At 37.1% G+C, this 72,089-nt stretch overlaps 2 protein-coding genes and 1 long non-coding RNA gene across 3 annotated transcripts; 2 read left to right on the top strand and 1 right to left on the bottom strand.

Annotated features, from left to right (window-relative positions):
- Nucleotides 1-26,960: 26,960 nt before the first annotated feature.
- Nucleotides 26,961-27,453, bottom strand: LOC148568257 (uncharacterized). The gene is made up of 3 exons (XR_015880796.1): nucleotides 27,327-27,453; nucleotides 27,176-27,228; nucleotides 26,961-27,098 (listed from the first exon to the last, which is right to left on the bottom strand). It is a non-coding gene; the product is annotated as an uncharacterized LOC148568257 (long non-coding RNA).
- Nucleotides 27,454-43,538: 16,085 nt separating this feature from the next.
- Nucleotides 43,539-44,303, top strand: LOC110270700 (uncharacterized). The gene is made up of 2 exons (XM_021120190.2): nucleotides 43,539-43,924; nucleotides 44,159-44,303. The coding sequence occupies exons 1-2, from the start codon at nucleotides 43,539-43,541 to the stop codon at nucleotides 44,301-44,303; spliced, it is 531 nt and encodes a 176-aa protein (XP_020975849.1).
- A 196-nt stretch (nucleotides 44,304-44,499) lies between these two features.
- On the top strand, nucleotides 44,500-46,436 carry LOC148568258 (uncharacterized). Its single transcript, XM_088484667.1, has 3 exons — nucleotides 44,500-44,535; nucleotides 44,759-44,857; nucleotides 45,852-46,436. Exons 1-3 carry the CDS (start codon nucleotides 44,500-44,502, stop codon nucleotides 46,425-46,427), a joined length of 711 nt encoding a protein of 236 aa, XP_088340793.1. The 3' UTR covers nucleotides 46,428-46,436.
- Nucleotides 46,437-72,089: the final 25,653 nt, after the last annotated feature.

Raw genomic sequence — 72,089 nt, forward strand, 5'->3', positions numbered from 1 at the left:
ATTGACATCTCGACGACTTCGCCCGTACTTCTAGGCTCACACCATTAAGGTTCGGACCGACCAGCCCATAAAAGGGATACTGCAGAAAACAGATCTAGCAGGCAGAATTTTACAATGGGCAGTCGAGTTATCCGAGTTTGACCTCCAATATGAAGCTCCGACAGCCATCAAATCACAATACTTGGCCGACTTCATCGCAGAATTCACAGATACCCTGGAAACCCCCACAGAATGGAATCTCTATGTGGACGGGTCTTCAAATAAGACTGGAAGCGGCGCAGGTGTGATAATAGAAAGCAACCAAGGAATCCAAGTTGAACTTTCCCTCAAATTTGGGTTCCCGGCCTCAAACAACCAAGCGGAATATGAAGCGTTACTAGCTGGTTTGAAGCTGGCTAAGGAGGTTGGAGCTCAAAAACTCAACATCTTCAGCGATTTCCAAGTAGTCACCTCACAAATAACAGGGAGCTACCAAGCCAAAGATCCTACCATGAAAAAGTATTTGGATAAAACCAAGGAACAGCTCAGACAACTCGAGGAATATAAGATCTGCCACATACCCCGCGAATAAAATGTCCGAGCTGATGCACTCTCAAAACTAGCCAGCACCAAACCAGGGGGCAACAATAGAAGTCTCATCCAGGAAATGCTGTAGAATCCATCAATCTCGGAAGAGGAAAAAGTCCTAGCCATAACAAGTCAGGATCAAGGATGGATGACCCCCATAATTAATTACCTCAAAACAGAAACACTCCCCACAAATGAGAAGGAGGCAAAGAGGTTAAAATGGGAGGCTCAGTACTACACCATCAAAAACAACACCCTATATAAAAGAGGGATTTCAATACCACTACTAAAATGTGTGCTGACCTCCAACACAAGGGAAGTTTTAGAGGAAGTACACAGTGGCATTTGTGGTAATCATCTCGGAGCACAAGCTCTCACCAAAAAAGTACTCCGGGCAGGATTTTATTGGCCAACTCTACAAAAAGAAGCTATAGAGTTTGTAAGGACATGCCCACCATGCCAGAAACATGCCAACTTTCACATCGCCCCGTCAGAAGAGCTCATCAGCGTAACATCGCCTTGGCCATTTGCAAAATGGGGACTCGATCTTCTCGGACCCTTTCCCCAGGGATCGGGACAAGTTAAATTCCTCATAGTCGAGGTAGACTATTTCACAAAGTGGATCGAGGCAGAGCCCCTAGCCAACGCCACTGCTCAAAGGAGCCGGAAATTCCTATATAGGAATATTGTCACAAGGTTTGGGGTTCCATACTCCATCACTACAGACAATGGCACCCAATTCACAGACGCGAGCTTCAGAAAGTTAGTAGCCGACTTAAACATAAAATACCAGTTCACCTCCGTTGAACATTCCCAAGCCAATGGACAAGCCAAAGCGGCCAACAAAGTCATATTGGCTGGGCTGAAACGGAGACTGCAAGATGCAAAGGGAGCCTGGGCCGAAGAACTTCCACAAGTCCTATGGGCATATCGAACAACGCCACATTCCACCACAAATGAATCACCATTTCGACTAGCATACGAAGTGGAGGCAATGATCCCAGTAGAGGTCGAGGAAAGGTCGCCTAGAGTGGTTCATTACAATGAGGAAGCCAACTCCCAACTTCAAAGGGAAGAGTTCTACCTACTTCCTGAAATCCAAGAAAAAGCTCGGATCAGGGAAGAAGCACTAAAATGTCGAATGGCTTCCAGATATAATCAAAAGGTAGTGCCGAGAGGTTTCTCTGAGAATGATCTCATCCTAATCCAAAATGATATTGGAACAACTCGACCCGAAGAAGGAAAGCTGGCAGCAAACTGGAAAGGACCCTACCGAGTCATAGAAGTACTTGGGAAGGGCTACTACAGACTGTCCAAACTCGAGGGATGAGAGCTTCCCAGATCATGGCACGCCTGCAACCTAAGAAGGTACTACAGCTAGAGAAGGTAAAAGATCTCATCATAGGATGCACCCTTTTTCCGGAAAAGATTTTTTAATGAGGCACCAAGTTGAGATTCAAAAATTATCCAACTTAAAGGGATAAAAAAACTCCCACATGTATATATTTGCACTTTCTTTTAAATAAAACATATTTTAGATATTCTACAAATTTTTAAGACGCATTAATCTGAAGCATTCATCGTCCGATTATAAAGCAACAGATCGGCAGAAAAGTGAAAAACAGATTCACTGCACGATTACGATAAAGACCAATAGAGATGAAAACGCAATTCATCTAAAGGTCAACCAAACAAAGATAGAAACCACCTTCTACAAATCGGCAAGATGAACAGAGAATAATGCAAGAAGTTATCAAAAGTGATCCGTAAAAAGAACCTGACGAGGTCTTATGGATTGCTAAATAATAACTTAAAGACTGGCCGACGTTAAAAAGTCGGACCAAGTCAACCCAAGTTATTAGCAAATCCCTGGAAAGAGGTCTGGCCAACCCTATAAAAGAGAAATTGCTATAACTTAGAAGAGATCGACATGACGAAGTCGGTCTCCTACGAAAAACAAGTTATAAAAGTAATCCTTGAAAGAGACCTGACAAAGGTCCAAGAAAGAGGATTACAAAATAACTTAGAAGAGATCGACATAAAGAAGTCGGTCTTCTACAACGGACAAGTTATAAAAGTAATCCCTGAAAGAGACCTGACAAAGGTCCAAGAAAGAAGATTACAAAATAACTTAGAAGAGATCGACATAAAGAAGTCGGTCTCCTACAACGGACAAGTTATAAAAGTAATCCCTGAAAGAGTCCTGACAAAGATCCAAGAAAGAGGATTACAAAATAACTTAGAAGAGATCGACATAAAGAAGTCGGTCTCCTACAACAAACAAGTTATAAAAGTAATCCCTGAAAGAGACCTGACAAAGGTCCAAAAAAGAGGATTACAAAAATAGCTTAGAAAAGGACGACGTAAAGAAGCCGGTCTCCTACAACAAACAAGTTATAAAAATTAGTCCCTGAAAGAGACCTGACAAAGGTCCAAAAAAGAGGACTACAAAAATAACTGGAAAGAGGACCAACGTAAAGAAATCGGTTATGGATGGCCAGAAATAAATACAAGTAAAAGCCAGAAAACCAAAACACGAGTCGGATCCACACATCCACAAAGGATCCAAGCTACAAGCAATAAGTACAAAGCAATCCAAAGAGGCCGAGCAGCAAGGCTTTAGCATTCTCAAAACCCAGAAAGGTGCCAAGACAAGTGCAAACAAGCATGATATAAAATACAATATTATAAACAAGCTTCAGGATCAGGCCCAAAACTTGAAAGCTACTTGTTGTTTTTTCAAAATAAAAAGTTGCTAAACAAGCAACCAGAAGGAGTATCAACAGTCAGCAAAATATTTAAATTACAGAATAAAGAGTTTAAAAAAGCCCACAAGTCGGGCAATCTACACAAACACCCAAGAAAAATCAATTAAGATCGGGAGCCTTCTCGGTAGCATCAGTCTGGGGTGAAGGAGGGCGAGCTTGGAGAGGCACTGCATCCACCGTACCGTCGTCCCTATTCAGAATTTGACAATCAGAATCTAATTCTGGACGAGAAATCCCAGCTGGAGGAACTATAGAGGTCGACACTTTAGCAGCAAGCGCAGAGGGAGGTTCGACATCATCATCATCTTGGTCGTCGGGGACAATCTTACCATCCCTCACAATGTTGTCCAAGCTAAAAAGAGTAAGATCAACCTCAGGAGCGAGAACTTGAACCTGCTCCTTCAAATTATCATAAGCAGCGTTTACGCTGCCAACAAGGTGACCTTGGAGCTTAGAATAGTCAACTCGGATAGACTCCAACTTCTCCCTCAGACGTATCACCTCCCGATAAGATGTGACATAACTATCTTTATGCCTCAACGCAGTGTCCTCGGCCAATCTCACCGAAGCCGCCAGGGCAAGAGAGCTAGCCTTTTCGTTCTCCAGATCCTTCTCCAGTTTGGCTACTTTCACCTCAAGCTCCTCTTTCAAGCCCTTCATCCAGTCGAATTCCTGTTTTGCCTCCTCCATGAAGGCTTTGGTGGCATGGAGAGGAAGATTTTGAGCAGTTCGGTACAAGGCAGCTCCCATATGTGCCATTTTTACACTACTCCGAGTAATAAAGTCCAAATGACGAAGAAGTGATACATCATCCATAGGGAGGACACCGTATGGACCGATCTGTTGATCTACGAACTCGACCGCGTCAAAATCAAGGGCATCAAGGTTGAAAGGCTCCATTGTTTTTTGTTTCTTGTTGGGAGGGGCACCAGAAGTAGCAGCGGAAGACTGCGGAGGCTCGGCCAGGCGAACCCTAGGAGTAGGAATTACCCTCCTCGGGCCAGGAGAACTCGGCATGGGTGGCTTCACCGGAACTTGGAAAGATCCCTCTTCCGCCACCTTGGCCGAGATATTTTGAGTAGCTGCAGCCTTCTTTGCTTTCTTGTAGGCCTTCATGGAATTGTTGTTTTTCGACATCTCTGAAAATACAGAATCGACCACAGCAATGGGTTACAATCACAAAAAGAAGAAGCAAAACTAAAAAGCAAGTATAGAAATAAGTCAGACAGTACCCAAAGCAGTTCGAATCAAAGATTGATCACTCAAAAATCTTTTCGTATCAAGATGGGGGTGGTTCCCCCATAAATCTTCAAGAACAATTACAAAAGCCCGCTCAACCTCGTCAAGCATCTCCTATGTATAGCGAGACACTCTCACATTCTTTTTCCATTTTAGAGGAAAGGCAGGCTCATCATTTTCATCAAGAAAAAAGGGGCGGGCCCCTCAACAGCACAGACTCGGAAGAAGTAATTCTTAAAATCTTTAAAAGACTCATCGTACATGGCAAAAACTTTATGCCCCTGGGCCGACCTGAAAGAAACCTAGGAAGCTTTCTTTTTGGAAGACCCTCCGGGCTTAGCAGAAACAAAAAGATAGAGGAAAAGAGTCTGAAAAGGTGTTATGCCTAACTCTTGGCAAAGCAGCTGAAAAATCTTGATAAAACCCCAGGAATTCGGATGAAGCTGGGATGGGGCAATATTACACGACCACAACAAGTCGGTCTCGAAAGCAGTAAAAGGAAAGGTAACGTCCAACTGGCTGAAGAAATATTCATAGGCGTAGAAAAAGGGACGCTCCCCTCGACAGAAGTAGGAAAGCAAACCCTCTCGTCAGAGTCGGGCGCCACAAGCTCATAATCTCTCTCTCGGGCACCACCACCACAAACCCTATGACGTTTCCTCAGCTCTACACAAAACTCAGCATCCACAACAGAGACACACATTAAGACAAGGGAGTCCAGCCAATCGGACATCCCCTCGGGAACTTTAGAAGACATCTCTACAATGTTATGATGAGAAGACATGAGGCTAACTAATCCTACAATAAGAAAAGAAGATTGGATTACTAAAAAATATCTCGGACGAGGGGCAAAACAACTCGACTAATATGATACAGAAGAACAAACAGAAAAGGAAAACCCCAAGACTCAAACCAAAGCCCTGGGGCATCCTTTGGAGGCAATAACAAAGCAAGGATTCAGGAAAAATCTACAGTTTACGTCCATCTCTCAAACAAAAATCATCAAAGCCACTATCTTCTTACAGTCTATCAGCAAAAAGCATCGACAACATCAAACACACCAAGCGGAAATCGTCAAAGGCACAACCTTTTTTCAGAATCAAACAAAATCATCATCAAAGGCACAAACAGAAACGGTGATAACATGCAAAAGCCTTAAGAACATCAAGCTACAGGAAAGACAAAAAGGTTCATGCAAAAGGGCAAAGAAACTCCCAGAACACACATTACAACAGCAATCAGGCACAGCAAAAGCAGAAAGATCCAAACTTTCTCCAAACAAAATCAAAACTTTCTCAAAACCAGACAGGAAAATGACGTGAGAAAGGAAGAAACACCAACCTGAACAGAGAAAGAAGCTTCAGAGGAGATTGAAGATGGAAAGATGGAATCACCCAGAGAAATGCCAAAATGATGCTGAGGCAAAATGCAGGCAAAAACAGAAAGTGAGAAAGTGAAGGGAGAAGTTACAAAGAAAGACGAAGAAGAGAAACTGTTTTCTGATCGTGAATTTCGAAAATAAAAGCCAAAGAAATGGGCAATCAAAACCAATTAATAAAGGTATTTAAAGCTTCGCATATTCCCAAAGCCAAAGCGCTGATATAAAAACGCGCGCTCTTAGAGGAAAGCGTTCCACATTCAAAAAGGTTCTACAAAGAAAGGAATCGACAAAATGCTCGAGTTCTGCTTTACTAGAGAAAGATCGAAGTCAAGGACTCGACCTCAAAGCAGAAGACCGAGCTCGAGCAGGGGAACTGTTCACACCCTGGGCCGAGCTATCCGACCCGAGATGTTCAGTGACAAAGCGACCAACCTCTTCAGGTCAGGCTATCCGACCTCTTCTCAAAGAGGTCGGCCAAATCGACAGGAAAGCCCAATAAAGGGCCCAAATAGAGGAACACGACCCAAATCCACAGGCCGTCCAAGCCTATAGAGATAAGGGCGGTTCCCTTGAAGATAAGCTGACCTCAACTCAAAGATAAAGATAAGATAAGATAACTAACTTATCTTATCCAGAAAGGTCACTCTACAACCACTATAAATACACTGGAGCACCCAGGTATAACTCATACTCTGATTCTACTAAAAACCTACTTAATACCCGTGCTAACTTAAAAATCAGAGTCTCTTGCAGGCACCCCTCACCCTCCAGTGACCAAGGATCAGAAGTGCAGTCAGTCCAACAAGTCGGACACAACAGCCCCAGCCGCCACCAGCCAGCCGAACACGTCATCTCCGACCAGTACAGAAGATCTCATCCGAGATCGATCTACAGTTTCAGGTAACCCTCGGAACAGTCGCCGATTCTCCTCCAAAGCTGAACACCAGGGTTAGTGCGCATCCAATCTGATTGAGGGTGAAGCTCCTGCAGTCCATTCCCCTTAGTGATCCTACTCAAAACGCCACAGACAAGGTCGAATCTTCCAGATCAGAGAATGCTGCGCCTTTAGTTCTAGCCTCTACCACAAAGACTCTAATCTCTCCATACCTCGGCTGAACTGGTGTCTCGGGAAGTCCCCAACGAAGTTTTGGATTAGCCATATAAGAGATGTATAATCAAGCTAGTGGTTCATCATTGTCCGATGAAAGACTCACTCTGAACCCATGTAGAATGGGATAACCTTGTGCCGGTTCAACGCATTCATAATGATGAAGAACGAAGATACATCTTAGAATAAAGAATCAAACACGGATTGAAGATAGAACAGTAATACTTTTATTAATTCATAAAACTCAGCCGAGCTCCTCCCCTCAACCTAGGAGGTTTAAAGACTCATACTGATAGAAAATACAATGAAACGTGTAAAGTGTTTAGAAAAGAGATCCGATCCTTGAAAAGTATAAAATTTCTCAAACAAATACTAGACTAATGACTAATGATTACATAAGAAGGGTAAAATAGTCTTTTAGTGTAAAAATTCACTTCCGGAGCCCACTTTGTGAGTGTTTGGGCTGAGAAAAAGAGTAAGCCATGTGCTAGGAGGGCTCTAGGGCGTTGAACGCTGGCTAGGGGCACCTTCTTGGGCATTGGACACTGGTCACTTCTCCCTTGGGCGTTGGACGCCAGAATAGGGTAAATGGCTGGCGTTGAACGCCAGTTTTGTGCCTTCAATTCTAAATCAAAGTATGAACTATTATACATTGGTAGAAAGCCCTGGATGTTAGCTTTCTATAGCCATTGAGAACTCTCTATTTGAATATTTGTAGCTGTGGAAAAGCTATTTCGAATGCAAGGAGGTCAGATCCTGACAGCATCTGCAGTGCTTTCTCTGCCTCTGAATCAAACTTTTGTTCCAACTCCTCAATTTCAGCCAGAAAATACTTGAAACTGCATAAAAACACACAAACTCAAAGTAGAATCCAAAAATGTGAATTTTGCACTAAAACCTATGAAAACTTAATAAAACTTAAATAAAACATACTAAAAACTATATGAAAATGATGCCAAAAAGCGTATAAAATAGCCTCTCATTAGTAATAGTTCCAAATAGAGACTATATAAAGATACATGAACCCACTAGGAAATCCTAGTCTCCAAACTCACAAAATTAAAGCCTAGGGTTCTTTCTAATCCAAACAGGGTTAAGTTACTAAGTCTTAGTTCTATATCTACCTCTAATCTCAATAATTTCCAATATGATCTCAACATTACTCCCAATATCCAATTATTTAGTCTATTATTCAATTCAGTAATTTTAATTGCAAATAATTAATCAATACGGGATTAATTTTACTAAACTAAACATACTCTGAACTATCACTGATCTCATTCATTCCCAAGTCTCAAATCTAAATGGTGAGAATTATATACAAACAATAAGCATTACCAAGCAAACACAATTAGAAAGCAATTATATCAAGTATTATATTTAACAGTTAAACAAAAATATACAGTTAGGCAAACCAAACAAATATGCACACCTAAACAATAGCAAACAAATGCATATGATGCATGCCTATCCTACTGGTCATGAGTTTACGTGTCGGTTAAACTGCCAGACCTGACACATCCGGTAGCTAACCCAGATATAATATCTCTGTCGTGCATCTCCAGGAGGAACAACAAGAAGGGAATCCTCAACCTTCTAGAAGAAAATCCTCAACTTTCCACCATCTCACTAGAGACAGTGCTATCTGGGATGTAGTGTCCGCCACACTCTCGGATTATAGTGCCTGCCACACTTCACAATCAAAGAGAGACTACGATGCAATGATAGGAAATTCTCAACCTAACTTGTTCATACCACAGCCAGAAATTGAATAAAAGAGAATCCTCAACCTTTTATCCAATTCACTGATATAACAAAAGAGGAAATCCTTAACACCGCTTGTCCACCGCAACAAGAGAGAAAATCCTCAACCTTAACTTTTCTATCCGTAAGCGGGATCAAACCACCATGCTCACCGTGGGTGGGATGAACCGCCATCCCCACAACATCAATCATAATCACAATCATATATAATTATTTTTCAATCAAACCTCATTATGTTCATATTTATCACAAGGATAATTATCCTCAAACTGTGAGCGGAATAAAACCACCGTCTTCACCACAATTAAAAATTGAACCGAAGGAAATCCTCAACCTTCTGTCCAATCTTCCGATACAACAAGACAGAGAATCCTCAACCTAACTTGTCCATCGTAACGCAAGAAAGGAAATCCTCAACCTCAACTTGCCTATTGTGAGCAAGACAAAGCCACTGTCCTTATTGTGGGTTAATCATTATTGACCAAATCCGTTATCATCATCAAATCCATCATTAATCATAGTCTTCATCCTCAGCCTGATATGAATGCTCACTTTTGATCTAAGCCTCTAATAAATTCTAATCTTCTAATCAATTTAATTCAATTCTAGTCATAACCTTAACCAGCCTCGTAAAACATAACCTATCATAACCCCATTCACATACAGATATATGTATAACCGGAAAAAATGCTCAACCTCTCCAATTCGTGAGTGAGATTAAATGACCGTCCTCACATCACACCACAACCATATACAAGTGGGACAAAACTACCGACCTTGCTCGGAATAAATATCACATCAATACGCAAGCAGGATGGTACCCACGACCTTGCTATGCAAGCGGGACAAACCTCCAACCTTGTCAAATTGGTTATTCAGACCACAATCAGTCATAATTATTTACTTTAATCAATTTTATAAGTTGTTAGATTCAAAAACTCCAATTCTTTATCGATTTACCAATTCTGTTATTTCGTGAGCGGGACAACGCCACCGTCCTCACCGCGAATGGGACGAACCACCATTGTAACACCGTAATTTTTAGCACCTCATGATCGTACTAAAAATTGATGCACGGAAAACTTGTCTCTCAACAAATCTCCCTTCGGCAAGTGTACCGAATTTGTCGTCAAGTAAAAACTCACAATAGAGTGAGGTCGAATCCCACAGGGATTGATTGATCAAGCAACTTTAATTAGAAGAATGTTCTAGTTGAGCGAATCCAGAATTTGGGTTGAGAGTTGCAGAAAATAAAATGGCGGGAATGTAAATAACAGAAAAGTAAATGCTAGAATTAAAGGACTGGAAGTAAATGACTGAAAATAAATTGCAGAATTGTAAATGGGAATGGGGGTTTTGCTCATAAAAGTAAATGGCAGAATTTAAAGAGAATGGGTAAGATCAGAGATGGGGAGTTCATTGGGCTTAGGAGATGTTGCAATTCTCCGGATCAAGTTCATTTTCATCTCTTCCTCAATCAATGCACTCATTGATCTCCTTGGCAATCTTAAGTGATTGAATTACAATTTCTTGCAATTCAATCTCTCAAATCTTGATCAATAGCCAATTCCTTGGTCAATTACTCATGAGAAGAGATGAAGTATGGTCACTGATTATACCACATGCATTTCCCAAATCAAGTATTGAGAGGGTTATAGTCACATACCCATCCAAACCCAATTTAGTCCAGCATGAGAAAGCATTTCTAGCTTGATCTCTTCATTCCTCTTTCACGGTTCAAAAGAGATCCAAGTTTGAATAGCTTCTCTTCCAAGATAACTACTCAATTGGATGAAGATCGAAAGCTTTCAAGTAAAATCAAGAGAAAAGAAAGAAGAAGAAGAATAAGAACTACACTTAATCCATTGAATCACAATAGAGCTCTCTAACCCAATAAAAGGGGTTTAGTTGTTCATAGCTCTTGAAAATGAAAACAAAGATGGAGAATACATTATAAAACTTAATTGCAAAGAAAGTAAAATACAGAGAGTAGTTCTCTTTTTCCGAGCCTCCAGAACTCCTTCTCAATTCAAAGCTACTCCTATATATACTACTCTTCTCAGCTTCTAGTGTGATTCTTCAAGTCTTGGGCCTTTGGATCTTGAGTTTGAAGCAGTTCCTTTCTTTATTTGGGCTTGGCTTTACTTGCAGAGAGAAAGTGCGAAGTGGGCGGAGACTTTAGTTCAGGACGTTAGGGGTGTTAATATTTAGTGAGAATATAAGTTCGAGAACGTTAGTGACACTTAACATTGTCACTAACGTTCCAATGCACCCCTTTGCCTCACGTTAAAACCCACGTTAACTAGGTTAACGTGGCATTTAACGTTGCCTTGTGAACCTTCGAGAACGTTAGTGACACTCAACATTGTCACTAACGTTCCAGTGTGCCCCTTCTTGCTTCACGTTAAAGCCCACGTTAACTAGGTTAACGTGGCTTCTAACGTGGCCCTTGCCATCCTTCGAGAACGTTAGTGACATTCAACATTGTCACTAACGTTCCAATGTGCCCCTAGGTCTCACGTTAGAGTCCACGTTAACTAGGTTAACGTGGCTTCTAACGTGACCATCCTTAGCCATCCCAACGTTAGTGACAATGTTGAGTGTCACTAATGTTGGCTCATCCTTCATTCCTCATCGTTAGCTTCCACGTTAACTGAGTTAACGTGGAAGTTAACGTGACTCTTGGGGGTTGTGTGGTTGCTTCAACGTTAGTGACAATGTTGAGTGTCACTAACGTTGTCGACAACTCTTCATCCCTTACGTTAGTTCCCACGTTAACCAAGTTAACGTGGGAGTTAACGTGGTACTTTGCATCATAGGCCAACGTTAGTGACAATGTTGAGTGTCACTAACGTTGGCTTCTCTTCCCCCCTTAACGTTAGAGGCCACGTTAACTAGGTTACGTGGCTTCTAACGTGGCCACTTATGAGTAATTGCCAACGTTAGTGACAATGTTAAGTGTCACTAACGTTGGCTCAACTTCTCTTCTCCACGTTAGAGTTCACGTTAACTTAGTTAACATGACTCTCTAACGTGGGCATTGATGGCTTTTTGAGAGTATTATTGGCAATCACTTTTCTCATTAACCTTGCAAGTTACCTCCCCTTTTCTTGCTTCCTTTTGGTCCTGAAATCAAGCAATAAAGTGCATCAAAGCTCTAGTCCAAGTCCTGAGTAATGCAACACAATATTTGTCACTAAACTTATGCAAAATCCTCATGAAATTATGTAAAATGCACAATGTATGCTTGAATCAAGGCATAGGTGAATATCTACCCAAAACTAGCTTATTTCCTACAGAAATGCATGAAACTAACCTAAAAACAGTAAAGAAAAGGTCAGTGAAACTGGCCAAGATGCCCTGGCATCAAAAATTCAAGCATTACTTACCTCTAAACCTTTTTACTTTATACTATCTTTATTTAATATCGAGCATTTGCGAATACGAACTGAAATTTTAATCAAGAAAATGAAAAGGTTTAGAGGTAAGTAACGCCTGAGTTTTTAGTACGATCATGAGGTGCTAAAAGATAGGGTGTTACATTATGGTATCAGAGCAGTTCATTCCTGTTAGAGCCTTGGGAAAGGACTGACTATGCTTCCCTGTGTAAGACCCAGAACTTTTGAAAAGTCCTATTCTGAACTAATCTCAAATCATATATTTATTTATAATTTTTTTATTTCAGAAATTATTTTATTGAAGATAATCAAAGGAAGCTTTAGTTAATTGAATTTGAAATAAATTAAGATTTTTATCTAAACTCTATAATTATAGATTATTTTTCTATTTATAATTTAAAATTTTAGAAATTCAAAAATAACGAGATTTAGCTATTTAAATTAGAATTTTATCTAATTTTACAATTATTAAATTATTTTTTACATTTAAATTGTAAATTTGGTAGTTATGAAATAATAAGAATTTTATATGATTTTGACTAAATAATTAATTTTATTTTTACAATTTAAAACTTATGTCTTGGGAATAAATAAAATTAATTATATTATCTTATATTTTCAAATAGAGTATTTGATTGAGAGTCAAATTAGTATTTTGATATAATAAATTAGTATTTTGAGAGTCAAATAGGGTATTTGATTGGTAGTATTTTTATACACAAACCCTAATTTTCTACCCTAACCCACCCTCAGTCTTCTCTCAGCGCCGCAGCCCCTTCCCCAAACCCTTACACTCATTAGCTTCAGACAAAAGAAAAGAAAGAAAGAAGAAAAGAAAGAAAGAATGAAAGAGGAAATGGGGAGGAAGAGAGGGAGATTTGAGGGTGAGGGAGGGCTGGTGGAGGGGCGTCGGACCTGGTGGGCTGTGCCGTCGCGTTGCCCTGGCCGTCGTCGGGGAGCAGAGATGCATACAGGGGAGGAGAAGCCATCATAGCCGCGTCGTCGTCGTGCACAAGAGGAGGAGAAGGAGAGCGATGGGGAGAAGAGGAAGGCATCGCTGCCGTTCACGCCATCACCTCCAGCCTGCGTCGCCGCCGTTCGCGCAATTACCTCCAACACGCGTCGTCGCCGTTCATGCTTGCTCTGCTGCCGTGGAGTGCATCGCCGTCAAGATCCAGAATGCAAGAGAGAAGAAGAGCTGTCGCATTCTGCCGCCATTAAAGGACCTGTCGCCGCCAGATCCGTCGCTGCTGGAGCCTCTGGCCGTCAGGCATGCCCTTATTACCGGTGAACGAAGCTGTTGTTGCCAATAGCCACTACCGATAAGGTTTTTAAGTTGGTTTTCATTCCTTTTGAATTTCTAGAACCTTTTTCATCGCTGCATGTTTGTTACAGTTGTCGTCGCCGGAGTTCTGGTCACCGCTATCGCTTGGGATGGCTGCGGGGCTATCGCCAAATCGGTTCAATGACCACCGCTGTTTCGTTCTTATTAAAGTAAGTGTTTATGTTTCGAAAACTTCTGCGTTAGTATTCTGTTTTGTTTGGTTGTAAACTCTGAGGTTCTAGTAACGTAGGGTTGTGTTTTGAGCGTTGCATGTCACTTTTAAGTTGCTGCGAAAGTGATCAGGGGCTGAGGTTCGATTGCTGTTGGTTTTGGGTCGAGAGAAAAGAGTTCCGTTGGCGCGTTTAGTTTATGATTTCGATGAGTCGAGGTAGGGGCTTTTTATCAAAAATAAATTATTTAAATTAGAATTGTTATAAATAGATATGATGTGTGATATGTATTTTTGGTGATTATGTAAGTCTTATGAATTGCCTTATTTATCTTGGATGAATATGGTTGTCTGTTTGATTGAAATAATGTCTAATTTTGTTAAAAAGGAGATTTCTGATTCGTTTGATTTGAAATGATTATTATATTTAAAAGTCTAGATTTGGTTTTATTGGAAACTGAATTGATATTGAACCTGTTGAAAAGAGTTGAGGATTGGTTTGGTTAGGACCCGAAAAAGGTGGCAAAGTCCAAATTTTAGGGGAGATGCTACCGAAATTTCTATAAAATTCGAGACTTTGTTTGAAACGTTATTTTAAAAATAATGAATTATGCTTTGAATTGAATTATTGATAAATGATTTATGTTTGAACTTATTTTATTAAGAAAAGTATTATATTTTGAATGTAATTTATTTAAGAAAAGAATTATATTTTAAAGTCGATTTAAAGATGAAAATTCTTATGTTTTGGAATTTGATTTAAGTAAACAGATTTGGAGGAGTTTTAATGAATTAAAAGAAACTTGAAATTCGAGTAACTAATTTCACTTGACGATATTTTAGAAAAAGTTTGAAATATTCTCTAAAACTTTGATTTAGTAAAACTAAAACAATTTTCGAGCCTTTGGAAATAGATTTAAGAATGAAATTAAAAATTGGTTTTCGGTTTAAAAGGATTTGGTTTTGATTTAAGTAAGTTGGTTTTGAAATTGGTTCGGAATGTTTGGATACATGATTTGGTTGTAGTTTAAATTCTATTTTATTTATTCAAATCAAGAAGTTAAGGTTTTAGAGGTTTCTAATGAATTTAAGAAAATGAGTTAGGTTATTTATCCCTAAAGTCTTGAGACTCTGCTGAGAAATTTTATCACCAAATCCTGATTTAGAATGAATGATTTTGATATCTTTTGGAAGAGAATTATATTGATATGATTTTGAAATGTTTTGGAATTATCGGAAAATGTTACCAAAGAATTGGGTTTTGGTTTTAAAGGAAATTGATGATGAGTTTTGGAAATTGGAGATGAATGAGGGACTTGTTGGTTATTGAAAGAGTGTGCCCGGCACTATATTCGTGGGTTAGAATGATTATTTTTGAAATAAGATTTTGAGCCTGATTGATTGTGGACAGTGTGCCCGGCACTATATCCATTGGAAGTATTCCCGGCACTATATCCGTGAGAAGTATGCCCGGCACTATATCCGTGGGTTATGTGAGGATGGAGGCAAATAATCCTGCTCACATCCTTTTGGATCACAAGAGTGTGTCCGACACTATATCCGTGGCCCGGCACTATATCCGTGGGGTTCCCATTTATATATTCGTGACCAAAAGGCGACATTCCTATGGGAATGTGTCGGGTTGGCAATTGAACCGACAATGTGATATTACAGCTAGTAGGATAGACATTCATCATTTGCATCTATGTGATATTGTTTGGGTCTGCAGATTGTAATTGGTTTGCCTATGTGAATACTTATGTTAACTACTAACTATTATACTTGTTGTAATTGCTCTTGATTGTGCTTGAACTACATTAATTGTGTTTGTGTTTGATTGCTTGGTTTGTAATGAATTGGTTGATGTTTGAGTTGTTTGGGCCGGGGGCCGTGTTGGATTGGATGGGCCTGAGGCCGTGGTTGGTATGTTTGAGGTCTAGTTCTATATAAAGTATCTGACTGGTTCAGCATAGACTTAATGAACCTATGCTTGGAATAAGATGATCATTTATACCGCGTAGGTAACTGCTTTCATGTTTGTGATATAGTAAAGTATGAAAAATCAAACTCTTACAGCATAGACTTAATTGAACCTATGCTTGTGACATGTTGGTCATTCATACTATCTAGGAAAACTTTTAAGATTTAACAAGAAAGAAAAAAGGTATTTGATTTTGAGGATTTGACCAAGCTCTCTTTAAAAAAGGATTTCTGAATTTTGAATGTGAACCCATGGTATTTGGAAAGACTCATAAGACGAGTAATGATCACTGTACTTTAAAAATAATTTTATTTACATATCTTATTATAGCAATTCTGTAACCCTATAGTAAGAACCAGCGAGGACAATGTTCTTACTCCCCTATAGTTTTTCCTTTTCAGGACATGGGCGACGAAGCTTCAGAAGAGTTTTATTTCATTTTCTGTTTATTCGATATTTTTGTATTATCTTAGTTATTATTTTTTCCCTCGCCTTTATCTTTATCAATTTTTTAAGAGGGATAGAAATTTGTGATATGTATGTTTTGTAAGTTATTGTTATGTATATATATTTTAAAGTATTGTATCTGTTCCATATGTGTGTGTGTGTGTGTGTGTGTGTTATACACTACATATTCTGAGTGTCTGTCATGCAATAGGATTTGTCTTAATGACAAAAGTTTAGATTATATATGCATGACTGTCTGTTGATTAACGCTGTTAGCTTACTATTATATACCTCATAGTATTAATTCTGGCCAACTTAATACTATAATACTAATGACTTATGTATATGGGAACACTAATGAGTTGTCATGGACGAAATAGGAGTAATAAATAATGCGAATTACGGGATTTGGGACGTTAGAGATTAAGAAGTTAGTTCAGTTTCGGAGTATAATCTTTATTCAAGCTACACGAACTCGTGTCATCTCTTCATTATCTTCATTAGAATTCTCTGCCTTGAATTTTCTTATAATGTCACTTGATTATTTTCCAACCATAACTTATCATTCCTGTGTACCTTTTTTGCCTGTAAAACTAATTGCCTACCTGACTTCTTTCGAACATGATCTTTAACATTGCCTGCACTTCTCTTCTTGGACCCTAGTTTCTTGGATTTGAGTTTGAACCTGTTTTAATATAACAATTTTCGAGGGCAAAAATTTTTATAAGGTGGGTAGAATATAACCACCCGAGTTTTTGAAAAATTAAATAATGAGTTAGTTATAATTTATTATAATTGTTGATAATTTTATTTAAAGAAAATTATTTCCCTAAATGTAATTAGGTTAAATTTTATGATATCTTGAGTTTAAACTCCATTAGGATTTATAAAATTATATAAATAATTGAGTATTTTCATTTAAAGTTTTAGTTATTGAAAATAATGAAAGTTTTATACAATTTAAATTAAATAATTGAAAGTTTTGATTAATATTATAAACTAAAAGAAAATTTATTTATTTATCTCTAATTATAAATTAGAGTATTTAATTAAAAATGATTTGTAATTAGAAAAAAAAAGAAGAATGAGATGATTAATTTTATTATTGTAGTTTTAAATTTAAAATAAATATTTGATTTTATTAGTATGTTGATAGATATATTTTTATATATTCCTAAAATAATATTTGGTATCGTAATTATATTTTTAAATTATTTTAAACCTAAGATTTTGTAAATTCTTATACTACTAGTATGTATTTTCATTACTAAGTTTCTTATTTTGACACATACCCCTATTGTTTAACACGTATAATGTCTCATCCCTCACCTTCACACACATATACAGACACTAATCTCCTTATCAGCTTTACCTTAACCCTGACCTACCCCCTTCCCTTACCCACACACACACCTCAACGAAGAAAGAAATCATGTAAAGAAACAAGAGATGGAGATCGAGAGAGCTGAGAGGAGAAATCAGACGTGAGAGAAAGAGCGAGAGCGACGCGAGGGAAAGGACCGAGGGACCACGATGGAGCTGCCTTGCCGCCAACGCCGCGCTCCACCATCGTCCATGGAGCCGAAGGGGTCATCGCCATCACAGAGAAGAGGAGGATAGAAAGAGTAGCACACGAGAGAGCTAAGACGCAAGAAAGAAGGAGAATGCGGCGGCCAAAGAGAGAGACAGCGCCACGGTCGCGCACCACCATCACCGTCACTGGGGTTATCATCACTGGCACTGTTGAAGATGAACCAAGACATGCCCTAGATACCGAAACTAATCAAGTTAGTGTTGCTGCCATAGGCACGGCCATTCTTGCCCCTGGTTTCTGATCTTTTGATTGTTGGGGTTTGCTGCGGTGGGAGCCGTTGCCGGAAACTAACAATGGGGCTATTACTGTTGCTGTCAATGCTTGTGAATGTTAGAGCTGCTGTTCTTGCTAGCTCAGCCACTATCACAATAATTCTGCCTCCGATTTCTCCTAAACGTGACATTGAGGTAGGGGTTTTAGTTTAAAATTAAAGATTTTCGATTTAAGAATGCCCAAAACTATAGTAGATAATTGCAAATATGTTAATAATTATACTATTATTGAGCTCGGATTTTGGTTGTGACTATGATTGAATTGTTGGTTGTGAATGTTGGTAAGTTTGGTGTTGCTTGTTATATGAATTGAGTTTTATGAGTTGAGTTTGAATTGTAGTTGTGCTTACTGCTAAGGTTTAATGATTTATTATATGCTTAACTGATTTTGATTAAAGATTTACAATGTGTTTGAATGATGACGAGTGTAAATGGAAAATTATGTTTGACATAGTGCAGAAGTAATTGTTTGATTATGTTTAAGTACTTGAAATTCTGTAAAATGTTGATTCTGGGTACCTGGGCTGTGTTGGCAGTGAAAACAACTTTGAATGACTGAAAAGAGGTTAAAAGTCTGATTTTGGAAGGATTATAAGTTTAAATGTGGATTTTGGTATGTAAGGTTGTTGAAAATGTTTAAGGCATACTTTTTGCATAATTAACAGTAGAAAGAATCGATTTCTAGGGGCAGTCTAGGTCATAATTTTAAATGAAACTATTTTTCCATAAACTATTTTTAATGTGTTTTGAATGTCTCACAAAAATTTCAGAAATTATTGATGAGTGGTTTAGGAGAAATGAATTTTTGAACAATGATGGTTTCTACAGAAACACCAATTTCCAACCCACTTAATTTTCAATTCTGGTGAGTGTTTTAGCTGAAACTAACGTCCATTCCAAGCTTTATGTGTCCACAATCTACAGTTTAAATTTCATGTGAATTCCCTACTTAACCAAATAGATATGTTGAAAAGAGTATAGGTAGCTCACTAGATTTCGAAAACAAAATTCTAAAAGGCAGGGCTGTGTTTCTAGCCTTATAACTTTTTCATATGACATGATAATAATATGGAATTTGATTTTTCAGAAAGCTTGTAAAGTATTGTTTGAGATCATAAATTTTGAAAGGAAGTGGGTGAAAATTGGATTTTTCATGGATTTATCAAACTCACTGCTCCTTGCTATATTTCTGCATTTTCTTAAAAAATCATAACAGAATTTTAAGGAAAATGGTGCAAGTTTTAATTGTGACTGAATTGCTTCAACGCCAAGTCCTGCTTTTTGAAATCAGTAATACTATAACAACAAAGAAAGGTTTAAAGTTAATTGGTGATGTGGAGGTATGTGTAGTTAAGTGGTGATGCAGAGGTATGTTTAATAATGCGGTGATGCAGAGGTGTGTGTGTATGTAATTGATGATGTGGAAGTATAATGAAAAGAAAGAAAATGAGAAACCATGAATGAGAAAGAATGAATAAGATAGATGCTTGAAAATTTTATGTTGAATGGCTCTTTGTGCCAAATTACTAATGCGAAAGTGCTCGCCTAAAGGATAGCCTAAGATTGCTAATGCGGGAATGTTCGCCTAACTGATAGCACCGCTTCTTACTTTGATGTACATTGAAATGTTATTATGATGTGGCCTACATGACACGGGTAACCATGATGCCAAGATATCCTAACTAACATGGGTTCGGCCATGATGATACCAATGTGCCTAACTGACACAATAAAGAAACCATATTCGGGGTTCACTCCGAGTAACGTCGGGTTGCGGGTAGACAACCGACGCATGAGCTCATGACCTGCGCTAGGAACAGGCATGCATCATAAATTGTTTGCGCATTTGCATTTGATTATGGTTGTTTATTTAATTTTTCTATGATTGTGTTGTTTGCCTTGGTGACTTGCTTATGTACTCACTACAAGAAAAATACCTATTCAGATATACTTGAAAAGTGTAGCCAAAAGTGAAAAAAAATAATACGTTGGGCTAAGGCTACGCTTTTCGGGCTATAGAGGCACTTTAGTGGGGGATGCCTATTCGGCCGTTGCCTATTCTCAAAGGCAACGTTTTTCTACACCAAAGGCTAAGCTTTTGGAGTTTGAGAATAGGGTGCGCTTTTCAAGTGATGTTGTCCAGGACCAAAGGCTACGCTTTTTAGCTTCCATTTTTACCAGAATAGGCTACACTTTTTAGTGATACTGCATCACCTGTAAAGCGTAGCCACGTTATATACCATGGCTACTATTTATAAGTGTAACCTTAGGTCCTTTATTGTTTTTTTTTTTTGTATACCATAGCTACTATATATAAGTGTAGCCTCAGGTCCCTTATTGTTTTTTTTTATTTTCTGTATATATATATATATATATATATATATATATATATATATATATATATATATATATTAATAATTATTAATACAACATAATATTTAGTAATATGATTACATATATTTTAATTTTGTATTTTTAATTAAATGCGTTACATATTATAAAATAAAAATAAATACATAATTATACTAAATACTTTTTTTAAATAATAAAAATTATCTGTAACTAAAATATATTTATAATAATGATCCAAAAGTACTAAAATAAAGTTAATTTTCAATATTCATACATCTCATACTAAAGTAAGCATAGCCATATCAAAATAACCATGATACCACTTAGAATTTACTACTAATACTCTGGAACTTAGTAATGTATTGAGGAATGCTGTTTGTAGCTAATGAATTGTTAACGTGACTGAGACTTTATTTAAGTAACGTGATTTAAAGAAAGGACTTTACACGGCTTTTGGTAAGACTTAGGAAAAGTTTTAAAGGCTTAATAAAGAAAACTGCTTTTGGGATATGAGTTAACTATTTGTATTTTATTCTGTATTTTTACGGTATTCACTTTCCCTACTGAGAACATGTAAGGACGACATTTTCATCCCCACAGATCTTCTGTTTCAGCGACAGGTTCGGGAACCCTTGGCGAGGAGCTATGACCGATCCACAGAATTTTATAAATATATATTCGTATTCTCTATAATTGGTTTAGTCTTAGAATTTATTTTGCCCTCGACATTTATTGGTTTGGAATTTTAGAGGGGTAGGACTTATATTTGGGAATCTGTAAATAAATCTATGTATATAATGTTATGTATATATATATATATATGTATATGCCTTATGATTAGGTGATTAATAGTAAAGACTTTTCATTTTCTTGATTAAAATTCTAGTTCGTATTCGCAAATGCTCGGTATTAAATAAAGATAGTATAAAATAAAAAGGTTTAGAGGTAAGTAACGCCTGAGTTTTTAGTACGATCATGAGGTGCTAAAAGTTAGGGTGTTACAACCATCCCCATAACATTTCATCCGGTTAACCAAATGATTATCTGAGAATTAATCAATTTAATTTGTCATATCACTCCCCAGCGTTTAGTGTATCCAAGGCTTAATTATCAGTTATTCAACTCCAAACGGAGGTTAAAGGAGGTTGCAACCTCGCCGAAAGGCGGAACAGTAAAAAATAGAGTTTTCAAGAAAACATGGTGGGTGTTTATGCACACCCTTGTACGTACGCATGAGCTGGATCACTCGCTCTGAGTAGTGTGCACGCAAGCCTCTACGTGCGCGCACACCAGCCAAATTTTCTGGTTTTCTGCATAATCTGAACTTTCATTTTTTGACACCAATTTTCAAACGCTAATAACTTTTGCTACAAAATTTCATTTTTCTCTATTTTTAGATGGTTTTAAAGTTCTTATCATCATCTTTAATTCAAAGTAAAGTTCATTTAATTTCAAACTTCAAGAGCTAAATTATGTCCCGTTGAAATTCGTCAAAAATTAGTTTTTACCAAAATTCTGCACAAGTGTTAACTTTACAATTTTTCAATCTTGCCTCTTTCAAAACTAACCTAAACCAATCCTAGGCATCCTTATTACTCAATCATCAATTTCCAATCCTATATTAGCCACCAAAGCCTAATCAATCAAAACTAAGGCAATTAACCATATCATTTCTCATTAATAACATCAAACAACCATTCATATACACCATCCAACATTCATACATACCAATTTATATAGCAATTCATATGACTACTCAATTTTTCCACACTTACCAAGGGTGCACTCACCCAATCACGGCCTCCGGCCCAATTCTCATTCCATAGCCATTCATAGGCAATCAATCATAATATTTATCAAATCCAATCACATATTAACCATCATTCCACAACACAATCAATGCCACCAACTTACCATCACTTACCCCATTACGGTCTTCGGTCCAAATTTTCATATGAACCATCAATGGTCAAACAAACTGCACAATCATACTTAGTTATCATAATCAAAAAAACTACAAGTTCACTCGACATTTGGTAATACCAATTCTATATCAATTATTCAACTATACCATTTATCAATCAAATTCATACATTTACACTAGACCACATGGCATTAACCACATCCATCATTCAATACTATTCTAGGGTATTTAACCTAGGTTTTTACATACCCTTACATAATATCTACCTGAAATCAAAATCCATACCTTGTTGACAGCAGTTTCTAACCTTTAAAGTTTCCACTCCTATCAAACCCGAGCTTCATCCAACATCAAATCAAGTCTCGACAAATGCTCCGCAACCAAACCAAGCACCTAATCCACACCAAATCAACCAAACAACTCTCGCAACTTTAATTTCACCAAATTTCATACATAGTTCAAACTAGAGTTCTCACATATAGGAGAAAATCAAAAGAAAAAGAGTTTTATTATCTTGTATCACTTAGTTTTGAGTCAAAATCTCCTAGAACTCGAGATTAAGCTTCCTCTAAATACCAAAATCACAATGTTTCAACACTCCAACTACCAAAATGTGAAATCAGAGAAGAAACAAAAAATGGGGTAAGGATTTCAAAATTCCTTACCACAATAGTTAGATAGAAATGAAGAAAAAGTCAAGATGAATGCGTAGCCGTAAACGAGTCATCAATCAGAGTTTTGGATTGAGAGAAAAATGGAATTGTAGTGATGAAGTGAATAGTGTCAAGGGTTTTTCTTCACTCTCTTCTTCTCTTCATGTGCTTACTCAAAATGGGGGAAATGACTTGGATTTTTGGTGATAAGGGAGTTTATGAGTCATGGACTTAGGCCTTAATATGGATCCGTTGTGATTTTAGTTTATTGGCCCTACCTAGGGCCAAAATCTTTAAGATAAGTGTTCGAATTTATATTCTAAATATTTTTCTTGTCATTTTTACAGTTCAATTTTTTCACACGCAGTACCGGACAAAATTAAGCATGTACAGTAAATTTTAATGCTGGCACATGTTTTTTTGCAAATAATTATATTTTTTCGCTCAATTTATTTTCTAAGTTAAACTTTTCACTGGTAAATTCCCAAACTATAAACTTTAAATTTTTCAACCATTTTTGCTCACTTTTAATTTATTAATTATCCAAATTTTACATCCATCTCTCTGTTTGTGTTTTTTCTTTTTTCTTTTAAAAAAATTAAAAGCTTAAAACTGAATGTTGTTGTGCTTTATTATTGTTGAATAATAAAATACTGGTAATAGAGGGAGCTGAGGTTGTCGGGTTGCAGGGGTGTATTACAAGATATTGGTTGGTGGTGTTTGCAACATTGATGTAAGGGAAAGTTTGCTTTAGGCAGCGATAGTGATGATAATGTGGTAGGAGAGTCATGCGATACTGGGTTGGAGAGGGGAGTGGCTGTAATATGGTGAGGGTTGGTTAGAATTTGCAGCGGCGCAGCAAATGTGAGAGTGGTAATGTTGTTGAGATGGTTGAGAGAGAGGGGGAGAATAGTGTATCTCTATATAATGGTGGTGGGGATAGGGGGTTAAAAGAAGGGTAAAGTTGGAAAAAAATATTGACCACATATTGACTGTTAAATTTTTTACGGTAAGAATAAAATTGAAATTTACCAAAAATGTTAAGGATAAAATTGAAATAAATTAAACATTAAGAATATTTTTAAAACTTTTCGAAAACGTTAGAGACAAAAAGTGTAACACCCTACCATGCTTAATCTTATGCTTAAGTCATAAGACTGAGATAGTAAGGTATTATGACCTCTAAAAATAAAAAATATATATATATATATATATATATATATATATATATATATATATAATAATAATAATAGAGAAAGAGATACTTAACTAGGAGCCTTGAAAAATGGGTAAAACAAAATCGCAAAACTCAAAAGCGCAACCCTCAGAAAACGTGGTTACTTGCGTGAGAAGAAAACTAAAGTTCAATAACATATATGTACAGATGATACGAGTAGAGGACCAAGAACACAGCATAACTAGCTCCTGACTCAGCCTGCGAAGCCAAGGCTGGCCGGAGAATATATACGTACATATATATACATAATAATAACCCAAAAGAACATCTTCAAAACCCTAGTTCTCCATAAAATCTCTAAGAGGTACATAAACAAAGTATTCTTACATACATGAGGAGAAACTATACATATATACATCAAAATAACAAAAAGAGACCCCAAAGTAAACCACTTCGCTGCAGAACCTTCAGACGCCTATCGAGGAGCCGCTCGACCTGCATCTGAAAACAACAACACAGTATGGGGTGAGAACCGGAGATTCTCGGTATGGTAAAGGTGCCACGCATGTAATATATAAGGTCTTGGAAATGCCAAAGGCAATCCTAGAACTCCAACATACAGTTATAAAACTTAATTTCTAAGCAAAAGCCATAAAAAGGGGTAGATGATCTAAGTATCCTAAACTTACTTACTTTAAACTCTAGCATTAACACCAAACTAATCCACCTTTCCTCCGATCTCCCACCATCCATGAATTAGCAGGGACAAACAAACAAATAGTTTCACGCACAAGTAGGAAACATGTAGTACAGGTAGCAAATATAGCAGTTAGCAGGGTATATATTCAGTTAGTCAATCCCAAATAATGCATAGCAGACAAAATGAACAAATGCACATGATGCATGCCTGCCCTATGGCTGTTGATATCAACTGTCGGTTACGTATCTATCCCGACATGTTCTCAAGCTCAAAAATACACCATGGGAAAAATCCCCAAGCTGACATGGGGAAAGAATGCCCCAAACTCAATAATATCCATGGGATGAATCCCAAGCTGACATGGGGAGAAGAGACAACACCCCAAGCTGACATGGGGAAGGCTATACCCCAAGCTAAATGTTATCCCTGGGATGAATTCCAGGCTGACATGGGGGAAACAACACTCCAAGCTTAATAGTAACCACGGGAAAAAAATTTCGGCTGACATGGGGGCAACGCCCCAAGCTCAATATATTCAATAATTTCTCATAATTATCATTTTCATTCTCGATATTAATTCATGTCTCAATGTCGTCATTCTCCATTTCACTCAACTCATTGATCATACATTTTTATTATTCTTGACTAATTAATATCATCAAGTCTCAATTTGTTATATTACTCTCTTCCTTCATCTTATCAAATCAAATACTATCCTCTCCAACTATTAGTTATCTTTCTTCATCTCTAAGTTACCACCGTTTAACTTTAAATGTGTCCTAGAGATAACTTACACACTTTTACTTATCTACGTTCATGCATACAGTCAAATTTGGACATACCCTTTGGATCTAAATCAAAGTTTTATCACCTTTGGATTAGAATTGAATTTGATAACAAATTCAATAAAAATCTGCTACTACACTTAAGAAGATTCAGAAAAATACAGCAAGCAGCTCTATTTTTGCAAAATCTATAACAAATTCAATTCTAATCCGTTACTCCTAAATTTTGGCGAGGATATACTTTACACCCCTAAGTTTTAGGAAAAACAAGTTTCAGGTTCATAGTACTTCATTTGGTTAATTAAATGTTAATTGGAATTGCTGCCCTGTTTTTAGTAATTGGTTCTGAATTTTCTGCGAACAGCCTAGCTTCCAAGAGACATAACTAACTTTACAAAGTAGCTATGGACATGAAATTGGTACTCAATTAAATTAGACTCACATATATTCAAAATCCCTTTGGAAGCAACTCAAAATTCGGTTTAAATCAAAAGATATAGCATCTGGAAGTTGGTACTGCAGAACCAGAAAACCAGAAAATTCTGCAGCAACCACTAAACTTCAAAAATTCATATCTTCCAAATCACTTGACCAAATTCCATTAAATTTTTATGGGGTAATCTTTACTTATAGGAATTTGTTAGGAAAATGAGTTGGTTCGAAAATCATGCCCAGATTATTCCCAGTTTTCGTTTTAAGTTGCTGTCTAAACAGTTTAGAAATTTCTGCAGCAAGACTTCTCAATTTCACTAACCAAATTTAGTTCTCTAGGTTTCCAACTTATACTAATCCACCATTCCTCTTATTCATCACCTTATCTACTTAAATTATATCATAACCCTACCCCAAAATCTCAGTTCCATGTACCTATTAGAAATCACCATGATTTATATCATACAAGCTCACTTTAAAGCATTAAAATTTTGCACTTCTTTTAACAATAATAAACCAACCAATCAACAGAATTTTAGCAATAACAACAATCTTATTAACTCATTACCACAATATTAATCAAAATAACTATACCAACAATTTCACATAAACACTACTCAATCTCAACCATATCATTAAATTGCCAAAATCATCAATCCTTCATCCATCGTCATTATACTAACATACATATATATATATATATATATATATATATATATATATATATATTTATTTGCATTCAACCCACATTATCAATTACTGAATACATGCCCACATCAACTTGTCCATCAATACCATAAAGACTAATAATTTAACACAATTAATCGTTTCAACTTATCCTATAGTGCTCTAGCCCAAGTTTTCACAAAACCTTACATATTAAACACGCAAAACCTAAACCATACCTTGGCCGATTACTATATCTAGTCCAAGGCATCCCCCCAAATCACCACACAGCCCCTCAAGCTTAGAGAAACCAGCCACAAGCTTAGCTTCAATCACCACCAAGCTTCCAAATGCCCACAATTCAACTCCAATGCATATATATCTACTTAATTCACACCTAAGACACATGTACACTTTAATTTCAGATTTTACATAATAAATTCAAGATTTGGCTAGGGTTTAGATCATTCTTACCTTGTATGTGCCTCAATACCCAAAGCCTGCTCATTCCTCAACTCAATTTGATCCTATAATCATCAATTTAACCAAAATCTTAAAATCCAAAAACCTTAATATCCCCAAATTGAAGAAGAGAGAATAGGAGCTGGAATTTTGATTTCCTCACCTTGAAAGGTACTAGGCTTTGTAGAGATCAACGCCGCGGACGCGTGGCCACAAACGGTGCAGCGATTGGAGCTCCGAATCAAAAATTATCAAGGATTGAAGTTTAGGTGAGGGTTTGCTTCTTCTCCTCTTCCATGGCTGCACAGCAGCGTGTTTAGCATGCAAGAAGGGAGAAAGAAGATCTGAACTCACTTTATTAAGTGAGTGGGTGGGGCCCACGGGGCCGATTTGGGTCTGGTTCAACCGGTTCAGCCCGTTCGGCCCAATTTTGGATCGATTTTTTTTAAATTTGTGTCAAAATTTTTGTTTTAATTAGCTCTATTCTATTTTAATATTAGATTAACATTTCTAATTTTCTTATTAAAATTTAATTTTTATTTTAATTATTTGCTAAATTTGTAAGGTTTACAAAAAGTATATTTTACTCTTTAATATATTATAGAGAAGAAATACGATGAATAAAAATGGTAGAATATATTGAATAAAAGTCATTTAATTTAAAGTAATAATAATAATCAATAACACATGTATTGAAAATATGAGTAGAATGCATAAAAAATTGAAAATATCATCCAAAAAAAATTATAAAACTGCAAGAATAAAAGAGAAATACCACATAAATGATCAAATATTCAGGTTTTAAAATTTGACTTAGGATAATCATGTCGTGATCACCATAAAAAGAATGACCACATTTTGGCTTTAGCACAAGCAATTAGTTGTGCTTGCAAAGTAGTTGAGCTACAATACCCCTAGAAGTTAGAAAGACAATATATTAGTTATTATTGTTGTTATTGTTGCTGTTATTGTTGTTGTTGTTGTTTGAATTATTTGATATGATAATTATATATATTGGGTTAAAGTTTTACTTTTCTAAAGTTTATTTTTAAGATGATAGGTTATCTGTATAAATAATTTTATTATTTTTAAAATTTAAATTTAAGATCTTTTAATTAAAGTGTTAAGTATTTACTATTTTAATTATTATTATTATTACTATATATATTTAATAAATAAAAAATAAATGATAAATGATATTTATTAGTCTACTAATATACTAATATATGTTGCAAAATAAATAAATAAATAAATAAGAAAGAGAAAATAGATATAAAATAAAGAAATATAAATAGACGATTCTAGTATTAATATTCATCAAGATTATTATCTTAATATAGAGATTATTCATATATAGTCACTAATTATATGTATGTATGTATATATATATATATATATATATATATATATATATATATATATATATATATATATATATATAGGGTTTACAGTAGAGAGAGAGAGAGAGAGAGAGAGAGAGAGAGAGAGAGAGAGAAGAATGTTTGTTATTGCTATGTGTATGTTGCCTTTGACTATGCCTCCTATTTATACTTGTGTAAGTTTAACTTTTTTCAAGCTTTGGAAAGATAGCACCGTCTATCATTAAAGATTTGTACCGTCCAATGCAAGTGATTTTAATTCGAGAAATGGTTGACAGTCATCTATATTGTAACACTCTCCTTTGGATGATCATTGTAAATATGCCTTATTAAAACCTTAATGAAGAAAAATCCAATAGAAAAAAATTTTAGTAACGGAAAAAGAGTACAATATCCTTTGTGATGAGGACTGCCTCATTAAAAACCCTGTCAAGAAAAACTCATTAGGGACAAAAACTTTACCAAGAAAAAAAGAGTACAGCCTCCCCCTCTTGTCGACATTATTTAATATTTCAGAATCGGCATAGCCCAATCTGATATACCAATCTTTCAAAGGAGGATTTCGGAAGTGACTTTGTAAATAAATCTGCCAGATTATCGCTTGAGCAGATCTGTTGGACATCAATTGTTCCTTGATTTTAAAGGTCATGAGTGAAGAAGAATTTGGGAGAAATATGTTATGTTCTATCACCTTTGATGTATCCACCCTTGAGTTGAGCAATGCATGTTGTATTATCTTCAAACAAAACAGTTGGAGCTATTTTATGATCAATCAGTCCACATAATGATAGAATATATTGGATTAAACTCCTGAGCCAAAAATACTCGCGACTTGCCTCATGTATCGTGTGTATTTCAGCATGATTAGAAGATGTTACTGCTATCATCTATTTTGTGGACCTCCATGATATAGGTATATCACCATATATGAATAGGTATCCTGTTTGAGATCTTCCTTTGTATGGATCAGACAAGTATCCTGCATCTGCATAGCCAACTAATTGTGACTCGAATTCCTTTGGATAAAATAGACCTATATCAACTATTCCATGAAGATATTGAAAGATTTGTTTGATTCCATTCCAATGTCTTCTGGTTGGAGAGAAACTATACATTGCTAGTAAATTCATAGCAAATGATTTATCAGGTCATGTATTATTTGTAAGGTACATTAACGCTCCAATGGCACTAAGATATGGTACTTCAGAACTAAGGATATCTTCATTTTCTTCTTTACTTAATAGATGTAACTTATCCGTATAAAATCCCTTCAAGATCTTTTTTGTGTATATTGTTTGATGAATAAATATCCCATTTTTGTATGCTCAATCTGCAGGCTAAGACAAAATTTAGTCTTTCCAAGATCTTTTATTTCAAACTCTTCTTTTAGAACTTTTATAATGGTTGGAATCTTTTCAGGGTTCCAATAATATTTAAATCATCAACATACACAGTAATTATAATGAATTCAGATGCAGATTTTTTTATGAAAATACATTGACAGATATCATCATTCTTAAATCCGTTTTTGGCCAGATACTCAGTAAGACGATTATACCACATTCGTCCAGATTACTTTAGACCATATAAAGATCTTTGTAATTTTACTGAGTATAACACCTGTGAATATTCATGAGATGGTTTAGATATCTTTAGTTCTTCAGGGACTTTCACATAGATATCACGATCTAATGATCCTTATAAATAGCTTGTTACCACGTCCATTAGATGCATATGTAGTTTATGGTATGTAGATAAAATGACCAAATAACGCAATGTTATTTCATCTACTATAGGGGAATATGTTTTTTCATAATATATACCTAGCCTTTGTGAAAAACCTTATGCCACAAGTCGAGCTTTGTAGCGTACAACTTTATTTTTCTCATTTCTTTTTCTCAAAAATACCTATCTGTATCCAACAAGTTTTACATTTTCTGGTGTACGGACTACAAGTCCAAAGACTTCACATTTTGTAAGTGAGTCTAACTCAGCCTTCATAGCCTCTTCCCATTTCAGCCAATCATTCCTTTGTCGACATTCTTCGACTGGTCTTGGCTCAAGATTCTTACTTTCATGCATGATGTGTAATGCCATATTATATGTAAATATTTCATTGCCAATTATTTTATTTCGGTTCCATTTTTCTCTTGTAAAGACAAAATTTATCGAGATTTCATCATTTTCACAAATTTCAGAAACATCAAAACTATATCAAAATTTTGGACAACTGCAGGTGTCTTTACTATGTCTTTATCTTTTTCAACCGGAATAATGTTTACCTCTTTTTTTTCGAGGATTTTTGTTTTTAGAACCGATGGTGCGCAAAATTGAACTCTGCAAACTTCACACAGATGAACCGGCAAGTGCACCGGGTCGTCCAAGTAATACCTCAGGTGAGTGAGGGTCAAATCCCACGGAGATTGTTGGATTGAGCAAGCAATGTTTATCTTGTAAATCTTAGTCAGGCAGATAAAAAAGATAGTGGTTGTGAAAAATGCATGAAAACAGAATAAGGAAAGAATTACTGAATTGGTGTGAAAACAGTGATAAGAAATCGGTTGAGGCTTCAGAGTTGCTTCTTCTTTCTGAATCAACTTTTCTTACTATCTACTCCAATAATGGATGAATCATTCCATGGCAAACTGTAAGTGATTAACGCTGGGGCTAGTAGTCATTAATCTCCTCTGCTTCAGATCACACGTTGGTGCTAATAGTCATCCAATCTGAACGAGGGTGAAGCTTTGGCAATTCAATCCCTGGTGATCCTACTCAAAACGTCACAGACAAGGTTGGATCTTCTAGATCACAGAATGAAGCTTTATTATTCTAGTCTATACCACAAAGGCCCTAATCGCCCCATACCTCGGCTGAACAGATGTTCCCATGTCTCTAACGAAGTCGTGGATTAGCCGTCTAAAAGATCTATAATTAAGCTTGTGATTCAATACTATCCCGCTAGAGACTCGTAAGAACCCATGTGAAAATGGGTCATACTCTCGTTCCACCCGATTTTATTAGTTTCAAGAATGAAGATACATCTTAGAATGCAATCAAACATAGATTGAAATAGAAACAGTAATATTATTAATCCATGAGAATCAGTAGAGCTCTTAACCTTAACCTAAGAGGTTTAATTACTCATAGCTTACAGAAAATAATAGTAGTAATGTGTCTGTGCTTCTCCCCTCTTGGGAGGCCTGATCCTCAGGAGGAAGAAGGTTTCTTATTTATAATCAAAATTAGTGTAAAATCCGGGCTACGTCCGAGCCAAACATTGATCCATTTTAAATATTTGTTGATATTTATTTATTAACATTAAAAGTTATTATTTTTAATTTAAAAAAGTTTTGTAATAAAAATTTATTGTATAATGTATAAAATTATTTTATTTTCTGTTTATAAAGGCTAAAGTAATCTTATTATTTTTCTAATTCATATTAGTAGATTTTACTTAAATATAAAAGTTATTATATTTATATTTTTAAATGAATATTAATACACTATTATTTTTATACAATCCCAAAAATTAAAACTTTAATAAAAATAATTTATATTCACATCACACAAATAATAAATATTAACTAAGTGACACTTATTTATATTATTAGACCCCTAGTGTAAGAACCGGGTTTTTCAAGAATAAAATTATTTACATGCCCAAATTAGATTCTGGAAAGTTAGGATGAGAATTTGGAGATTTAAATATGATTTTTGGACTCAGTAGGTCCTTCCGAGTTAGAAAATAAGTTTTCTGCAAAAAATCGTGAAAAACCGTGAACCGACAGTCGAACCGGTTGAAGATTGCTCGGTGCTGCACGAGAAGGAGTGAAAACAGTCGAAAACCATAGAAAAATATTAGAGATGGAAAATCGGACATTAATTTTAAAGGTTTGGTCAGAAGTTAGGCCAAACGGGCTAAAAACGCTAACGGGTTGGACCGGGCCCAAGCCCAACATATATAAGGGTTCATTAATGAACCCAAACACACACAACACACTCATAACACACACACTCAGCTGGAAGAGAAAGGGGAGAAGAGAAACTCTTGAGCACTATTCACTTCAATCTTCACAAGCTCATATCTTGAGCTAAGAGCTCCGATCACCGCACCGTTTGCAGCAACGTGTTCCTTGTGAAGAGCTCTACAAAACCCATATAAGAAACTGGTAAGTAAAGCTCGAATCCCTCTCAATTCTTCTCCTCAAAGTTTCGAGTTTTAGGGTTTTGGCTAAGTGAGATTTTGTGATTTTTGGGTGTTTAGGTACACTCTAGCATTTGTTTGATGTTGGTTTTGGCTTCCAAAACTGTTGGACAAGGTAAGAGCCATTGAAACTCTTGTTGAATTTCAATTATAATGAGCCCTAGGTTGATTTATGATTATTTATGTATATATAGCTTGATTATGGTGAGTTTGGAGCTTGTTGATGCTTGTTGGAGATTCTTGGTGGCTTAGTGTGTGATTGAAAGCTTATCTTAGGCTCAATTTGGGGTTTTTGAGCATATTGGGAATCGGCCAAGGAATGGTTTTGGTTTTCTCTATGTAGTATATAATATTCATGGACACTTAGTCTAGTGACCCATAGGATAGGAATGAATTATAGTGGCTGTTGAGGTGTTGAATATTGATATATGTTGAATAATATTGATATGTTGAGAATGAATGATTGTATGTGATTGTGATGTGTGAGGATAACTTGTATGGAAATGATGATGATATGGAGTTTTGAAATGAGGAGTATGTGAATTTGATAATGATTGTTGGTATTTAAGGATTATGATGTTTGATGTTGGTTATGTGATTTATTGTTATTGATATGGTTGATGATTGATGATGGTTAGTGATCTTGTTGGTATATTGAAGGTGAATGTTGAGATTATAGATAAATGATGTGAATGATGATGAGTTGATAAATCATAAATGTTGAATTGGTAAAGGTGGAGTGAGAGATTGGAATTGAAAGGATATGGGATTGATTTTGATGTTGGTAATGATTGAATTAGGATTGAAGAAAGTGTTGGTGGCGGATTGATTTTTGGTATCACATGATTGAGTTTTGGTGGTTGGAAGTGGTATAATATGATAAAAAGGGTAGGTTATGATAGAAGGTAGAACTTTTGGTTTGGTTTGGTGGGAAATGTTGGTAATGTTGAGGTTTTTGGGACTCTTGTAAAAAGTGGATTTTTGGTGAACTTCATTTGATCATAACTTTTGCCTCAGTTTTCAAAATTGATTGGGATTTGTTTGAAAGTAAAGCTTATTGAAAACCCTTTAATTTGATATGAATTTTGTAAAATTTAGAATCTTGCAGAGGGAGTTATGATCATTTAAAGTTGGTGTTGAAAATCTGAAATTCTGCAAATTTGTAGAATTTCAGGATTTCTGATGTGTGTGATAAACCACTATTTTATGGTTTATCTTGCGCTCAATTGAGTGATTTTTATCAAGTCTTTGAACACTTATTCATACTAATTGCATGGTTTTACATTTTCCTTCCTAATCTTGTGTTATGATTGAAAACATGTTTCCTGGGCCTTTAAATTGCTAATTTTAATCCTCTCTTATTACCATTCAATGCCTTGATATGTGTGTTAAGTGATTTCAGGATTTATAAGGTAGGAATGACTTAGAGGATGGAAAGGAAGCATGCAAAAGTGGAAGGAATACAAGAAGTTGAAGAAATTGCTAAGCTGTCCAGCCTGACCTCTTCGTACTTAACTGACCATAACCTGAGCTACATATGTCCAAATAAGGAGGTTCCAGTTGCGTTGGAAAGCTAACATCCGAGGTTTCGAAATGATATATAATTTGACATAGTTTTCTTAAAGATATGTGACGCACACGCGTGAATCCACGCGCACGTGTGGATCTGCGCAAATCCAACGACCCGTACGTTTCCGAATTCGCCCCAGCAATTTCTGGGCTATTTTTGACCCAGTTTTCGGTCCAAAAAACACAGATTAAAGGCTATAAAGTGGGGGAGTCCATTCATTCATAGACACAACTTCTCATAATTCACAATTTTAGATTTTAGATGTAGTTTCTAGAGAACCTTTCTCTAGGTTTTAGGATTTAGGATTTCTCTTAGGTTAGGTTTACTTCTTCTCCATTCCAGGTTCAATGTTCCTTTAATTTAGTTTCTCTTCTACTTTTATTTATTCTAGTGCTTTGATTCATCTATTTCTCTTGTTAATTACTTATTTTTCCAATTTGGTTTATGAACTTTCCAATGTTAAATTTGATTTTATATTTAATGCAATTTGAGGTATTTCAGATTTATGATTTTAATTTAGCTTTTTATATTCTTAGCTTGAATTGATTAATTGGTGACACTTGAGTTATCAAACTCCTTTGTTGATTGACAATTGGAATTTGCTGGTTGACTTGGATCCCTCTAAAGCTAGTCTTTCCTTAGGAGTTGACTAGGACTTGAGGAATCAAATTAATTAGTCCACTTGACTTTCCTTTATTTAGTAAGGGTTAATTAAGTGGGAGTAATGAACAATTCTCATCACAATTGATAAGGGTAACTAGGATGGGATTTCCAGTTTTCATACCTTGCTTAGAACTTTAATAGTTATTACTTTAATTCTTGCAATTTACTTTTCCTGTTAATTATTCAAAAAAAACCCCAAAAAGATAATCTTCCATAACCAATAATAAATCATACTTCCCTGCAATTCCTTGAGAGATGACTCGAGGTTTGAGTACTTTGGTTATAAATTTTATTGGGTTTGCTTTAGTGACAAACAAGTTTTTGTACGAAAGGATTCTTTGTTGGTTTAGAAACTATACTTACAACGGGAATTTATTGTGAAATTCTTTACTAGCAGAAGATCCGTTCGTCAAAATGACGCCGTTGACGGGGAATTGCAAACGTGTGCCTTATTATTGGTTATTGTAAATATTTTCTTTTTCGTTTCTTTGTCAGTGTTTCTAGTTTTAGGAGTTTATTTTCATTAATTTCTATTAGTTTTTATTTCTTTTGCTACTATGAATTCTCACCCCTCTGGCTTTAAGTTTGGTTCCAATGTTGTTGTAAGGAATGGAAGCTATAATGAGAACAGGCATCAAGGTTGGAAGAATCAAAGATGGGAGGAGCCACAAGGATTTGATCAACCCTCTTGGCAACAACCTCCTCCAATGCGCTATAACCAACAACCATTCTGTGATGCATACCAAGACAATAGTTATGGTGGACCCTTTCGTGACAAACCACCTCCACCAAATTACTATGGTCAAGAGCCATTCCAGGGAGCGTACCAAGATGATGAATATGGTGGGCCCCCTTGTAGTTACCAACAAGCCCCACCATATACTTATGAACCACCTCCCTAACATACCTTTGAACCACCATACTCACAAGCCCCTTTACACCATTCACCTCCATATGACCCTAACCCATATCCACCATACCAACCACCCTATGAACCGTATGAATCATACATAGAGCCACCCCAATTCCAACCCAATTACTCCCAAGAACCACCACCTCCATATACACCATGTCCATATCCATCAATCCAAGAGCACTATGATCCTACTTATGATAGCCGAGCGCAACAAGAATCAAAGGATCGTCTCAAGGAAACAGTGGATCGATTTCATGCAACCCTTCATCAATTGGAGCAAGCGATAATTCGATTAGCTTCCCAACGTTCGGACACTCAAGGAACTCCTACGGCTTCATGTGGAGAATCTACTGAAGAATGCAGCATGAAGGAGAAGTTAGAAACTCCGGTGGACAGTGAGCAGCATGACTTTATATTGGAACAATTAGAGGAAGGCATAATCGTTGAAGAGGAAGAAGTGGTCAAAGACTTAGGAGATGCGGAACGTCCATGGGAAAGCCCAGTCATAGAGCCCCCTTCTAAGGAGTTTGAATTTGATGTTGAGGAGGGTGTATAATCTCCAAGGCATATCATGGTTAAAGACTTTGAAGGGGATGATCAAGAGATGGATTCAATCATTGATGAATTCTTATCTACATTTGAATTCTCTCTCATTGGACTTGACATGGAGATTAAAGAAGAAGAAGCACAACCTCCCATGCCCTTAGTGAACAATGAAGAAGAGATCGAATTGGAAGAAAGCTACCAAGAGGAAGAGGTTGATATTGAAGAAGCTTGCAAAGAGGTGGAAGTTGTCAAAGAAGAGCCCAAGGGAATGGAGCTGGAGATCACCTTGCCAAGGTTGTTGGAGACCTCTCCCCCAAAGCCATCACCATCCATCCCTTCATTCAAGTGGGTAAATCTCTCATCTCTAAGCTTAATTAGCCCACTTGAATATGCTTTGCTTGAGACGGATGGGCAACTTAGAGCTCTTTGTGGCTATAAGAGTAAGAGGGAGATGGTCAGTGGTTGGCAACACAATCCTAGGTTCATTGTGGTAGGAAGCTCACGGCTGAATTATCATGGTTGGAAGAATACTAAATTGTATGGGTCTAGGAAGCTATTTGGATGCCTCAGTGAGAATTCGGATTGCTTACCACCCATTTGGAACAAAGATGGTCAACAAGAAGACGGGTGCAAAAGCAAGGTTTAGGACCCTGGAATTCAGTCTAGCAATCAACATTCTTGGGGCCTCGTCACTTGCTTAATCTTTCTTGAAGGCTCTTTGCGCCTAGTTTGGGATCCCGGAGGCCATTGGAATTACAAACATTGGTGGAAATTCCTGGATGAGTTCAAGCACAAGCCACCATAACAAGGGGCTCACCGAATGTCCAACTTAAGGACTATAACTAAAAGTGCTAGGTGGGAGACAACCCACCATAGTATAATCGTTCCTTTTTGTTCTTAATCTTATTTTATTTTATTTTTACTAGTGTTCATTCATAATTTCTACATATTCACCTGTATTCTGCATTTTTCACTCTGCATACACATGAAAAAAAAGGGGGCAAACCACGCGTGCGCGCAGGCCACGCGTGGGCATGGATAGCAATCTCGCTCCCCCATCCAACGAACAGAAAGTTGTGATAGAATCGTGCGGCTAGTGTACTCTGTGCACAATTCGACCCATGCGTACGCGTCTATGACGCGTGCGCGTCATCTGCCACAAGGGAAATCCACGCGTACGCGTCAAGCACGCAAACGCGTGGATAGGAAAATCGGCGTAAATAGCATGATGGACAGAAAGTTGTGCTGCCCCCACGCTGGAACTGTGCTAGAGGCACAAGGTCATCCACGCGTACGTGTCCCTGACGCGTGTGCGTCCTTTTGCTTCCAAGACCACCCACGCGTACGCGTGGGCGACGCGTACGCGTGGCATGGCAAATACAGTTCTCACGCGCACGCGTGCCTTGCGCGCGTGCGTCGCGTCCCGACTTTCCATTCCTTTCTCCTTTCTTCCTTCATTTTTCTTATTGCATTTAATTACTTTTCTTTCTTCAAAAATTTTTTCTCTTTCATGCTTAGTTATTTATGGTTTCTTTTTCATTCTTTTCTTTTTTCTTCATGCATTTTTATGTTGGTGTTGGAGCTTTATTTGGGTCTTATATTATTATACTTGAGCTTGTGGATATCATCAAGAGTGATTTGACAATTAATATTAATTTTTGGATTGCATGCATGTTAGAGTTCTTACTTTCCTTAATATATTTTACATGCATACCAAGTGTTTGTGAAAAGCCCGTATAGCATTATGAATTCTTAATTATTCTATCCTTTCACTCTAATGCCTGTTTTTCACAAAAACCTTCCAAAATTTTATTAATTAAATATAATTGTCAATACAAATATTATTGTTAGTTTGTTACGACTGATAATACATTTTAGCTTTTAATGCTTGATCTATGCTACTCATGCCTTTGCCAGCATGCCAATAAACATCTTGCATTTAATTGCTTCAATTTATCATGCTATATTTCCATTGATGTCCTAATTGCATGGAGTCGCGACCATATGTTAATGACATTCTTCTTTACCTTGGCATGATTATCACTCGTACTGCCCTCTTCCTTGCTCTATCCCTTTGAATTCATGCCCCTTTCTCTTCTCCCTTTTCAGGATGGCCACCAGAAAGGGTGCAGAGAGAGCCTCTAACAAACCACCGGCGAGGAGAGGAACGAAAAGCACAAGCATCTTCAACAAATCAGCTGCTCCTTCAGATACTTCAGAGGTTGGACCGGCTTGACCGGCAGGCAAAGCGAATGGAGCACTGTAACAAGCGCCAATTTACATACCTCAAGGAGTTGATTGTTGGCAACCACCCACCTGAAGAAGAATAAGACACTCCGGACTCCACCTCACCTACCAGCACCGGGAGCCATGACAATCCCGACGGTGGAGATGCTGTTACAAGCACCCCTTTGTTCCTAACTGATGGCACCGAGGATGGTGCCAAACTTTAAGTGTGGGGAGGTCGGTCAGTACCTGACTTTCAGAGGTAATTGTTTTTCTCAACACCAATAGGTTATTTTTCTTTTGTTAGGATAGGATAGATTTCATAGTAATAAGTGTTTGCACGTATGTTCTACTTGGTTGAAAAATAATAAGTTTCTTTTTAAAACCCTATTTTTGAAAAGAAAAAAAATTTCACTAATTCAAATTAAAATTTTGTGTTAAATTTTTTTGAAGACTGTAAATTGGAACATAAATTATAGCAAAGAACACACAACCTGTGAGATTTGAGCTTAATTATATGGTTATATTATTTAACCATAATATTTTATTCTTGTGTATTTTCTTCTCTATGGCTGCAATCTTTGCTTTGTTTCATTCTATATGTCCAATGTTTAGTGTATTTACATGCTTGTATATGATTGAGGCCATTAATTGTTATTAGCTCACTTATCCCAAATAGCCTACCATTTCAATCACCTTTGTTTGCCACCTTGAGCCTTTTAATCCCCGTTTGTTCTATATTTTACCATATCACTAGCCTTAAACAGAAAAACAAATTAATTACCCCAAATTGAATCTTTGGTTAGCTTAAGTTATAGATTATGTATCAATTAAGTGTGGGGAACTCACTACTAGAAAATTAGTTATTACAGACGGATATTTCCGACGGATTTTATCCCACTGAAATACAGACGGAATTTCAGAGGGATTTTTTTGTCGAAAAACAAAAAAAAATAGATTAGCATAAATTACAGACGGAAAAGAGAATCCGTCTATAATTCTGTCAGAAAAATTAATTTTTTTTTCCGTGGGATGGTTACAGACAGATTTTCCGTCTGTAATTAAGTAGACAAGATGCGCGTTTTATAAAATTATTACAGACGGAAAATCCGTCTGTAATTTAAATGAAATCCATCGGAAACATTGAAAATCCTAGTTGAAGACTAACCCATTCACTCGCCATTCACACCATTTACTCGCCAACTTCGCCCTGCACCCCGCCGCCCACAGCCACCGCAGTCTCTGCCGTCACTGCAGCCACGCAGCCCCCGCATCAGCCCTCGCAGCTCCCCGCAACCCCCACAGCCTCGCAGCCCCTCAGCGGCGCAGCCACCGCAGCCGCTACACAGACACAGCCTCCACCGCCACCGTAGAAGATCCGTCGCCGTCGGATTCTGAGCTTCTTTTCGTTCCAGATCAGCGCTTTCTTTGTCAGATTCCCTTCGCGCAACTGGTAGATCGCAAACCCTAACTTTTCTATTCGTTTGTATTTTGTATTTTTCTTCAGCTGACGCTTCTTTTGCTCGTTACTCTCTCAAGGTTGTTGATTCTGATGTTGTAAGATCAACCATCCGGTTCTCGAGGTTGTCTTCTGCACTTGTTGAAGCTGTTAGCTCTCCCTCACTTGGAAGATTCCTTGGTTGTAAGTGTCCATTTCCCTCAATCGGATGAATCTCAGCATGCTCTATGTTCTGGGTTTTACCTTATTCATTTGCTACTACTACTAAATCTTTAGTTTTTTCAAAGCTTCACAACACTTCTTTCTTCCAACACAATCAACTACAAAGAGCAAATGTTGGAAGGTACTTCAAACTCTTTCATTCATCTCTGCTTCTTTTAACTATTAATTTTCTCTTTTTATTTTTTATTTCTATGAATTGTCCAGACAAACTTTAGTTAATGATATTAGTTAGATAAAACTCTTTCTAGTGATACTGAATAATTTGAAACATATATTGAAAATAAAGCTTGTCAGAGTTTGTAGTTTAAGTTGGAGAAACAAGTAGTTAGAGTTGATGAACTGGCAGTGTAACAATTGTGAAATACTGATGAAAAACTCTTAGAAAAAAGTTGAAAATCAATTTTAATTTAATCAGAAATCATTCTATTTTTTCAAAAATACTAAAAAATGATTTAATTTTTGTTTTAAGAGTTGGTAATTTCATTAAATTTTTACAAATATTAAAAAGGTGATTTTTTTAATTTATTTTTTAATAAACACACCCCCTCTAATCATTCATTAGCTCTCATTATATGGCTTTGGATTCTTTTCTTTTCATGTTTTTTGATGAACATTGGCTTTGGATTCTTGTTAAGGCTAAACGGGTGTGTTATATATCTTTAATTTCCAAATCTTAAAAGGGTAATGTATGTCACACATATTTTGCATATAGGGTAGTAATGCCACTAATGTGGGTGGGTCATATAATTATTGAGCATGTATTTATTTCATCATCACTATCTTACAAAGTAAGGATATAGATATGGCTCCACTATGTACTGTGATAACTTTTCATTGATGAAATAGAACACATAATAGACTAACACAATATATATCAGGTCAGCAAATTGGAACATTTTATAATTATAACCCTTTTAATAATTAAGCTTTTAGATGTTTCAATTTTTAATGAAATAATTGTAGATAATTAATAGCAAATGTGGACATGTGATGACTTGAGAAACACTCTTTGCACCTGCTGTCTAATTTTTAAGTTTATGCTATATTAGAACTTATTCTGTGATTTGGGGCCTCTATAGGTTGAGCTTGCTTTGGATTCAAAGAATGAGCCATGGCTTTGTGTCTCTCAACGCTGATGTGCCTATATATATATATATATTTTTGGCAGGGTTGACATAGTCACAAGTTGATTCTGATGTTGTCGATCCATCTTTTGAGCCACTAATACTAGTAGAAGATTCCACTATATAACTTGTAAGATCAACCATCCGGTTCTCGAAGTTGTCTTCTGCACTTGTTGAAGCTGTTAGCTCTCCCTCACTTGGAAGATTCCTCGGCTGTAAGTGTCCATTTCCCTCAATCAGATGAATCCTTTTCAAATAATTTGGTGATATTGTGTCTTTGTCCCTCTGGTCCTTGGCTGTAAGTGTCCATTCATTCTTCACAAAGATAGTATGTTATGTACTACCCATCACTCCTTCTTATCTTGGTAAGATTTTAAAGGTACATGCATGGAAAATTCGGTTTTCCTTGTGTTTTTGAATTGACACCATTTATTCTTATCTTCTTTTAAAGATGTGTCAACTACTATGGTTGTAAAGCCTGGCCATGTACTGGACTTCCTTTGTGAGAATCAGAATGTGAAACATCCAGATTTTATTGATTGGACCAAGGTGATATTGCTATCTTTATTTTAATTGTAACAAGGTTCTGATTTTTATGTTGATTGAACTGTGATGCTTTCTTTTTGTTTACTTTCAGGCAAAAAGTGTGCTGAAAAACCTCAGAATCAAGGTTAATAATCTTGAGTTCAAAATCAGTGGACTCAGTGATAATACTTGCAGGACTCAGAAGTAAGTAGTTATAAACAATATGGTTGCTTGCTTGTTGAAGGAAGTCTTAAAATTCTCTATTTACTTAATCCATTTTCTTTGTATAGTTTGTTACAGAGATAAGAAGTTAGGATAGTTATAACAGAACTGATAACTTTTCTACATATATTTATTGTTAGTTACCATGAAGATATCAAGCTCTGATTGGCTGAACATGTTCAAGTTTTGTTGCTTCATTGCTTGCATTGGATCTATCTTCATAACCCTTTTTCTATGTAGATGATGTAATAGTGCTATTGAGTGTGTGATTTACATATAATTAGCTTTACTTAATGGTAGTTTTTATTTATAAATGGTTGTATTAGTGATTAAGAAACAATGAATTGTAGAAGCAAAGGGTTTTGACATAGCAAATTGGAGAAGGAAAAGAAGCAAAAATTAAGGACCACGCCCCTGACCTCAGCACATGAAAAAGCTTTTAACACATCTTCACTCTCTACTTTCATGTTTCATCATATCATCATTATTATTTTAATTTATTAATTTTATATAAAATTACGTTGGTGTCATAGTTGCCTTCTTTTTAAATAAATAAAAAAATTATATATTTACTACTTTACATAAAAATACAAATATTTATTATTTTATGTATTATTCTTTAATTTTGCAGCCACCTAATTTTGTAGCCACCTACTTTATTTATTTATTTTATGCTTGCTCAGATGTGGATTTTGCATTTTCTCCCTGCAAGCGTTGTTAGCATGTATATTTTCTTTGATAGGATCACTGATCTTTTTAGATCTTAGTTAAATTAGTACAAATTTATTATAAAAGACTGTGTGAGCATTAGCTTGTATTTTGAGTTAGTAAGTGTAAACTTGTGAAAGCTCAGAGATAATAGATAGTTTAACAATTGAATTTTGGTGAAACTACAAGGACTTACTGAGTAATTTTACATAATTTTAGTGCTCCATACATTTTGGTTAAGGATAATTTCCAAGTATGTTCATTATTCCCATCTTTTTATGAATTGAAAATCATTGATCAAATTTTAGAACTTTTCCTGCATCAGAATTTCAAGTTTAGATGCTTTGTTCTGCGTCTTATTTGAAAGAACTCTATTCTTGCCCATATGTTTTGTCTACTGTATTTGATGATGGATTCCAAACACATTTCACTGTCATTTAGATAAACTTGTGAAAGTCATATTTATTCTCCCTCTACCTATTCTACCTATAGCTCTGCAATTATGTTCTTATCTCTGAGTTTGCAATCATCCCTATTCTATTCTCTATAACTTGTATTTGCAATTATGTTCTTATCTCTAATTACTATTGTTTTTAATATATATGTAGATCATGGCTCCTCGGGTCAAGGGTAAAGGTGTCAAGGGTCATAGAAGTTCTCGCACCACTGCCGCAGCCGCTATTTCAACCACCTCCACCTCTTCTGGGACTTCGGTTGTGCCAGATTTTCAGTCAGGATCACTTAGCCAGCAACCGTATTTGATGGTACCTAATCCAGGCTACACGGGTCTTCCTCCACCAAGTTGGCCTACTCCAGGATGTATGGGTCCCCCTCCTCCACCCCCTCCTCCAATTTCGATTCCTCCTCTGCTTCGCAATTCCAGTCTATTAGTTGATTCAAAGACACCTGGAAGCTCTAGTACATCTCCTCCATCAGAGACTGCATCGGTTCCTAATATTGTCACAAAAGAAAGATTGGTTCCTGATGGAAAAACAAGGTAAAATTTGGTTCCTTTGCAATTTCTCTTATTACTCTTCTACACAATTTTTACATACTGCATTACCTATTCCTCTTATTACTTTTTCAGCAAGCAATACTAATCACTCTTCTTCTTTTACTACTCCTAATCTAAATGTGTTTACTACTATATTTTAATTTCAAATTAAAGTGCTAATGACTTAAAACTATTTTTTTAGTTTCCTAACTTGTCAATTCTTTATGAAATTATCAGTTGGTTACCTTTCCCTCCTGGTTCTCAGAAGATTACAGAGATCATCAAGAAACAATATGATAAACCGTACAAAAAGTTTGGAGATGTCCCTCTTCTGACAAAGAAGCTTTGGTTTAAGGAGTGGAAGGTAAAAGTGTTGGATTGAATAAAATTATTTTGGATTGAATATTGTTCATGTGATTTGAATCTTATAAGTAGCAACTTGATGAGTATGTGCAGAGCCACTTTCTTATTGATGATGATGATGATGAGTTTTTCTAGAGGGCTTTCAAGTATAGGACAAGTAAGCGATTTAGCCAAATGATGTCAGATATCCGTGAGGGTGTGGATACAACCCACGAATGGCTAATTCCTGCTTACAAAAAGGTGTTGGAAAGGTATTGGGAAACAGATGAAAAATAGAAAAATATAAGAAAAAAAGCAAGAGAGAATCGAGCGTCACTCTTAGGTGGTTCTGTCCATTGCGGTGGTTCTATTCCATTGAGCTCAACTATAGAGAGGATGGTAACATAATTTAAGTGGCTTTAGATCTTATTTAATAGAAATCTATTTATGTAAAATTTTTCTTATTTTGTATTTTATGTGGAACAGAAGAAGTAGTTGGGCCGTACACCAACCCACGAGGAGGTCTTCAAAGAAACCCACACACTTAAAAGTGACAAGTCTAAATGGGTGGACAAGCGCTCTCAAGACACTCATGTGAGATATAGCACAAATACTCCTCCTATGTCAAAATTATTAACTAATTTCTAGCTGTCTGGCATTAACATTACTGTATTTAGTGGTCCTAACTATGTTCAACATTATTATTATTATTATTCAGCTTTGTGCTTTGTGATTTTATAGTTGGTTTCTTTTCTTCCAAGTTTCTATAGTCTAAGCCCTTTGACACATCTCCTTATATAGGGTCTATTCAATTATTCACAATTTGATTCCATAGACCAACTTAAGAGATAATACAGTTCACCAATCTTAATCTTGTGTAGAAAGCATGTGAAGCATGCATTATTCTCTTGGAATATGGTAAGCTTGTCCCATCTCTGCCTAACATGTGAAACTTTTGCATCAAATTATTCAAAGTGAAATGGTTTTTGAAACTCTGAAGTTTATTATCTGGCATGTCCCTATTACTCATCACCTAATGTGTATATAATATAATCCATGCTTCTTCAGAGATTGTCTCAAAATCATGAGGTTGGAACTGTGCAACATGGATTAAATTACTCATCTTTGCAAAGTTAAGATCCACATTTTGTGATATGAAGAATGGTTTAATATGTGACAGATAAGTTTGTTGAGAATAAGAAAACATACTGATGAACAGATTAGTAGCAGTAGAGTAATTTTTAAGTGTGTCCACGAATAACATGTAGTGTTCATGTCTCCCCTTCCTATTATCAGAATCTCCTTCATCATGTAGTATTAATCTTGTTTTTGATTTTAGCATATCATAAAGAATGTTGATACTAATATTTAGCTCAATATTCTTGGGACTATTAAACTGTTCTTGCTGTTTGTTATATAAGATCATGGATGTTTGTGAAGATTTCTTGTGAAAATTCAGCCTCATTTTTGCTTGTGACTATTATTGGAGTTTTCTATTGTGCAAAATCTAAAAGTTTTCTATTAAGTAATATGCATGGCTATTTGTCTTAATAATAATAATATAATTGATATAATCATTGTGCAACAGGAGAAGTTTATAAAAAAGTTGGCAGAAGTTCAGGCTCAACGTGCCGAGGCTCAAGCACAGGGAATGGAGCTACAACCAATTGATGAAGATTTGATTTGGGAGGAAGTGTGTGGTGGGCAAAAGAAGAATCGAGTTTATAGAAAAGGGTCATTCTTTTCTAGCTCTATCAAGTCTGGAACCACTTCTGCCAATTCTGTATCTGGAAGAGCACCAAGAAATCAAAATTCTGTTCCTGATTTGCGAGAACAGATTCATAATCTTAATGAAGAGCTTTTTCAGCGTGTTACTCAACAAACAGATGAGCGTGTTAGTAAGTTGTTAGATACACGCTTGGCTCCTTTGGAAAAGACTCAAAAGAAATTAGAAAAGTTGGAACGGGCAATTGGAAAGGCCAAGAAGGAAAAGCTGAAACAGAAGAGATGGAATGAGGCTTATGTTAGATATTATGAGAAGGTTAGAGCGTCAAGTAGTTCTAGTACAGTTCCACTACCACCGCCACCGCCGCCACCCTCAATGTCTTCGGATGAGGGCTATGATGATGATGAGGATGAAGATGACACTGAAGACTATAGCTGATAGTTTTAGTATGGTTGAACAATATACTAGGAATTATAGTTGATGATCAATACATTTTGTTTATGTTTTGAATTATATTGACTTGCTTGTTTATAATACTTTCATTTTAGTTTGATAATACGATGAATTTGTTTATGTTTTGAAATATTATAAATATTCAAATATAAATTAGATAAAAATTTGTATTAAATTTATATCTATTTTGTATAAAAATAAGTTTATTTTGTAATTAGAAAAAGTAAAAAAAAAATTCTATTTTACCTTACAGATGGATTTACAGACAGATTTTCTATCTGTAATCATGATTTTCCAAAGCTTAAATTACAGACGGAAAATCTGTCTATAATTATAGACGAAAAATCCGTCTGAAAATCCGTCTGTAATTACAGACAGAAAATCCGTCAAAAAATCCGTTTGTAATTACAGACGAAAAATCCGTCTGAAAATCCGCCTGTAATTACAGACGGAAAATCCGTCTGTAAGTTTGTCGCCGTCAAGAAATGGAAGGAGAATTTACAGAGGGAAAATCCGTCGGTAAATCATAAAAATCCGTCGGTAATTTTCCGACGGAAAAAAATCCGTCGGTAAATAATTTCCGACGGGGCTTTTACAGAGGGACAAAATCCATCGGTAATTTCGTCGGTAACCAAAAATTCATCTGTAATAAAGACTAAATCCGTCTGTAAATCTGTCTGTATTAATATATTTTCTAGTTGTGAACTGTGTGAACTTGGGTTGATGAAAGTGTATAGTGTTTCATTGACAAAATATTAGGAATTTGGGTATCTACTCATGTGAGACCAGAAAAAATTAAAAATCCATGTGCATTGATATGTTATGTTTATTTTTATATTTTTTAATAAATACAAAAAAAGGAAAAAGAAAAATATATATATATATATATACACACAATATAAATAAATAAATTAAATAAATAAATAAGGGGATAAAATTACCCCAATCCTAAGTTCAATAAAAAATCAATGCATAGGTGATACAAATTAAAAGAAAAGTTGATGCATGAGTATGAGATGCAAAAAGGGGAATTTTGGGTAGCTAGGCACAATTTTAGAGTTACATAGAGTGTGTGTGTGTGTGTGTTAGGTGAGAACTTAGGTTAATCAAAGATTCATATTTTAGCTCACTTGGCCATACATGTATCCTTACCTTTACCTTAGCCCCATTACAACTTTGAAAAGACCTCATGATGTTTGTATTGGTATACTAAATATTTGTTGATTGGTTAGATGAAGAATAAAGTTTAGAAAGCATGATTAGAGAAGAGTAGAGTGATTAACCCTAGACACTTGAGTGATTAGAGTGCATATACACTTCCTGTGAGGGTTCAATGCTTAATTCTATGTTCCCTGCTTTCATGAGCTGTCTACTTACGAGTCATGTTTGTCTTGAAGAACTTATTTACTTTTAACCAAGTATACAGAATCATCTTAGCATATAGTTGCATTCATATACATAGGTTGCATTGCATTGCATTTCATGAGTCTTACTTTTCCCTATCTATTCTTTTGATCTCCTTGAGCTAAGCATGAGGACATGCTAATGTTTAAGTGTGGGGAGGTTGATAAACCACTATTTTATGATTTATCTTGTGCTCAATTGAGTGGTTTTTATCAAGTCTTTGAACACTTATTCATACTAATTGCATGGTTTTACATTTTCCTTCCTAATCTTGTGCTATGATTGAAAATATGTTTCCTGGGCCTTTAAATTGCTAATTTTAATCCTATCTTATTACCATTTGATGCCTTTATATATGTGTTAAGTGATTTCAGGATTTATAAGGCAGGAATGGCTTAGAGGATGGAAAGGAAGCATGCAAAAGTGGAAGGAATACAAGAAGTTGAAGAAATTGCTAAGCTGTCCAGCCTGACCTCCTCATACTTAACTGACCATAACTTGAGCTACAGAAGTTCAAATGAGACGATTCCAGTTGTTTTGGAAAGCTAACATCCGGGGCTTCGAAATGATATATAATTTGCCATAGTTTCCCCGAAGATAAGTGATGGGCACGCGTGAATCCACGCGCACGCGTGGATCTGCACAATCCAGCGACCTGTACGTTTTTGAATTCGCCCCCAGCGATTTCTGGGCTGTTTCTGACCCAGTTTTTGGCCCAAAAAAACACAGATTAGAGGCTATAAAGTGGGAGAGTCCATTCATTCATAGACACAACTTCTCATAATTCACAATTTTAGATTTTAGATGTAGTTTCTAGAGAGAGGTTCTCTCCTCTCTCTAGGTTTTAGGATTTAGGATTTCTCTTAGGTTAGGTTTACTTCTTCTCCATTCCAGGTTCAATGTTCTTTTAATTTAGTTTCTCTTCTACTTTTATTTATTTTAGTGCTTTGATTCATCTATTTCTCTTATTAATTACTTATTTTCCCAATTTGGTTTATGAACCTTCCAATGTTAAATTTGATTTTATATTTAATACAATTTGAGGTATTTTAAATTTATGATTTTAATTTAGCTTTTTATATTCTTAGCTTGAATTGATTAATTGGTGACACTTGAGTTATCAAACTCCTTTGTTGATTGACAATTGGAATTTGCTGGTTGATTTGGATCCCTCTAAAGCTAGTCTTTCCTTAGGAGTTGACTAGGACTTGAGGAATCAAATTAATTAGTCCACTTGACTTTCCTTTATTTAGTAAGGGTTAACTAAGTGGGAGTAATGAACAATTCTCATCATAATTGATAAGGGTAACTAGGATGGGATTTCCAGTCTTCATACCTTGCTAAGAACTTTATTAGTTATTACTTTAATTCTTGCAATTTACTTTTCCTATTAATTATTAAAAAAAACCCCAAAAAGATAATCTTCCATAACCAATAATAAATCATACTTCCCTGCAATTCCTTGAGAGACGACTCGAGGTTTGAATACTTCGGTTATAAATTTTATTGGGTTTGCTTTAGTGACAAACAAGTTTTTGTACGAAAGGATTCTTTGTTGGTTTAGAAACTATACTTACAACGGGAATTTATTGTGAAATTCTTTATTAGCAGAAGATTCGTTCGTCAGTGTACGCACGCACAGCCTTGTGCGGATGCACAACCCTGCGAGAATCTTGATCTGTGCAGACGCACAAACCTGTGCGTACGCACAGGCAGGGAAATGCATTCCGTAGGGGTGGCAAAGCGGGGCGGGTTGGCCCGCCCTACCAACTAAGATGGGTTCAAAAGGCTAGCCCGTCCCATTTTATGGCGGATTCGCGGGTCGGCGGGCTAGCTCGCTTGACTCTTTTTTTTTTTTTGAAAAATAAAATTCATTAAAATTAACCAAAAAATAATAATTAAAAAATTAAATATAATTAAAAAATAATCAAATTATAATATAAATTTTTCACTATATTTTTTTAATTTTTAACTTTAATAAAATTGTTCAAAATAATATTTGTCAATAGAATCATCTTTATTTTAAAAAATAAGTCACATAATTTGAGCAAATATACGAAATTATAAAATAAAATAAATAAAGTTAATAACTAAAAGAAGAATAAAAATAAAAACAAAAAAAGTGTTTGAAAATTCTATAATTATTAATTTTATAATAATAATCACTCTTTTATTTAATAAAAAAAAGAAAAATAAAAATCTTCGGCCAGACGGACCGGCCCGCCCCGCCTTGCCAAAATCCGCCAATTTGGCAGTGCGAGTTTGGCGGATTTTTTTAATTTGGCGGGCTCCAAATCCTAGCCAGACCCGCCTTTTTTAGCGGATCGGTCCGACGGGTTCAACCCGTTTTGCCACCCCTAGCATTCTACTTACAGCGTTAGCACGGCTTGTGCGCGTACACATTAACGAAGAATTGCGACATGTGCGGACGCACAACCTTGTGCGTACACACAAGTCGGGAAGGATCGTCTATTGGGAGCGCTACCTCACCCTGTGCGAGTGAAAAGACCTTACAAGTTTTTATACCTGTGCGTACGCATACTCCTATGCGTACGCACCCTTTCAAAATTCTCCTGTGTGTGCGCACGCACACCCCTGTGCGGACGCACATGCCCTGTTTCTTAAATTTTACTTGTTTTCAATTATTCTACCTTCTCAACAAGGTTGTAAGCTTCTATAACACCATTTTAAGGCTTGTGGACTTAATTTTGAGTATAGGCATATGAGAGATAACCTAAGGGTTTTAGTTGATGATTATTATGAAGAATTAGAAGATTGAGGTTTAGATTTCGGGTGTAATGAGGATGGTTTGATGGCTTGTGGAGGTAGATTGGTATGTAAATTAAGAAACTGAGGGACTAATGAGTCTGGAGTGGAATGGCATAGGATGAACTTTAGAAATATGAATGTTGAGAGTGTGCTAGGCACTATATCCTTGGAATGTTGAGAATTGATAATTGAAAGTGGATTGAGATGAGAAATGGTGACGACTGGTAATGATTTGAGGTGGATAGACTCGTTGGACGTGAAAAGTGTGCCAGGCACTATATCCTCAGAACGATAGTGTTTGAAAGAGAGTGGGCCATGCACTATATCCTTGGAATGAATTGTGATGAGTTATGTCTAATTGTAGTTTCCCTTTTCTGCCGCAATAGTGGGCCAGGCACTATATCCTCGGAACGGTAGTGTGCCAGGCACTATATCCTCAGAACAAGAGCAGGCCAGGCGCTATATCCTCGGAAGTGGCAGAAAGGCAACATCCGAAAGGATGTGTCGGGTTGGCATTTATAGACCGACAAGTGATATCACGAGCCAATAGGATAGACATTCATCATATGCATATTCTATGTACTTGTTTGCTTTGATTACTTGAGCCTACCTAATTGTATAATATGCCTACTTGCTTCTTGAATTACTTGTTATATACTTGAATATTTCTTGTGTTTTTCTTGCTTGTATTATCTGTGTTTGTCTGGTGTTGAGGAGTGTATGTAGGCGGTGGCGATGGGATCGCGGGGAGGATCGGTTGGTGAAGGCTGTGGGACAGCGGTGTTAGTTAGAATAGAAATTCCTTAAGATAGATTACTCAGTTTATTTATGTTAACGTTTATATAACTATGTTTATCTGTTTTAGTTTGCTTTAAGATTGAATCTTGTGATGGATATGGAGCTTAGGATTGCCTTTGGCATCCCGGGGTCTTATATCCTACATCACTGGGCTTGTTACCATACTGAGAACCTCCGGTTCTCATACCATATTTCTGTTGTGCTTTTCAGATGTAGGTCGCAACCCATCTCGGTGAGTTACTCTGATGGTGACAGAAGCGGAGGATCATGATACCTTTTAGAGTCTTTTTGGTTTATTTTGTTTATATATATATATATATATATATATATATATATATATATATATCACTTTTGTATTTTGTTTTGCCTAGAAAAATATATTGAGAGAACAAAACATGTACAAACTGTTTTTACTGTCTGGTTCTGTATGTCTATATATGGCTAGCCGGCTTAAACTCCGCGAGCCGTGGCTAGATCCCTATGATATTATACTATTATATTTTGATATATCTCATCTGTTTCTTGTGCTCTAAGTCAGGAGCTTCGTTAGTACGTGTTGCGCTTTTAAATCCTATTTTCTTTGAGCTATATCCTTCATCAGGCATCTAGATTATATTATTTCTTCTATATATAACATATGTATCAGCTTTAGAACTATTGTAACCCTTGATTAATCTTGCTTTACGACGCGAGGTAAAGCTTAGGCTAATTAGGGTGTTACATTTAGTGGTTTCAGAGCGGTTCGTCCTCGTGAGCCTGAGGGATGGACCGATTGTGCTTCATTGCATACTCTGTGTGTCTTTTTCTTTAATGTTATTAGGTTATCTACTTGATATTGCATAGCATGCTTGTTTGTGAGTGCCTGTTTGGGATAATTGAAGCACTAGGCTTTTGATATTGAGACTAATCACCTTGATATCGATTGTTTGGTGTAGACAGGAACCCAAATGGCTACTCGCGGACGAGGTCGTACACGTTCACGAGGGAGTAGGAATGAGCAACCAGCTGACAACCATGCCGAATTCATGGTGGCGATGGTGAACTTAGCAAATACCATGGAGGCTAATGCTGCTGTGACCCTGCAAGCTGTGCAGAGGCTAGGCCAACCGGCCAGAAATGGAAACGAGAATGGCGAAAAAAATGCGAACGACAATGCTGAAGGGAGTGGAGATAACACGGTAGGTGCTCCGATGACTTTGGCGACTTTTCTCAAGGTTCATCCTCCAAGTTTTCGAGGTTCAACTAATCCCACGGAAGCGGATAATTGGTTCCAAGCTATGGAGCGCGCACTGCAGGCACAACATGTCCCGAACAACCAATACGTGGAGTTTGCTACTTATCAACTTCAGGAAGAGGCCCAGCATTGGTGGCAGGCAGAATGCCGCTTGCTACAACTTTAGAATGCTGATGTTACTTGGGATGCATTTCAGACGGCCTTCTACAAGAAGTATTTTCCTGAGTCTGCAAGGGAAGCGAAGGAGATGGAACTGATGCAGCTGAAGTAAGGTTCCTTGTCTATGGCTGAATATACAAGCAAGTTTGAGGAGCTCTGTAGGTTTTCTAGGGTATGTAAGGGTGCCCCAGAGACCTACGAGATTTGGAAGTGTGTCAAGTATCAAAGGGGATTGAAGGACGACATCATGACGGTTGTGGCTACTATGGAGATCCGTGTTTTCTCCGATCTGGTGAACAAGGCAAGAGTAGTTGAAGAATACACAAAGATGGTAGCCTCGTCAAATGAGACTTCTGGAGGAAGTACTAGTAGGGGCGTGATGATCACCTTGGGCCAAAGAGACAAAACTTCAAGAGAGATGGACATGCTCCCCAGCATTTGCTAAGTCAAGGGGATCCTAGGAGGGACAACAATGCCTAGTTTCACTATATGAAAGGGAGTCGCCTGTGTTATGTTTGTGGACTACCTGGACACCTAGCCAAGAACTGTCGTCGTAAGAAAAACCAGAACATGGGTCAGAATCAATAGTCAGACCGTGTGGATGCCTTGGATGCACGTGATGTGACAGGGTCGGATCCTCCGACAGGAGGTAAGCGTATGTGTTGAGTATTATATTTCTTGGACCCAACAGTAGCTTAGTTCTATCTTTTCCAAAGTCGCCGTTAGGATTACCAGAGCTTAGAGTTTTGTTGGGAGTGAACCATGGGAAAGGAGAATTCTAGTGGCGGTAGCCGAGGAATTCGGACTTGCGATGACAAACAATCAGAGTGGACACGCCAGAATGGTTAACAGGTATGACTAGAAGTTTTGTCGGTTCCCTGCATGGGTGATGGGTGCGGTTCAGCACTAGTGGCAACGAAAGTATAGACTGATGCCTTTGCAGTTTTTAACTATGATTTTTGCAGTTTTAAGGTTTAGAATGAGTTCTAATCTGGTTTGGAACCTTGGTTTAAATGACTCGATTTTGAAAGTTAGTCAGAACTCTTGATTTAAGAGATATGGTTTAAACGAACAGTAAGTTCTATGATTTTGTTCGATTGTGAAAATGGTTTCCAATTTCTCTTATCGAAAGGGATGCAATTTGAAAATTTTTAACTTAAGAAAATCATGATTTGAAGTAATCAACTTCCAAGTATATAATTTTGACTCCTTTCAGAAAGCTCAACAGTGATCTGGTTTAGAATAAACTGTTTTGAATGATTTGGTTTTGAAACTAGGATTGAAACTTTTGATCAAATGATACGATTTAGAAAGGAAAGTAAGTCCTGAGATTTTGTTAACTTGTGATTTAGGGTTTGTAATTTCACTTATAAAAATGGATTCAAATGGAAGGGTTTTGATTTACGGGTTTTAATGAATTTAGGGAAAATCATGCCTTGAAATGTTTGATTTACAAATAAACGGTTTTTGACTCTTTTGATAAGGTTTTAATAATGAACTCATTTATATGGAACTTGTTTTAAAGGTTTTGAACAGTAGTACAAATCAGCATTTGGTTTAATGGAAAGAATTTTGGATTCTTAACGACGATAATCAGAGCAACGCAGCGGAAGAAGAGAGGAAATCGGCATAGTAGGGTGATGACGAACAAGATGCTTTGGCAACTTGTTGGGTTGGTAACGTTGAAAGTAGGACACTTCGTGGAGAATATGTACGTATATATATATATATATACTACATCGTGTGATTCGGATTTTCGAGGGCGAAAATCTTTTTAAGGAGGAGAGGATGTAAGAACTGGGTTTTTCACGAATAAAATCATTTACATGCCCAAATTAGATTCCGGAAATTTAGGATGAGAATTTGGGGATTTAAATATGATTTTTGGACTCAGTAGGTCCTTTCGAGTCAAAAAATGTGTTTTCTGCGAAAAATCGTGAAAAATCACAAACCGACAGTCGAACCAGTTGAACCGGTTCAAGACTGCTCGGTGCTGCGTGAGAAGCAGTGAAAACAGCCAAAAACCTTAGAAAAATATTAGAGATGAAAAACCGGGCATTAATTTTAAAGGTTTGGCCCAAAGTTGGGCCAAACGGGCTAAAAACGCTAACGGGTTGGACCAGACCCAAGTTGGGCCCAAGCCCAACATATATAAGGGTTCATTAATGAACCCAAACACACACAACACACTCATAACACACACACTCAGCTGGAAGAGAAAGGGGAGAAGAGAAACCCTTGAGCACTATTCACTTCAATCTTCACAAGCTCATATCTTGAGCTACAGAGCTCCGATCACCACACTGTTTGCGGCTACGTGTTCTTTGTGAAGAGCTCTACAAAACTCATATAAGAAACTGGTAAGTAAAGCTCGAATCCCTCTCAGTTCTTCTCCTCAAATTTTCGAGTTTTAGGATTTTGGCTAAGTGAGATTTTGTGATTTTTGGGTGTTTAGGTACACTCTAGCCTTTGTTTGATGTTGGTTTTGGCTTTCAAAACTGTTGGGCAAGGTAAGAGGTATTGAAACTCTTGTGAAATTTCAATTATAATGAGCCCTAGGTTGATTTTTGATGATTTATGTATATATAGCTTGATTATGGTGAGTTTGGAGCTTGTTGATGCTTGTTGGAGATTCTTGGTGGCTTAGTGTGTGATTGAAAGCTTATCTTGGACTCAATTTGGGGTTTTCGAGCATATTGGAGATCGGCCAATGTATGGTTTTGGTTTCTCCTATGTAGTATATAATATTCATGGACACTTAGGCTAGTGACCTATAGGATAGGAATGAATTATATATAGTGGCTGTTGAGGTGTTGAATATTGATGTATGTTGAATAATATTGATATGTTGAGAATGAATTATTGTATGTGGTTGTGATGTGTGAGGATAACTTGTATGGAGATGATGATGATGATATGGAGTTTTGAAATGAGGAGTATGTGAATTTGATAATGATTGTTGGTATTTAAGGATTATGATGTTTGATGTTGATTATGTGATTTATTGTTATTGATATGGTTGATGATTGATGATGGTTAGTGATCTTGTTGGTATATTGAAGGTGAATGTTGAGATTGTAGAAAAATGATGTGAATGATGATGAGTTGATAAATCATGAATGTTGAATTGGTAAAGGTGGTGTGAAAGATTGGAATTGAAAGGATATGGGATTGATTTTGATGTTGGTAATGATTGAATTAGGATTGAAGAAAGTGTTGGTGGAGGATTGATTTTGGGTATCACATGATTGAGTTTTGGTGGTTGGAAGTGGTATAATATGATAAAAATGATAGGTTATGATAGAAAGTAGAACTTGCAGTGGCTTTGGTTTGGTTTGGTGGGAAATGTTGGTAATGTTGAGGTTTTTTGGGACTCTTGTAAAAAGTGGGTTTTTGGTGAACTTCGTTTGATCATAACTTTTGCCTTAGTTTTCAAAATTGATTGGGATTTGTTTGAAAGTAAAGCTTATAGAAAACCCTTTAATTTGATATGAAGTTTGTAAAATTTGGAATTTTATAGAGGGAGTTATGATCATTCAAAGTTGGTGTTGAAAATCTGAAATTCTGCAAAGTTGCAGAATTTCAGGATTTCTGATGTGTGCACACGCACAGCCTTGTGCGGACGCACAACCCTGCGAGAATCTTGATCTGTGCGGACGCACAGACCTGTGCGCACGCATAGGCAGGGAAATGCATTCTGCTTGCAGCGTTAGCACAGCTTGTGCGCGTACACATTAACAAAGAATTGCGACTTGTGCGGACGCACAACCTTGTGCGCACGCACAAGTCGGGAAGGATCGTCTGTTGGGAGCACTAGCACACCCTGTGCGAGTGAACAGACCTTACAAGTTTTTATACCTATGCGTATGCACACTCCTATGCGTACGCACACTTTCAAAATTCTCCTGGGCGTGCGCACGCACACCCCTGTGCGGACGCACAGGCCCTGTTTATTAAATTTTACTTCTTTTCAATTATTCTACCTTTCCAACAAGGTTGTTAGCTTCTATAACACCATTTTAAGGCTTGTGGACTTAATTTTGAGTATGGGCATATGAAAGATAATCTAAGGGTTTTAGTTGGTGATTATAATGAAAAATTAGAAGACGGAAGTTTAGATTTCTGGTGTAATGAGGATGGTTTGATGGCTTGTGGAGGTAGATTGGTATGTAAATTGAGAAACTGAGGGACTAATTAGTCCGGAGTGGAATGGCTTAGGATGAACTTTAGAAATATGAATGTTGAGAATTGATAATTGAAACTGGATTGAGATGAGAAATGGTGACGACTGGTAATGATTTGAGGTGGATGGACTTGTTGGACGTGAAAAGTGTGACAGGCACTATATCCTCGGAACGATAGTGTTTGAAAGAGAGTGGGTCAGGCACTATATCCTTGGAATGAATTGTGATGAGCTATGTGTAATTGTAGTTTCCCTTTTCTGCCGCAAGAGTGGGCCAGGTACTATATCCTTAGATTGAGGATGCAAGTGGGCCAGTGGTGCACGAATTGTGAATCACACTTTTCACAACTCGTACCACTAACCAGCAAGTGCACTGGGTCGTCCAAGTAATACCTTACGTGAGTAAGGGTCGATCCCATGGAGATTGTTAGTTTGAAGCAAGCTATGGTTATCTTGCAACTCTTAGTCAGGATATTAATTTGTGGTTATCAGTTGACTTGCAAATGAACAAGAGAGCATGAATTAAAGGTTACTTATTATCCAGTAATGGAGAATATGTTGGGGTTTTGGAGATGCTTTGTCTTCTGAATTTCAGCTTTTCTCTTGTATTCCTCTTCCCTCATGCATGAAAAAGTGCAAAGTTCCTTCCATGGCAAGCTGTGTGTTGGTGGATCACCGTTGTCAATGGCTACCATCCGTCCTCTCAGTGAAAAGGGTCCACATGCGCTGTCACTACACGGCTAATCATCTGTCAGTTCCCACTCATGCTGGAATAGGATCCATTGATCCTTTTGTGTCTGTCACTACGTCCAACACTCGCGAGTTTGAAGCTCGTCACAGCCATCCAATCTCAGAATCCTACTCGGAATACCATAGACAAGGTTTAGACTTTCCGGATTCTCATGAATGCCGCCATCAATATAGCTTATACCACAAAGATTCTGATTAAGGAATCTAAGAGATACTCATTCAATCTGATGTAGAACGGAGGTGGTTGTCAGACACACGTTCATGGATTGAGGAAGGTGATGAGTGTCATGGATCATCACCTTCTCTATAATTAAGCGCGAATGAATATCTTAGATAGGAACACGCATGTTTGAATAGAAAACAGAAATAGTTGCATTAATTCATCGAAACACAGCAGATCTCCTCAGAGATTACAAAGTTCAGATCTAAAATGTCATGAGATACAAAATAAATCTCTAAAAGTTGTTTAAATACAAAACTAGTAACCTAGGTTTACAGAAAATGAGTAAACTATGATAGATAGTCCAGAAATCCACTTCTGGGGCACACTTGGTGTGTTCTGGGGCTGAGACTTAAGCTTCTCACGTGCCTGGGCTGTTTTGGGCGTTCAACGCCAGGTTGTAACCTGTTTCTGGCGTTGAACTCCAACTTGTAACCTATTTCTGGCGCTGGACGCTAGACTGCAACATGGAACTGTCGTTGAATGCCAGTTTACATCGTCTATCCTTAAGCAAAATATGGACTATTATATATTGCTGGAAAGCCCTGGATGTCTACTTTCCAACGCAATTGGAAGCGCACCAATTGGACTCCTGTAGCTCCAGAAAATCTATTCCGAGTGTTGAGAGGTCAGAATCCAACAGCATCAGCAGTCCTTTTTCAGCCTGAATCAGATTTTTGCTCAGCTCCCTCAATTTCAGCCAGAAAATACCTGAAATTACAGAAAAATACAAAAACTTATAGTAAAGTCCAGAAATATGAATTTTGCCTAAAAACTAATGAAAATATACTAAAAACTAACCAAATCATACTAAAAACTATATGAAATTAACCCCAAAAAGCGTATAAATTATCCGCTCATCACAACACCAAACTTAAAATGTTGCTTGTCTCCAAGAAACTAGACAAACAAAATAGAATACAAATAAGTCACGAAGCAATAATATCTCAGAGTCTTTGAGTGAAGCTCAGATTCTAATTAGATGAGCGGGACTAGTAGCTTTTTGCTTCTGAACAGTTTTGGCATCTCACTTTATCCATTGAAGCTCAGAATGATTGGCATCTATAGGAACTCAGAATTCAGATAATGTTATTGATTCTCCTAGTTCAGTATGTTAATTCTTGAACACAGCTACTTCATGAGTCTTGGCCGTGGCCCTAAGCACTTTGTTTTCCAGTATTACCACCGGATACATAATTGCCACAGACACATAATTGGGTGAACCTTTTCAGATTGTGACTCAACTTTGCTAAAGTCCCCATTTAGAGGTGTCCAGAGTTCTTAAGCACACTCTTCTTTTTGCTTTAGACCTTGACTTTAACCGCTCAGTCTCAAGTTTTCACTTGACACCTTCACGCCACAAGCACATGGTTAGGGACAGCTTGGTTTAGCCGCTTAGACCAGGATTTGATTCCCTTAGGTCCTCCTATCCACTGATGCTCAAAGCCTTGAATCCTTTTTATTACCCTTGCCTTTTGGTTTTAAGGGCTATTTGCTTTTTCTTCTTGTTTTTTTTTTTTTTTGCAAGCTTTGTATTCACTGCTTTTTCTTGCTTCAAGAATCATTTTTATGATTTTTCAGATTATCAATAACATGTCTCATGTTCATCATTCTTTCAAGAGCCAACATATTTAACATTCAAGAACATCAAATTCCAAAGACATATGCTCTGTTCAGGCATTCATTCAGAAGGCAGAAAGCATTGCCACCACATGTAAACAATTAGAATTTGTTTTATAAAAATTTGAAAAATATTGCCTCCTTATTCTAAAGAAAATCTTCTATTTTATTCATGTTTAATGATGATGAGAAAAATAAATTATAGCTTAATTGGAGATAAAATAACTACTAATTACTATTATAACTTCTAAGGTAAAACTCAAATAAGAGCAATTATCACAGAGTTAAGGCTAAGATTAGAACTCAACAACCTTGAGTTTGGGATGTGGATGTTCCTCTAGTCTGTGGGGTGCTTGGTCCTTCAAGAGATAACTTATGACGCTTCAGTTCCTTTAAGTCACGCCCTTGCTCTTCTTGTTCCCTGAGCAGTTTGCAGAGCATACTGTTTTGATTTTGCTGTTCTTCCTTTATTTGGTCCATAGATTCTTGCAACTTGGTAACAGATGCTTCTAGCTGTTCCCAACATTCAAATTGAGGGACTTCCGGGAGAAATTCTTGCGCCCTCCTCTTGATGGGGTCATCTTGCACTTGTTGTTTTTCCATTGTGGTTTTAGTGATTGGTTGCCCCACTGAGATGTACTCCGTTATTCCCATCCTTACTCCAGCATCTTTGCAGGGCATAGAGATTAGGCTTGGATAAGCCAACCTGGCATCTTTGGAGTTCTTGTTTGCAAGTATGTAAAATTCAGATGGAATCAGTTGATGAACTTTCACTTCTTTTCCCAACATAATGCAATGGATCATCACTGCTCTTTTAATGGTAACTTCAGAACGGTTGCTAGTGGGCAATATAGAACGCCCAATGAAGTCCAGCCATCCTCTGGCGACTGGTTTGAGATTTTCTCTCTTGAGTTGATTTGGGACACCCTTGCTGCTGGTGGTCCACCTGGCTCCAGGGATGCATATATCCTCTAGAATCTTATCCAGGCCCTTGTTTGTTCTCATTATTCTCCTATTGAAGGAGTCTGGGTCATCTTTCAGCTAAGGTAGCTTAAAGATCTCCCTGATTTTGTCAGGGTGGATGTGAACAACTTTTCCTCTGACCACAGTCCGATAGTCATAGAGGGCAGTTCCAGATATTCTCTGCCTGTCTATTTGCCACAGATTAGCGTAGAACTCCTGAACCATATTCCTTCCCACTTTTGTTTCAGGATTAGCTAGGACTTCCCCGTTCCTGTTTCGAATCTGCTCTTAGATCTCCGGATATTCATCTTCTTTCAGATCGAACCTGACTTCCGGGATCACTGATCTTAGACCCATTTTTTTGTATTAATGGTCTGAATGTTCTTTTGTTAAGAACTTCCCTTGATTCCAAAGTGGTTTTGGAATACTCTCTTTCTTGCCTCTTGGAGTGGGTTATTTTCCTTTAGGAGCCATGATCTTAGTGGGTATAGTTTAGTGATCACGGATAAACACACCAAACTTAGAGGTTTGCTTGTCCTCAAGCAAAAGAAAAGAAAGGAGAGGGATAGAAGGAGATCTAGTGTCGAATGGTGGATGAGAGGAGGGAGGCCGAATGTGGGTTTAAAAGGGAGGGGGTGGGTTTTCGAAAATTTTAAAAAAGATAAGATAGAAGATATGATTTATAAAAAATAGGTATGATATGAAAAGATGTGATTTAAAATTGAAAAGATATGAAAGATATTTGAAAAAGATAAATTTGGATTTTGAAAGAGATAATGTGGAGATTTGAAAAAGATATTGATGAGTTGAAAAGATTTTAGAAGAAAAAGAGATAGATTTGTTTTGGAAAATTTGAAAAAGAGTTGGATTGGATTGAAAAAGAATTTGTGTTTATGGATTAAGATACATTTGATATTTTTAAAGTAGGGTTCTTAGAAATTAGGGTTTTTAGAAATTAGGGTTTGTAACATATTTATGCAAGAAATCATGAATTGAAACATGAAAATTAAAAAAATGTGAAATAAAAACGAATTTACCTCCTCCCCACCATCCTGGCGTTAAACGCCCAAATGCTGCTTCTCCTGGGCGTTCAACGCCCAGCAGTTGCTTCTTTCTGGCGTTGAACGCCAGGAACTCCTTTGTCACTGGGCATTTTTCTGAATGCCCAGGATGCTGTCAATCTGGCGTTAAACGCCCAGAAGCTGCTTCTTTCTGGCGTTTAACGCCCAAATGGCTATCATTACTGGCGTTAAACGCCCAGTAGATGCTTCTTTTGGGCGTTTAACGCCCAGTTGTGCCTCTTACTGGCGTTTTCTTGCCAGTGAGCTCTTTTTTTCTGTTTTGATTGCTGAATCCTTCTGTAACCCTGTGAACCTATGCAATTGACTTCTTGCCTTATTAATAGTGAACTTTATATAAACAAATAAAATCACGAATAGGGCAAAACAACAGAAAAAAGTTTTCCCAATGGCTGGGTTGCCTCCCAGCAAGCGCTTCTTTATTGTCTTTAGCTGGACCTTGCTGAGCTTTTAATCTAGCCTCAGCCTTGAGCACTCTCGCTCAACATTACCTTCAAGATAGTGTTTGATTCTCTGTCCATTAACAATGAACTTCTTATCAGAATCAATGTCTTGAAGCTCCACATAACCATATGGTGATACACTTGTAATCACATATGGTCCCCTCCACCGGGATTTCAGTTTCCCAGGGAATAGCCTGAGCCTAGAGTTAAACAATAAAACCTTTTGTCTTGGTTCAAAGACTCTTGATGACAGCTTTTTGTCATGCCATCTTTTTTATTTTTCCTTATAAAGCTTGGCATTTTCGAAAGCAGTGAGTCTAAATTCCTCTAGCTCATTTAGCTGGAGCAATCTTTTTTCTCTGGCTAATTTGGCATCAAAGTTCAGGAATCTGGTTGCCCAGTAGGCCTTATGTTCCAGTTTTACGGGCAGATGACAGGCCTTACCATATACAAGCTGGTATGGAGAGGTCCCTATAGGAGTTTTGAATGCTGTTCTGTAAGCCCACGGAGCATCATCCAAGCCTCTTGCCCAATCCTTTCTACGGGTACTTACAGTCCGTTCCAGGATTCTTTTTAGTTCTCTATTAGAAACTTCAGCTTGCCCATTTGTCTGTGGATGATATGGAGTGGCCACCTTGTGGCTAATCCCATACCGGACCATGGCAGAGTAAAGCTGTTTGTTGCAGAAGTGAGTGCCCCCATCACTGATTAGTACTCTAGGGACACCAAACCTGCTGAAGATATGTTTCTGGAGGAACTTCAACACTGTCTTAGTATCATTAGTGGGTGTGACAATGGCCTCTACCCATTTTGATACATAATCAACTGCCACCAGAATATAAGTGTTTGAGTATGATGGTGGGAACGGTCCCATGAAGTCGATTCCCCATACATCAAACAACTCAATCTCCAAGATCCCTTGTTGAGGCATGGCGTAACCATGAGGCAGATTACCAGCTATTTGGCAGCTGTCACAGTTATGTACAAACTCTCGGGAATCTCTATATAGGGTAGGCCAGTAGAAGCCACATTGGAGGACCTTGGTGGCTATTCACTCACCTCCGAAATGGCCTCCATATTGTGATCCATGGCAATGCCATAAGATCCTCTGTGCTTCTTCTCTAGGCACACACCTACGGATTATTCTGTCTGCACATCTCTTAAAGAGATAAGGTTCATCCCACAAGTAGTACTTTGCATCAGTAATTAATTTTTTCTTTTGTTGCCTGCTGTACTCCTTGGGTATGAACCTTGCAGCTTTATAGTTTGCAATGTCTGCAAATCATAGTGTTTCCTGAATGGCAAACAAATGCTCATCCAGAAAGGTCTCAGAGATTTCAAGAGAGGGGAAGGACGTCCCTTCTACTGGCTCTATCCGGGACAGATGATCAGCCACTTGGTTCTCTGTTCCTTTTCTCTCTCTTATTTCTATATCAAACTCTTGCAGAAGCAACACCCATCTTATGAGCCTGGGTTTTGAATCCTGCTTTGTGAGTAGATATTTAAGAGCAACATGGTCAGTGTACACAATCACTTTTGATCCTACTAAGTATGATCTAAACTTGTCAATGGCATAGACCACTGCAAGTAATTCCTTTTCTGTGGTTGTGTAATTTTTCTGGGCATCATTTAAAACACAGCTAGCATAATAAATGACATGCAGAAGCTTGTCATGCCTCTGCCCCAGTACTGCACCAATGGCGTGATCACTGGCATCACACATTAATTCGAATGGTAATGTCCAGTCTGGTGCAGAGATAACTGGTGCTGTGACCAGCTTAGCTTTCAGAGTTTCAAACGCCTACAGGCACTCTGTGTCAAACACAAATGGCGTGTCAGCAGCTAGTAGGTTGCTTAGAGGTTTTGCAATTTTTGAAAAATCCTTTATAAACCTCCTATAGAATCCTGCATGCCCCAGAAAGCTTCTGATTGCCTTAACATTGGCAGGTGGTGGTAATTTTTCAATTACTTCTATTTTAGCTTGATCCACCTCTATTCCCTTGTTTGAAATTTTATGTCCAAGGACAATCCCTTCAGTCACCATAAAGTGACATTTTTCCCAGTTTAAAACCAGGTTGGTCTCTTGGCATCTTTTCAAAACCAGTGTCAGGTGATCAAGACAGGAGCTGAATGAGTCTCCATATACTGAGAAGTCATCCATGAAGACTTCCAGAAATTTTTCCACCATATCAGAGAAAATAGAGAGCATGCATCTCTGAAAGGTTGCAGGCGCATTACACAGCCCAAATGGCATCCTTCTGTAAGCAAACACTCCAGATGGACATGTGAATGCTGTTTTCTCTTGATTCTGGGGATCTACTGTAATTTGGTTGTAGCCTGAATAGCCATCCAAAAAATAGTAATAATCATGACCTGCTAGTCTTTCTAGCATCTGGTCTATGAATGGTAAAGGAAAATGATCCTTTCTGGTGGCTGTATTGAGCCTTCTGTAGTCAATACACATGCGCCACCCTGTAACTGTTCTTGTAGGAACCAGTTCATTTTTTTCATTATGAACCACTGTCATGCCTCCCTTTTTGGGGACAACTTGGACAGCGATCACCCAGGGGCTATCAAAAATAGGATAAATAATCCCAGCCTTCAGTAATTTGGTGACCTCTTTCTGCACCACTTCCTTCATGGCTGGATTTAGCCGCCTCTGTGGTTGAACTACTGGCTTAGCATTGTCCTCTAATAAGATCTTGTGCATGCATCTAGTTGGGCTTATGCCCTTAAGGTCACCTATGGACCACCCAAGAGCTGTCTTGTGTGTCCTTAGCACTTGAATTAGTGCTTCCTCTTCCTGTGGATTTAAAGCAGAGCTTATGATCACTGGAAAAGTGTCACCTTCTCCCAGAAATGCATATTTCAGGGATGGTGGTAATGGTTTGAGCTCAGGTTTAGGAGGTTTTTCCTCTTCCTGAGGAAATTTCAGAGGCCCTTTTAATTCCTCTGAATCCTCAAGATCAGGCTGAACATCTTTAAAGATATCTTCCAACTCTTATTCGAGACTCTCAGCCATGTTGATCTCCTCTACCAAAGAGTCAATAAGATCAACTTTCATGCAGTCTTTTGGTGTGTCTGGATGCTGCATGGCATTGACAGCATTCAACTTAAACTCATCCTCATTGACTCTCAGGGTGACTTTCCCCTTTTGGACATCAATGAGAGTTCGTCCAGTTGCTAGGAAAGGTCTTCCTAGGATGAGAGTAGCACTCTTGTGCTCCTCCATTTCCAGCACTACAAAGTCAGTGGGAAAGGCGAATGGCCCAACCCTGATAATCATGTCCTCAATCACGCCTGATGGGTATTTAATGGAGCCATCAGCAAGTTGGAGACATATCCGGGTTGGTTTGACTTCTTCAGTTAAACCAAGCTTTCTGATAGTGGATGCAGGTATTAGATTGATGCTTGCTCCAAGATCACATAAAGCTGTCTTGGTGCAATTACCCTCTAGTGTGCATGGTATCAGAAAGCTCCCGGGATCCTTAAGCTTTTCTGGGAAGCTTTTTAGAATGACTGCACTACATTCTTCAGTGAGGAGAACTCTTTCAGTTTCTCTCCAATCCTTCTTATGACTCAAGATCTCTTTCATGAACTTGGCATAAGAAGGTATTTGCTCAAGTGCCTCTGCAAACGGAATCTTTATTTCAAGAGTCCGAAGATAGTCTGCAAAGCGAGCAAATTGCTTATCCTGCTCCTCTTTGTGGAGTTTTTGAGGATAAGGCATCTTGGCTTTGTATTCCTCAACCTTAGTTCCTGCAGGTAAACTTCCTACAGAGGTGGTTAGAGAAGCCTTTTTAGAGGGGTTATTATCAGCACTGGTGTGTGTCTGATTCCTCACTGGCATTTGATTGCCAGAGTCAGAAGCTGGAGTGGCGTTGGACACCAACTCCTTACTTGTTCCTGGCATTTGAACGCCAGAACTGTGCTTCTTTTGGGCGTTCAATGCCAATTCCTTGCTTGTTTCTGGCATTGAACGCCAGGACTGAGCATGGTTTGGGCGTTCAACGCCAGCTTTTCACCCAATTTCTGGCGTTTGATTGCCAGAATTATTCCTCTCCAGGCTCTTACTGTCCTCAGATGGATTTTGGGTAGTTTGCTCATTTCTTGGCTTCCTGCTACCTTGAGGTGGGGCATCTAATGTTTTCCCACTTCTCAATTGAACTGCTTGGCACTCTTTTGTTATCTGTTTTGACAGCTGCTGCTTTGTTTGCTTTAATTGTACTTCCATATTTATATTAACCATTCTTGTCTCTTGTAGTCTCTCTTTGAATTTGGCTAACTGTTTTGTTAGAAAATCCAATTGCTGATTGAATTCAGTAGCTTGTTCTGCAGGACTGAGTTCAGCAGTCACTGTTCTAGCCTCTTCTTTCATGGAAGGTTCACTGCTCAGGTATAGATGCTGATTTCTAGCAACTGTATCAATGAACTCTTGAGCTTCTTCAATTGTCTTTCTCATGTGGATAGATCCACCAGCTCAGTAATCTAGAGAAATCTGAGCCCTTTCTGTAAGCCCATAATAGAAGATGTCTAACTGAACCCACTCTGAAAACATTTCAGAGGGGCACTTTCTTAGCATCTCTCTGTATCTCTCCCATGCATCATAAAGATATTCATTATCTCCTTTTTTAAAGCCTTGGATGTCCAGCCTTAGCTGTGTTATCCTTTTTGGAGGGAAATATTGATTCAGGAATTTTTCTGATAGCTGTTTCCATGTCTTTATGCTAGCCTTAGGTTGGTTATTTAACCACCTCTTAGCTTGGTCTTTTACAGCAAATGGAAACAGTAATAATCTGTAGACATCCTGATCTACTTCCTTATCATGTACTGTGTCAGCAATTTGTAAAAACTGTGCCAGAAACTCTGTAGGTTCTTCCTGTGGAAGACCGGAATACTGGCAACTTTGTTACACCATGATAATAAGCTGAGGATTCAACTCAAAGCTGCTGACTCCAATGGAGGGTATACTGATACTACTCCCATATGAAGCAGCAGTGGGGTTAGCATATGATTCCAGAGTCCTTCTGGACTATTCATTTCCACTTAGATCCATGATGGAGAAAGGGAGATGATGTAAAATTAGAGAAAAAATATTTTTATTTATTTATTTATTTCAAAAATAAAATAAATTAAAATAAAATAAATAAAAATGGGTGAAGATTTTCGAAAAAAGAAGAGAGAGAAAGAAAAAAAATTGTTAGGAAGTTTTGAAAAAGATATGATCGAAAGGATTTAATTGGAAAAGATATGATTTGAAAAGGATATGATTTTTAAATTTGATGACTAATTTAATGCTAATTTTTTGAAAATTATGAGTGGAATGAAGAAAAGATATATTTTTTATTTTTCAATTTTATGACGAAAGAGAAAAACACACAAAAGACACACAACTCAAAATTTTTAGATCTAATGCTCCTTGTTTTCGAAAATTTTGGAGGGAAAACACCAAGGAACACCAAACTTAAAAATTTTAAGATCAAAACACAAGGAAGACTCAAGAAGACTTTGAAGAATCACAAAAACAACAAGAACATGAAGGTAGAAAACCAAACTTAAAATTTTTAGAAAACCAAACTAAAATTTTCGAAAATTATAAAAAGATTAACAAGAAAACACCAAACTTAAAGTTTGGCACAAGATTTAATCAAAGAAAAATTATTTTTGAAAAGAAAGATTTTTAGAAAGATACCCAATTACCAAGAACATAGACCAACGCTCTAGCCAATTGGGCAGTAAATGTAACACTTGTTTTGAAAAAGTATTTTTAATAACTAAGGATAAATTTTTTTTTGAAAACTAATGTTTTGAAAAGGCACAAGAAAAACAAGAAAAGAAACAGAACAAGAAAAACTAAAGATCAAACAAGAAAAATAAACAAGAACAACTTGAAGATGAAGAAAGAACAAAGAACACCAATTTCGAAAATTTTAAAAGAAAATAAAAACATGCAATTGACACCAAACTTAAAATATGAAATTAAACTCAAACAGAAAAACTCAATTATCAATTTATAGAATTTTTGAAAAAAAAAATTTTTAAAAATAGAAAATAAAGATTTTAAAAAGAAAAAATTGTTCCTAATCTAAGCAACAAAATAAACCGTCAGTTGTCCAAACTCGAACAATCCCCGGCAACGGCGCCAAAAACTTGGTGCACGAATTGTGAATCACACTTTTCACAACTCGTACCACTAACCAGCAAGTGCACTTGGTCGTCCAAGTAATACCTTACGTGAGTAAGGGTCGATCCCACGGAGATTGTTGGTTTGAAGCAAGCTATGGTTATCTTGCAACTCTTAGTCAGGATATTAATTTGTGGTTATCAGTTGACTTGCAAATGAACAAGGGAGCATGAATTAAAGGTTACTTGTTATGCAGTAATGGAGAATATATTGGAGTTTTGGAGATGCTTTGTCTTCTGAATTTCAGCTTTTCTCTTGTATTCCTCTTCCCTCATGCATGAAAAAGTGCAAAGTTCCTTCCATGGCAAGCTGTGTATTGGTGGATCACCGTTGTCAATGGCTACCATCCGTCCTCTCAGTGAAAAGGGTCCACGTGCGCTGTCACTACACGGCTAATCATCTGTCGGTTCCCACTCATGCTGGAATAGGATCCATTGATCCTTTTACGTCTGTCACTACGCCCAACACTCGCGAGTTTGAAGCTCGTCACAGCCATCCAATCCCAGAATCCTACTCGGAATACCACAGACAAGGTTTAGACTTTCCGGATTCTCATGAATGCCGCCATCAATCTAGCTTATACCACAAAGATTCTGATTAAGGAATCTAAGAGATACTCATTCAATCTGATGTAGAACGGAGGTGGTTGTCAGACACACGTTCATGGATTGAGGAAGGTGATGAGTGTCACGGATCATCACCTTCTCTATAATTAAGCGCGAATGAATATCTTAGACAGGAACACGCATGTTTGAATGGAAAACAGAAATAGTTGCATTAATTCATCGAAACACAGCAGAGCTCCTCACCCCCAACAATGGAGTTTAGAGACTCATGCCGTCAGAGATTACCAAGTTCAGATCTAAAATGTCATGAGATACAAAATAAATCTCTAAAAGTTGTTTAAATACAAAACTAGTAACCTAGGTTTACAGGAAATGAGTAAACTATGATAGATAGTGCAGAAATCCACTTTTGGGGCCCACTTGGTGTGTGCTGGGGCTGAGACTTAAGCTTCTCACATGCCTGGGCTGTTTTGGGCATTCAACGCCAGGTTGTAACCTGTTTCTGGCGTTGAACTCCAACTTGTAACCTGTTTCTGGCGCTGGACGCCAGACTGCAACATGGAACTGGCGTTAAACGCCAGTTTACATCATCTATCCTTGAGTCAAGTATGGACTATTATATATTTCTGGAAAGCCCTGGATGTCTACTTTCCAACGCAATTGAAATCGCGCCAATTGGACTTCTGTAGCTCCAGAAAATCCATTCCGAGTGTTGAGAGGTCAGAATCCAACAACATCAGCAGTCCTTTTTCAGCCTGAATCAGATTTTTGCTCAGCTCCCTCAATTTCAGCCAGAAAATACCTGAAATTACAAAAAAAACACAAAAACTCATAGTAAAGTTCAGAAATATGAATTTTGCCTAAAAACTAATGAAAATATACTAAAAACTAACCAAATCATACTAAAAACTATATGAAATTAACCCCAAAAAGCGTATAAATTATCCGCTCATCAGCCAGGCACTATATCCTCGGAACAAGGGCGGGTCAGGCGCTATATCCTCGGAAGTGGCAGAAAAGGGACATCCGAAAGGATGTGTCGGTTGGCATTTATAGACCGACAAGTGATATCACGAGCCAATAGGATAGACATTCATCATATGCATCTTCTATGTACTTGTTTGTTTTGATTACTTGGGCCTGCCTAATTGTATAATATGCCTACTTGCTTCTTGAATTACTTGTTATATATTTGAATATTTCTTGTGTTTTCCTTGCTTGTATTATCTGTGTTTGTCTGGTGCTGAGGAGTGTATGTAGGCGGTGGCGATGGGATCGCGGGGAGGATCGGTTGGTGAAGACTGTGGGACAGCGGTGTTAGTTAGAATAGAAATTCCTTAAGATAGATTACCCAGTTTATTTATGTTAAGGTTTATATAACTATGCTTATCTGTTTTAGTATGCTTTAAGATTGAATCTTGTGATGGATATGGAGCTGAGGATTGCCTTTGGCATCCCGGGGTCTTATATCCTACATCACTGGGCTTGTTACCATACTGAGAACCTCCGGTTCTCATACCATATTTCTGTTGTGCTTTTCAGATGCAGGTCGCAACCCATCTCGGTGAGTTGCTCTGATGGTGACAGAAGCGGAGGATCATGATACCTTTTGGAGTCTTTTTGGTTTATCTTGTTTATATATATATATATATATATATATATATATATATATCTCATTTTGTATTTTGTTTTGCCTAGAGGCATGTAATGAGAGAACAAAATATGTACAATCTATTTTTACTGTCTGGTTCTGTATGTCTGTATATGGCTAGCCGGCTTAAACTCCGCGAGCCGTGGCTAGATCCCTATGATATTATACTATTATATTTTGATATATCTCATCTGTTTCTTGTTCTCTAAGTCAGAAGCTTCGTTAGTACGTGTTGCGCTTTTAAATCCTATTTTCTTTGAGCTATATCCTTCATCAGGCTTCTAGATTATATTATTTCTTCTATATATAACATATGTATCAGCTTTAGAACTGTCGTAACCCTTGATCAACCTTACTTTACAATGCGAGGTAAAGCTTAGGCTAATTAGGGTGTTACACCTAGCGTATAATTGATAAACCACTATTTTATAGTTTATCTTATGCTTAATTGAGTGGTTTTTTATCAACTCTTTACCCACTTATTCATACTATTTGCATGGTTTTACATTTGCCTTCCTAATTATGTGCTTTGATTGAAAACATGCTTTTTTGGCCTTAAGTTCCCTATGTTTAATCCTCTCTTATTACCATTAGATGCCTTGATATGTGTGTTAAGTGATTTTCGAGATTACAGGGCAGGAATGGCTCAGAGGATGGAAAGGAAGCATGCAAAAGTGGAAGGAATACAAGAAGTTGGAGAAATTGCTAAGCTGTCCAGCCTGACCTCTTCGCACTCAAACGGCTATAACTTTAGCTACAGAGGTCCAAATGATGCGGTTCCAGTTGCGTTGGAAAGCTAACGTCCTGGGCTTCGATTTGATATATAATATGTCATAGTTGCCCTGATGCTAAGTGACGCGGTTGCGTGATCCACGCAGACACGTCGCAGTAGCGAAAAACCAGCGTGGCAGATTTCTTCTCCAGCGATTCCTGGGCTTTTTTCGACCCAGTTTGCAACCCAGAAAACACAGATTAGAGGCTATAAAGTGGGGGAATGTATTTATTCATAAAAAAGCTTTCATATTCATAATTTTAGGATTTAGATGTAGTTTTTAGAGAGAGAGGTTCTCTCCTCTCTCTTAGGATTAGGATTTAGGATTTCTCTTAGTTTTAGAAGTGCCTCTCAATCCCAGGTTCAATGTTCTTTTTATTTATTTTCTCAATTCTATTTATGACTCTTTATGTTTAGATTGATTTTCTATTTAATATATTTTGAGGTATTTCAGATTTATGATTGCTCTCTTTAATTTATGTTACTGTTACATCTGAAGGCATTTTTATTCAAGTAGATTTCTTTCCCTTTTGGCTTTGGTTAAATAATTGGTGACTCTTGAGTTATCAAATTCATTGTTGATTGAAAATTGGAATTCTTCAAGAATTAATTCGAGTTCCAATAACTCTAGCCTTTCCCAAGGAAAGACTAGAACCTGAGGAATAAAAATTAATTCATCTACTTAACTTACCTTCATAGTTAGAGGTTAACAAAGTGGGAGAAAAATCTAATTCTCATTACAATTGATAAGGATAACCAGGATAGGACTTCCAGTTCTTCATACCTTGCCCAGAGATTTTATTATTGTTAATTTATTTTACTTGTTATTTAAATATACCTGTGTCCATTGCC

Source organism: Arachis ipaensis, chromosome B4 (assembly GCF_059453495.1).
Source record: "Arachis ipaensis isolate K30076 ecotype BB chromosome B4, ASM5945349v1, whole genome shotgun sequence".
Lineage (NCBI taxonomy): Eukaryota > Viridiplantae > Streptophyta > Magnoliopsida > Fabales > Fabaceae > Arachis > Arachis ipaensis.

Bases quoted from the DNA above. Each gene is read 5' to 3' on its own strand.
- LOC110270700 (XM_021120190.2), top strand. From the start codon at position 43,539: ATGGCTCCTCGGGTCAAGGGTAAAGGTGTCAAGGGTCATAGAAGTTCT. The intron at 43,925-44,158 runs GTAAAATTTGGT...TGAAATTATCAG, and splicing joins GTTCCTGATGGAAAAACAAG to TTGGTTACCTTTCCCTCCTG.
- LOC148568258 (XM_088484667.1), top strand. From the start codon at position 44,500: ATGGCTAATTCCTGCTTACAAAAAGGTGTTGGAAAG. The intron at 44,536-44,758 runs GTATTGGGAAAC...CAGAAGAAGTAG, and splicing joins TACAAAAAGGTGTTGGAAAG to TTGGGCCGTACACCAACCCA. The intron at 44,858-45,851 runs GTGAGATATAGC...ATTGTGCAACAG, and splicing joins AGCGCTCTCAAGACACTCAT to GAGAAGTTTATAAAAAAGTT.